We start from the raw sequence: 72,089 nt of genomic DNA, 5'->3' as shown, positions 1-72,089 counted from the left end.
AATGGACCGGTTAAGCTTGCAAATTGTTTGCTCTTGAACTTAGGTAATGAATCCCTTTTGGTTGTTTCATGTAGATATTCTCATCATGATTACCATTTAAAAGGCAGTCTAGACCTTCATTTGTCATATTTCATAGTCATAATATGTGGCAATGGACGAGAGAATATGAATAGACTTCAACATGACAACAGGTAAGAAAGTTTCATCATAGTCCACTCTCTCAATCTAGGCATAACCCTTTGCCACAAGTTTAGCTTTAAAGGTTGCCACCTTTCCATCTACACCTCTTTTCCTCTTATAGATACATTCATAACCTATAGATTTTATCCCATCAGGTTAATCTACAAGATCCCAAGCAAAATTGAACTACATAGACTCCATTTCCAAATTCATGGCTTTAACCCATTCATCTTTGTCCACATTAACTATTGCCTAGTTGTAGGTCAATGAATCCTCAACATCATCATCTGGTATGACGACCTAAGTTTCTATTACCCAAAAGTGAGTAGATTGGGCTATAATCCCCCTCTTCACTACGCCGAGGCTCTATCAACTCTTGAGAATAATATGCTTGACTAGATCAACCAACATCAAACACTCTCGTTGAAGTGTTAGCCTCTTCAACAACTTTTGTTGAAGTTTCAATAGTTTCGTTGGAAAGCTCCTTCGATATGATTTTACTTCATGGTTTATGCTCCCTAATGTGGTCTTCCTCCAAGAATATAGCATTTATCGATAAAAATGCTTTATTCTCTTTTGGATCATAAAAGAGACCATCTATGAATTCTTTGGAGTAGCCGAAAAATAGGCATAACTTCAAACATGGTTCTAATTTCTTTGGCTTAGACACTAGCACATAAGCCAAACATCCCCAAATCCTGAGATGCCGTAAACTATTTTACGACCTCTCCATAATTCAAAAGGTATTTCAGAAACACTTTTTAATGGAACTTGGTTCAAAAGATAAGTTGTAGTCTCCACTCTATAACCCTAGAACGAGTTAGGTAAAAAAATCATAATTCATCATCAACCGAAACATGTCTAATAGGGTTCTATTTCTCCTCTCTGATACACCATTTTGTTGAGGTGTACCAGATGCTGAGAGTTGAGATGTGATTCCATGTTCTATCAAATAGTTCTGGAATCTCGAATCCATATACTTTCCACCTTGACCTGATCGAAGTGTTTTTATATTTTTACCCAATAAATTCTCAACCTCACCTTTGTACTCTTTAAACTTTTCAAGTGTATTAAACTTATGTTGCATTAGGTAAATATATCCATATCTAGAATAATAATCTGGAAAATTGATGAAATGTCCATACCCTCCTCTTGCTTTATCATTCATCAGACCATAAAGGTTTGAATGTACAAGTTCAATGGCTCTTTGGCTCTATAACATTTTCTTGTAAAAGGTCGATTTGTCATTTTTCCTTCTAGACAAGATTCATATACATGTAAATATTTTTCTTTCAACTCCTTTGAATTTAATTCTTGACCAACCTCTCAATTCTATTGAGATTTATGTGACCCATCTTAGATGCCAAAGGTGCGTATTTTCTTTTGGATAAACTTTTTGTTGGAGTTTATGCCCTAAATCTCGTGGGTCCTGTAGTTTGTAATTGTAATGTACAAACTTTTTATTTATTTAATAAAATATGATAAATTTTATTTATCAATTAATAGCATTAACCCACAAACTAATAAACTAACATCCAAGGTTATCTTTTGTAGCTTAAGCATGTATGTGGAGACAAAAAGTGGATCATATTTCAGTGATAACCTAAATGGTCTATAGTAGATGGATAAGGTTGGATACCTTATCCTGGTGACACTACGAATACGGCCCGCTTTGTAGATATTACAATTGTTGTAAGGTGCTACAAATGATTTGATCCTGATCATTCATGTAGAGACATGTGAACGGGGTGTTCTATAAAAGGAGTTTGTATAAGACCGAACCACGAAATGATTAGTCTCATTATATAACACCGTTAATAATAGAGACTTACATTTCACCAGGATGACCATAGGTGACATGATCTAAATCCTGAGTGAGTTGTAAACTTCTGCCTATAAAGGCAGTCCTTTGATTTATATGGGTGAGAGTGGCCAGATCGTCGACTCAATAAGCTTACCATTTTGAGGATTCATCTGATTGGGGAGTTGGGAACACAACTACACAAGACATAATTCACTTATTCCCTAATGTCCAAGTAAGTAGATAAAATGCTCTCTTAAAGGCTGATTTCGGGATTTGAACAATGTGGTGTCACACCCTCTCTTGGCTCGGGAGGGGTTTGGTCATAGTTGGACTATGAATTATTTTTCATTAGAGGGATCAATGAAACTTAAGGAGTTAAATGTAACTATAGGGACAAAATGATAATTTTGGCCTAGTTGTACTTATGAGCCATTTGTGAAAGGTCATCGCACTTTTGACTGGTATAACAATGGAAAAAGAAATATATCTGTAGTGCGAAGAGTGCAATTGTCGGTCTTCAGTGGAGTGATAGTCAGTTAATAGATGTTGAATAATTTAATGAAAAGAGTTTAATTAATTATTCAAGTATAATTGGAACTTCAATCTACAGGTTCATAAGGTTCTCTTTGTAGTTCAACAGAAATTAGTGAGAATCAATTTTGGATTAATTTGAATTATTCAAATTAATTGAGGGAATTAATTATATGTGATATAATTAATTTAACTTAATTATATATGATATAATTAATGTAATGTATTTGATACATTATAATATAAAGTTTATTTTGAGAGGAATTAATTTTTTTTAATATGATTCAAATACTAATTATATGGATGAGATTCATATAATTAAATTTAGTAAAAATTTGATTTATATTAAATACCATGATTAATCGAGAGAATTAAAAACTATAAGTTATATTATATTTGATACAATATAAAAACAATAGGTTATGTGTTATATATGATATAACATATAGTTGTATATACATATAATAAGTTAGTCATTATATATATATATAATTATTTAAATTAAGTTAATTTTAATTTTAATTTATTTTTTGAAATTAAATGGAGAGAAATAACTTCCCTCCCCTTAATTTTTTCTTAATGGAATGTGTGTGATGGACGGTTTTAAGAGATCTTCATTTTCTTCTTTTGTTTTTGACAGAGAAGTGAGTTACTAGATGAGAAAATCTCTTTATAATTTTTTTTCCCAGACACTCTTCCTCTCTAAAATCTCTCTCTCTTCCAAAATCACAGAGCCCACACCTCATGTGATTCTCAGTCCCTATAGAGAATACAAAGGAAACTCTTATAGTGGTGTCTAGGATCGTGATTGTTCATGATTGACGTGGAGTGATTTCGTGAAGATTTTTTGTTCTTCAAGGGTAAGTTCTTCCTACTCCCTAATTCTCTCTTATTAAGCACGTTGTAAAATTGAGTTTTTTGCATAATCTTTGTTATGTAAATTTTAGTTGAAAATTGGGAATTGGGAACGATCCCCGCTTCCGCTACAGAACGTCACCGTTCCTTCACTTTTAGTCTTTTATTTTTTTATTGCAGTGTTGAACATTTCAACATTATGGAGCATTTTAGATGTTGACGGCCTTAGCACATATAAGTTATTTTCGTTTATTGCTGAATAAATATCAATACTATTTTTCGAAGAAAATGATTTATTACGAATAAATGATATATTATAAGAATGTTCCAATGAACATGATACATAAATTAAGCTCATTTTAAAATTAAGAACAAAGTAAACATTGTCTAACAATATAAAATTTCAATCAAAAAATAACTTTAAGCTCCCAATTGCAAATATCGAGATGACCTGCCCTATCTCAACCTGTCACAGTCGTACTTCTCCAACTGTGTGCACCATGATCCACACGTGTTCATGGTCAACCTTAAGGAAAACTCAAGTCCCAATTCACTTTTTGCCCGACTCTTTAAAGCTTCATCGGATTAGGCGAGGTTCTTTCATCCTCAGCGTATCTCTCTTCATCATCTTGGTTCCCAATAACACGCCCCCAATACTCTTACATCGCTTTCAAACTTCACCAAGATGAGTTTGGACCCTTTGTTGGGCCAAAACAGGCTTATAACACTTTACTGGAGCTTACCGGGTGATTCAGACACTTACTGGGGCTTTACGGGACATAACAATGCTTACCGAGCTCTACTGGCATATTTCGGTGCCTACCAGGCTTCTACCAGCCTAACGGTCAACTACTAGGCTTTATTGAGCCATTATAATGCTTGTCGAGATAACTCGGGCAAAGTATCAAGCTAATTGGGAATTATAACTGATGCTTTAGGATGCCATCCCGAGTGTCGAGATGTCATCATCTCTCTCTCTTGCTCGGACTCGCTTATCAAAAACCATCGTCAACCAACCCATGGACAACTTTCCAACTTAGGACTTCCTAGAAATCCATCCATCTAATCATATTGAGACTTAGACCCGTTCGAGTCCTTGACGAATCAAAATGGCATACCAGGTGCTACATTGAACCTCAAACCCAAGGGAAGGGGCGCAATGCCAACACACCCTGTCGTTTGACACTGTCCATGAGATTCTATTCTCGATGGAAAACGTCCAAGACACTTATCTTGTAATGCTCACCCATGCCATGACACATGCATGTGTCATGGGGTAGCTCACTTAAGCCACAAGGCCTAGGGGTGGTGGAAAGCTGACACAATTTCTCCCCCTATAGTGCATTCTGAACATTTTTCTCTTTCCCACCCATGCATATGAAATGTGACGAACGGTCACTCATCAACGTAAAGCATCCATCTGAACTCCAACTAACATGAAATTCGATATGCTTGCATATCCTATCAATATGAATCTAACTCTAGAGTTACTCGTCCAAACTCACGACGAAACCTTACCTTCTAAGGTAACAACTCGGGGCCCCATCTCACCCCCACTGAGCTTATCACTAACACCACCGATGACATGGTTTCTTGTCTTCCTGCTTAATGTTCAACATGGCATGCTTGCCTACTTTTGTTAGTGTGTTGGATGATGCACCGTCCTCCTCTGTCGCATCATGGCACTTCTCTTTTCCATCTGTCTTTGCTAGATGTGTTGACACTCACATATCACCACTACATTGTCTACACAAGTGGGTTCACAATCTACTATCTCAAAATTAGATTGTCACACAACCCGCAGAGTCCTATCTTCAGCCTCTAGCTGATGTTAGGAACTAGTTCCTTATAAAGAAGAAAAATGTGGTTAATGACCCCTGAATCAAGTATACAGGCAGAATCGTCATTTTCCACTAAACAAATTTCTAAAACTAGTAAATCATATCTACTTTCTTGGCCTTCTTCTTCTTCTCAACCAAATACTTCGGCAATTTCTTTTCTAGTGTCCATCCTGGTTGTAATGAAAACAGATTTCTTTTGTAACCTTGGCTTTTTTGCCCTTATGGGTAGTAGCGTGTTAATTTCTACAAACATGCAACGAAAGAAAACATAATCATTAAGCACTCTAATCCATCAATTTTAGCTCTAAATTAAGCATGCTCATCAAATATAAAGAATGTTTAGTGAATACCTTTGAAGATCTTCTTCAATCCGTGAAATCATCAGTAATTTCCTTTACTTCTGGTCGTGAACCACCACTAGAGCTTCCTTACCATTCTCTAGAAGCCTTAGATTAAGTTGTGGGACTCAAAACAAGTAGGAATCAAGGAAGAAAATGGAAGGAGAAGTTGAAAACTCCAGCAGTTGAAGAACTCTTTCTTCAAAAATGAAAAATTGTTTTTTCAGTCAAAAAATTGCATGCACTCTTAGCCTAATCTTGAACATCTTATTCAATTACATCATGCTTAGAGTCTTCTTCTCAAGAAGACACCACCTATTTAACTAATTAGGTTGAAAGTAAGTGGATTGTTAGGTGTTGCTAAAAGTGGGAAAAACCCACTTTTGTGTTTTTTTTTAAATATGATTTTTCTTTAATTTTGAAAAACCATTTTCAAAATCAAAATAACATTTTTCAGTTTTAATTCTATAATTAAATTGAAATTATTAATTTTACAAAAAAATAATTCAATTAACTAATTTTTCTAATAAAATTAAAAATAATTAAACAATTGAATTAATTCTATTAATTTAATATCAAATATCAAATTAATTTAACACCAATTCCACCACTATGAATCTCTATTCATGAAATTAATATTTAAATCATATTTAAATATTAATCGATTCTCCAATTTTGTTTACTTCTATAATTAAACGTGTAATTATATCAAATATAATTACTAATTTCCTTAATTCGAATTTGAACGTTTCAAATTAACTTACGTCCATGATCTGTTGTGTCCACTCGATATAACCATGATTAGTAAGTTGACCATTCATAGGTTGTTCGTAACAACGGTTGGGTCAAATGTTGTTTTACCCTCGAAATTATGTCTTGCTCCTTAAGTATAGTCTCGAATAAACAAGAGTTCGTAGTTAGCTCAGGATTACGATCGAGTTATCTAGGTCATCTAAGCGAAATTGTCAGTCTTAAATAGTAAACAACGTTATAAAGTAAGAGTGACTTATTTCTTGGTTCGATCTTACGCAAACTCATTGCATAGGACGCCCCCACTCCTCATGTCAATACATGAATAAATCAGGATCAATTCGTTTGTAGCACCTTACAACAAATTGTAACAACTACAGAGTGGGCCACATCCAAAAGTGTTACTAGAATAAGACACCCAACCTTATTCATATTGCCTTATTCGTATATTATAGATCGTTTTGTCTATTTACTTGAACTTGATTCATTTTTATGTCTCCACATAAAATTCAAGTATTCATATAATACCCATGGATCTTAGTTTATTGGATTTAGTCTTTACAAATGAAATTTACAGAATTCAATAACAACTTTATTGAAGAAATGTTGAATAACATCTTTATTGATAATAGAAAATGTTTAACTCTACAAACTGTGAGTTTTAGGACATACAACCTAACATAATGGTAGAAGTAGGATTATTCCCCTTTTCACCTTTCTTCTTCTTCCATTTCTTTGTGCCAGAGGAAGAATGCGTAGATTAAGTTCCAGAGGTAGAATCCCTGTAGAAATTTTTCGAGGAACTAAAAATATTTGCCTCCTCATACTATCCTTTGACTTTCATCAAGGACTCATAAGTCTGCAACTTGTTGAGAAGGATGGTAAGGTTGTATTCCATCTTGTTCATTATAGCATTATTGCGAAATTGCCAGAAACTCTTCGAAGAGTCTCTAGAATAAATCTTACCTGGTTGGACTCATCTATGACAACCCTGTTGAAGTGGACCATCATATTAAGGACATGTTCCCTAACAGATGAACCATCGTTCATCCTGACGTTGAAGATGAACTTGAGAGTGTCATGCTTGAGCTTTGCGGATTATCGTCCAAACATCCCATGCAATGACTCCATGATCTCGCATGCAGTGATCATGGTCTCATATTTTTTGGCTAAGGCTTCAGTTAAACTTGCCAAAATGTAGACTTGGGCCTATTGTTGGCCTTGGTCCACCTGTCATAGGCATCACGAAGATTTCATGATGTAGTGGGTCTAGGGATTGGAGGATAGTCCTCCATCAGGATAAATTTTAGGACGTCGATGTCCAAAACAGTGTTTATCATATTTTTCCAATAAGTATAGTTTTCACTGATTAGTTTGTTGGTACCAAGTAATGAAATAACAATGTTAGTCATAATCATAAAGGCTGAAACAAAACAAATTATTTATATTGGATATTTTCGCAAAACACATTTAATCCAATCAAATTTAGCAAAATTTTAATAAACCCTAATATTTTTTAATTTTGCAATAATACTTCAGTAATTTAGAATAAATGCCACCTCGGGGTGTACAGTTATTCCTTCACTGAATTGAGACACTCTCAGCCAAATATTACACTAGAATAACTTTTATTCCTATAATACTTAGTTACCATTGATTTAGTCAAGAAATCATTAACTTCCTTAATGTTTTCCTATAAGTGTAACCTTTCATTTTCAAGCCTATAGTCCAGCCCCAATAACCCTACCTCAGGGAAGGACAAAATTAGTGCAATTGACTATAGTGATCTTATCCATTTTTGGAGTTTGCTCTGTCCATTTCCATACAAAAACCTTCCTAAGGGGACGCTCCATGGGCGCCACGAGGCCAAGCATGGAAAAACATTACGAACTAATGAAGGAGATCGTAGGATGTATTGACACACATCCTTCTCCCACTTACTATAAACACTTTCTCCATTCACCTTGATATTAACACATGCAAATACCTTCCTAAGGGAGGATGTGCCCAGGGTATCACGACCGAGCATGGATCTCACGGTGTGAACTTTTAGGAAGAACATAAATGGAAAATGGACATATCATGTAAAACCCGAGCCCTAATTACTTTAAGTAATGTGATGTCTTCTAATGAGCTAAATAATGCCATGTCTCAGGAAGGATAGAAGATGGAATGCATAATAAGCATATGAATGAGACCATGCCATCTAAGGAGGAATAGTGCTGAAATAATATTGTGAGTGAAGTTACAAAAGGAAATTAGCTAAATCCTAGCCCTTCATCACCAATAGTGGGCCAGGTGGCACAAGAAGGGTTCATGCTGGATATTGGGCGGTAATATAAGCAAGAAGGTCAAATTCATTGGGTCGGTTTGGACAAACTACATAGGCTATTTGTGTAATTTCAGTGGTATTCGAAAGCTCTGTGTGTCTATTTTTTGTGGCTGGGTTGCTGGAAGGAAAACTCGCTGGAATAAAGCTGAAAGGGCAAAAAAAATACGAAGGGTTCATTTCTTGGATGAATCTAGGCCATAAGTGAAGAATTGAAGCTCCAGGACGAATTACGAAGCGTTTTGAGCTAAATATTTGAGATAATATTGTTAATTCAGTTATAAATAACTTTGTAGAATTAAACTTTTTAAGATGAGGCTTGGAAATCGAGTTATATAATTTTGAAGATTGAACAGGAAATTATTGAACAAGCAGGTAGCTGCTTGAATTGGGGCCAATGATGAAATTTTGAATCTCTAGATTAAATGACAAGGAATTTTGAGCTGAAATTTTATGATAATGTTGCTAACTCAATTCTAAACATTTTTGTAGAAGGAAGTTTCTTCAAAAGAGTGTTGGATTTTGAGTTATGAATTTTTGAATTTGTAATAGAGGATCTGGGCATAAGCAGACAGCTGCTTAGGAAGATTAAGCAGGCAACTCAAGAGTGAGAGTGAGCGAGAGCGAGAGGTGGATCTCGCTAGGGACAGAAATCTCGCTAGTTTACATTGGATCTCGCTGGAAAGTGCCAAATCTCGCTGGGAATGGTAAATCTCGCTCATGTGGTGGATCTCACTCATGATGATTTTCTCGCTAGTCATGCTGATTTTGTTGATAAAAGCTCCATTAGTAAATGAACTATTTGAGGTATTTTGCTAAGAATTCTAAGTAGTTTAACTTGGAATTATGTTTTTTTAGGCAAAGAAAAGCTAAGAGAGGCGTATAACCCGTTTAGAGGCCAATGAGGTGTGAGTGACTTTGTGATGACTTACTGTTTTAATGATTTAGAAACTGTGATTTCTTGAAGATATTTCTCATGCTAAGTGTAAATGATGTGCCAAGCAATGTGTTTGTGAAATTGTTTCTCATGCTAAGTAAAGCATGTTTTCCATGGAATTGATATGATTTAAATATGTTATTTTGTCCAAATACTTTTAGCATGTTTAAGTAACTCCATTTTATGATGAACTAGTATGATGGATGAACTAGTATGATAATTTGAGCACTAAGCCTAAGTGTTCAACTAAATGTTTATGACTAGTTTTACTTAAAACGCGATACCGAAGGACATTTGAGAAGGTATCCGCCCAACCAGATGCCGAAGGACATTTAAGAAGGTACCGGTCCAACTTGATACCGAAGGACATTTGAGAAGGTATCTTAGTAGCACGATACTGAAGGACGTTTGAGAAGGTATCTGAGCAGAAGTACCTAAGGATACTGAAGGACAATGAGAAGGTATCCTAGTCAAGTACCTAAGGATACTGAAGGACAATGAGAAGGTATCCTAGTCAAGTACCNTGAAGGACAATGAGAAGGTATCCTAGTCAAGTACCTAAGGATACTGAAGGACAATGAGAAGGTATCCTAGTCAAGTACCTAAGGATACTGAAGGAAAATGAGAAGGTATCCTAGTCAAGTACCTGAGGATACTGAAGGACAATGAGAAGGTATCCTAGTCAGGTACATAAGGTACGACGGTACTCAGTTATAACCACATGCACGTAGGTAATACAACGTCGAGGGACTAAGCAAAAGGGGTTCTCCCCGACTAAGGTTGACATTGAGGGTTAGAACTAGTAGTTCACTCTCAACTAAGGATAAAGGCAGTCGTATATTCTCCTAGGCTAGAAGGATAGTTTGAAATTTCTAATGCTTATTAATGTTTATCAACGCATGATGTTTACTAATATATGAGTTTTCCAAGTATGTTTTCCATGTCTAATGCATGCTAGTGGTTTTACATGCTAGTTTAATATGTTTTAAGGCAACTTATTTCACAAAGTATGAAACATGTGTTAGGGTTAAAGCTAAGGTTGAATGAAACTTGACGTACTATGTTTTAAATACCTAAGGTTGCCAAAGTACATGCGTTGGTATTTCTAAACATAATGAATAGGGATACTGAAGGTAGGGAAGGTATCTGAATAAATGTACCTAAGGTGTTGACGGTACATAGCAATCTCCATGCTAGAGCAGTGTATACTCGTTCTCAACTAGGGATTAATAATGATTATTGATGTTTAAGAGTTGTTATCAACGTTTATGTTTTAAAGATGTTGCTTGAGATGCCATCTGTATATTTAAAGAAATCGACGTAGGGATCTCTTCTAGCCATAGTTTAATGTGAACAGGTCGAGGTAGAGGTCTCATCTGGCCATGACTTGACGTTGGGAATTGGAGCAGTGAATGTTCATTCTCAACTAAGATTCAGGTTTCAGATACAATGGTTTAAAAGGTTTTATGTACACATTTGTTTGATATATTTTAAGTTCTAGTATTATGTTTTCAAGCTTTCAATTTAAGCATGAGATTTACGTTTTATCAAGTCACTCACTGGGATTCTAGCTCACATTTTCAAATGGTTTTCTTTCAGATAGCGGTTAGTTCCCAAAAGACTATTCTGCTGCTGCTCTGCCACTCAAAGAAACGGTTGAAGGAAGCATAATTGAAGACCTATGTTAGTTAGTACACATGTGTCTATCTAGTGACTAGTATTCTTGATGAGGCTCACTAGATTGTAATGTCCATGTATGAACAGTGCTACAAAACCCTGTAGTGTAAATGTGGTAAGTTTTGAGTTAATTTTTATGTATTCAGGATTTGAGCAATATTTAACAGGTAAGATAGGCGGTAAGTGCCAACAAAAGGGTTGGTAACTGATGCAGTCACCATTCCATCCAGGCTAGGAAGGTAATCTGGAGCGGGATGTGACATATCATATATATCTTTTTCCTCCCACTAAGTATTTTAAAAACTAGGGTTAATTTTACTTAGGTAAATTCGGCTAATAACTTATCTAACTCATTATTAAATTGGCTCAATATAATATTTATATTGGATAATTAACAATATATAATTACTACTTATTAATCACTTTAATAAATTTAAATCATGTATTGTATGCATTTAGATGACTAATTCATCTCCCAGGTTGGTTTTCAGGTAGAGATTTTCCCTTTCTATCAACTTAAGTACCCCAATCCTAGATAGAACCTTCCTTAGACAAAGGTCCCTTATAGGAAAACATTTAATATATCAATCTTTTATTTTGTTCATTTTAATCCTATTAAAAGAAAATAAAAGATTAACCTATTTAATCATATTAGAAATAATTTAACATAAAGTCCAATTTTTCAAATTTTAAACAATTTAAAATTAATTAGAATTTTATGTTTGTATGCAACTCTGTATTAGAGATTTTAATATCTAATTCATTAACCATATAATTATTATAAATTAATGATTTTTTTCGAGAATAAATTAATGAATTATTAAAACTTATAACATGCATTGTAATGACATTAATTGAATATAACAATTATATTAACTAAGTAATATCATACAACATGCATCTCCATTTCCATTAATATACATAATATAACATTTATATTAAGCAACTAATGAAAAACTATATAGTAAGGATGCTATTTAATCATCCATTAAAAAAATAATATAACTCTTATATTATAAATATGCAAACTATACAAAAGACATCATGCATGTACATACTTTAGGAATTAACCTAAACTTTAAATGTAATATTTATATTTAAAAAAGATGCATGATCATGCTTAACCTATAATGAGAATTTAAACTATATGGTATACAATATGTAACATATAGTTAATATAATTTAAACATACATCTCATGCATATTAAACTATACTATACAAGAATAATAGACTGAAATTTAGCACTCTCATTAAAATATTCAAATTAAAACAATCAAATTATATTAATTTAATTATAAAAACAAAAATATAAGTAAAACAAAGGAAAAACACACTGCAACTGCTCAAACTCGGCACCTCTGACCTGCACGCGCGTTGAAAAAATTTGGATCGTCGTGGTGATGTACCCTAGCACCGCGATGTTACGGAAAAATTTTCATTCCGCCTCTAGTTGAAGCACCGCATCGTTAAGGCACAATGTCGCGACACTGTCGTCTAGAATGCTCAAAACCTCGAAATTCTGCAGTTTTCCTCTGTCTCTGGGTTCTTCACAGCAAAACCAGTATCATGAACGACTCGGACTTAAAATTGCAAACTCGATTCCAAAAGTAAATGCCCAAAACAATCGGGACCTTACAATTTGATCAAATCAAATAACAATTTAGTAAATCTAAGTACCAATCTTTGGAAAACATCTATTATGTAATTTTTCAAAAATAAAATTCCACAATATTCATCACATGTATTTTTACAGAATTTGTACTCACCATAAGAATTTTGATTTTTCTAAACCAAAAGCAAAGAAATCCATCGGCTCAAATAACAGTTGAAGGGATTGAATCCCAATGTGGAAGCGTTTTATCGCTTTCTTTCTTTGAAATGGGATGAGAAAATTACAGAATTGAAACCTAATATTAGGCTAAGCATGCTTTTCAATAAATTGAGTAAATTCACCTTTGTAGAAGAATAGATCTTCAAGAAAACTCGAAGCTTTTCCTTTACATAAACCTCTAAGAATGTAAATGACAAGATACCACCAAAATAGTCAAACCTCTAAGAATATAAATGACAAGACACCACAAAAAATGTTACTCGACTATGTCTCAGGAAGAATTAATGGATTGTAGGATCCTTTTTTTTTGCAGGAAAATTGTTATGTGTTTGTGAGAAAGGATACAAAGAGATTTATTGAGAGAAAATAGAGGAATTGGATGGGAGAGACTTTTGCCACTTCTTTTTTCTTTTCTGTATTAAATACAAAGACAATGTAAGGGGAGTTCCCTCACCCCACTATCCACTCTCCTGCAGCAAGAGAGTTAATTCCTCATTTTCCTCCTTTTTAAAATTATTTATTATTTTTATTTATTTAATTTAAATATCACATATTTATTCTATTATGCATTTAAATCATACCAAAATGCGCATCTCTCTTTTAACCTATAATTTTAATATGAATCTCATTCACATTAATTTTACTCTATAGTTTTTATATGAATCCAATTCATATTAATTAATATTCGAATCTTATTCAAATAATATTCTCTCATATTATAGTTTTAATTATAAATTATATTTATAATTAACCATATACTATAATGTATCGATATATATTATACTTTGTATCAATCATATTAATATAAATTTTTCTTAAATAATTTGAACAATTCAAATTATTCTAAAAATTTGACTAATCCTTATTTTACCCTTAGTGAGCTAGCATGGGGGCCTAATAAACCTATAGATTAGAAGTTCTAATGATTCAAGATTATATTAATTAAACTCATTAATTAATATAATCAACATTCATTACTATGGGTCACTCCACTCCACAGTTGTACTCTTCATACTGCAAATATATTTCTGTGTCCTTGGATATAACCAATCATCAATAAGTCGACCCTTCACAAATTGTTCGTAATTATAGTTGGGTCAAACTGTCGTTTTACCCCTGTAATTACTTTTTTCTCCTTAAGTCCCACTGATCCTCTAATAAATATCCTGTTCACGATCCTACCATAAACAAATCCTTCTCGAGCCAATAAGACGGAGGGGCCCCTTGTTCAAGACACAGAGTCAGCACTTAAGGGAGAAATTTATCTATTTTTCTTGAAGACGGAAAGGAGTAAACTCATCTTATGTAGCTATGTTCCCAGCTTTCTACTTAGAAAAATCCCTAAAATGGTAGGCTTGTTGAGTCGGTGACTCCAGACCACTCCCACTGATTGGGGGGGGGGGGGATATATAATACATGTTCTTATACTATGCATTGATCTCCATGCGTTGGACTAAGAAATATGCAATATGCGTTTAAGAATGTATGTGATGACCATGTGTTCCTACCACAAGTTTTATTGCTTTCTCACCAAGTATAACGAGAATGCAAGTTTCTCGAGATAATCCGAAGTCGAACTCAGGAATTGTAACTAAATGTTGCGAAACAATGCATTTGAGGCAATGAATAAATGAAAAAGGAAGTTAAAAAACTATGCGCTATTTCTACTCCTAACTAAACAAATTGAGCAATGGAAGTATGACTATGAGAGTTGGTAAAGACGCGGAAACTGTTAACGCGTAATAAGATGCATGAAAAAATAAATAGAATGGTGGAGGGTCACAAGGGTAATTCCAGCTCGCCACACTAATGCTCGCACACCTCTCGGTGGTCAGCCACATGGTTATATCTCTATAACGCATGGTTGTGTTGAGCATAAGAATATTCCTATCTCTAGGAATAGGCTTACTTTGCTTAGTGAGTTCCACTACTTACCCTCTCAGGCAGTTAGTCGCGGCTAAACAGCTCATAGACAAGCATTGCTACAGCCTCACATTAAGCAAAGAGGATTAACTCACTATAATCGCGCAACGCACACCTCTCGGTGGTTTGCTACATGCTTCATATCTCTATGTCGCATGATTGAGTATGCGATACCGCTTGTAATCTTTACTTAGTTCGTTGCAATGAAAGTAAGGGATGATAAAGAAAAAGATAATGAAGATGGTGTTGAAGGAAATAAAGAGATGCATTTACTACAAAATGTATTAATGTTTTAAGCCAAAATGTAATACAATATAGAGATAAGAAGAGAGGTAGAGAGCTAGATGTAGGCAATATCTTGCTTCCATTAGATGTATGTCAAGGCTGCCGATGGTGCCATGGTCTGGGATTCAATGCATGCGATCGATTCCTGCGACAGCTACGAAAATAGACATTTTGATGCAGAATAACGCATAATATTGGGTTAGCAGAGATTCTCAGTGCTGATCTACACAAGCTCCATTTTCACATGAATTCCTAATATTATCAACGCATATTCTACTTGTTAGCCCTCATTGATAACTGGTAGAAATACCAGTTATTACAGCTCAAATAAGTAAAACAATGAGAGAATGCGATGATAAAATAAGCAATATCATGTCCAAAAGCACTAAACTAGAAGGAATTGCAATCGCAAGCGCCCGTCGCATAAAAGTAGTTAATTTACTTATTTTGTACAAGAAAAATGCGATGGCGCAAGTGAAGTTGTGATTCAGCGCTTGAAGATTAAGATCACAAGTCATGCGATCGTATGCGATTGTCAGAAGTTTCTTAAAAAGGTGGCCGCATAAAGACTGCACATCAAGGTGACAACATAATAAATCATGATGGGACGAAAAGCTGATGACGGTCGAATCCAAATTTACTTGACAAGACGTTAAAAGCCATACTATAGCAAGTACACTCAACTTTCTGTGACCATTAATCGGCGCATCAGAACAGAGGAATTAATGTCGCCCATCATTGCAATCATTAGCAAGAAAGGCTATTTCACCTTGAGTTCTATAAATACCGAAGGCCACCATTGTAAAAGGGTTAACAAGTTAGAGAGGGAACTAGTTAGTCTGTTCACGTACATACTCATACATCTACTTAGAGGACGGAGACGAACAAGGAGACGAGGAAGCCGAGAGATCATTCTCATACCTGTCTCTTATACACATCTAGATGTGTATAAGAGACAGTACTTATACATAGAGGACGGAGCGAACAAGGAGACGAGGAAGCCGAGAGATCATTCTCGGACAGATCGAGAGACTGCCGGAAAGCGTTACAAAGGAGAGAGGGCCAACACTTGTGACAGCAAGAATACACATCTAAAACAGAGTTGGAGTGAAAAAGAACCGTGTAAAAGGCTATGGGAATCAAGACATTGCTTACCTGGCTTCTTATCTCTCAATTTCACTTGTTATTTTGTATTCAATACTCTATTTACAAAAAATGGAAATATCATTTAAATCTATGTTCATTCTCTCCATACTTCGCATGAGTAGCTAAATTTCTGAATGGGTTGAGAAGTACTTAGCTAGCATGACTTAAGATTTACATTTTATGCGATCATCTTGTCTTATGTATGCATCATTTATCCTTTGGATATACTTGAGAGAGTAGTCTAAAGATAGAATCTAGACTTGAGAGAGTCAGATTAGAATCTAGGCTTGAGAGAGTCAGATTAGAATCGCATAAACAAGAAATAGAAACTTAGACATAAGTTTTATTGCTATTACACATCGCATGCGCCCTAGAAATAGGAATGATTGTATACCATCACCTTGTTTTATGCGTGCATTATTCATTATCGCATAGACAAGAATAGAGGCTTAGACATAAGTCCTATCGACTTTTTTCGTATACACATCACATGTGTCCTAGAAATAGGAACTATGGCATTCTGCATTGAGAAATGACGTGGCGTTATTTGTGTGTAGCATGATCACATAACTTGTGCACAATCATAGGAAATGTTAGCTAAACCCCTTCATAACCCCTTCATCGCATGCTCATTATAACTCTACGTTTTTATCAACTCTGAATCCAACTCCGTCGCATGGGAAAAATTCTTACTCAAACACTACCCACTTCATTTATTCACCTCCGTAATAGAATCGAAGAGTCTACTGCATATTTACTTAGTAGTCCCTGTGTTCGATCCTGAACTCATCAGGAAACCTAAGAAGGCTTATACTTGGGTATTGTTAGGAAAACTTGCATGATCACCGCATATCACACATCATCGCAACCTCACACCATAATGCATCAGAATTACACGCATCACTCATAATTCTAAATAAAAGGCTACAATAGCTTGTATTTCTATCAGCTATCACACCCCCACACTTAGAATCATGCTTGTCCTCAAACATGTATTATACTTAAGAAATTCAAAATTTATCCTCTGGCTTTTCCTTTGCGATGACCAGCTTTTCAAAATACAATTCACTCGTACCTCTAATCTTGGTAGCGACGTTCTCCTCAACTTTAGCTTCTTCTTCAAAGAGATTTTTTCTAAGTTTAAATTTGGTAGGCCTCTGCTAAAAAACCTTTTTACCCATTTCTGGAAACTTTGCGTTTAACTTTTTTACAAAGCGTTCATTTAAAACGATTCAAAACTTTTCAATACATTATTCGTTTGAGGCGTTGAATCTGGTTACGCTCTTCATTTTGGCTTGCCACCACGGGTGTCATGCGGACATCCAACTTCGATTGCGTGCCATATTCAACTCAACTCTTGTCTTAATTCGGGCTTGTGCCAGACAGAGGAGTTATTCTTATGCGTTAATCTTGGCCACTTACTTTCGTTTTGGCTTACCCCCACGAGTGTCATGCGGGCATCCAACTTCGGGTAAGTGTCTTTCACAACCTTAACTCTTATCAGCTTGGGTCTCCCCTTTGCACTAACAGTGGAGTTTTTATTATGATTGTTTTTTTTTAACATCGCAATGTGATGGGCGCATTTGCCTAGAGCACTGCCAACCCCAAACTTAGAAAGTGGCAGTGTCCTTACCAAAAGCTAAAAACAAACTCGTTCAGGAATGGGGTAAAAGATGTTTGAGCAGAGGTTTGGACATAATAAAACTAGATTTTCAAACCTCGAAGAAGCTATTAAAGTGAGGTGAGCCTTGCGATGCTTAGTTAGTGGATGGAGTGAATGATAAGGATTGCCATGGGTGTTAATCTTTCAACGCAAAGGTAGGCAAGCAGACAAAAGAGAATTTCAGAAGGATAATGCATAAAAGATAACAAGAAAAGAACCCACGAGCAGAATAACAATTGCGACCATACTTTCGAATTCATGCGGACAAGCCACGCGTTGAATGATGGAGAGGACTCTTCCGTTGAAACCACGCTCCGAGAGGAATTATTATTGCACCCACAAGGAGCGAACACACACCACATCTAAGAAAGCAACCCCAATTCCAAAATAACAATAATCAAATAAATAAACTAAAGTTAACTAGGAAAGCAAGGTAAAGATAGAGTAGAAGACGTCCCTGGATAAATTAGAGTGAAGCTACCGCAAGGAGTCTTCCATGCAGGAGATTGATCTCAACTACTTAGGTCAAGAGACTCGTCCTGACCATCGGAGATTCCAACATTTGATGGCCATATGTTGGTTGACATGCGCCTAAGATTACTTTCAGCTCGTACGACAGATAGCCTTTCTATCTCGGGGTCAATATTGATTTTTGGTGCATCGCTTTCACTCAAATATTGTTTGCAACTTGGTCGCACAAGCTACAATACGCCCAAGACTAAAAGGGTGCCTGCGAAAACACAAAACTTAACAAACTATTAGATGCCAAGTCCCTGGCAACAACGCCAAAAACTTGATGGAGGAGAAAATATATAATGCATGTTCTTATACTATGCGTTGATTTCCATGCGTCAATGGTCATGTGTTGGACTAAGAAATATGCAATATGCGTTTAAGAATGTATGCGATGACCATGCGTTCTTGCCACAAGTGTTCTTGCTTTCTCGCCAAGTATAATGAGAACGTAAGTTTCTCGGGATGATCAGAGGTCGAACTCAGGGACTTATAACTAAATGTTGTGAAGCAATGCGTTTGAGGCGATGAATAAAAGAAAAAGAAAGTTAAAAGACTATGTGCTACTCCTACTCCTAACTAAACAGATTGAGCAATGGAAGTATGATTATAAGAGTTGGTAGAGATGTGGCAACTGTTAACGCGTAATAAGATGCATGAAAAAATAAATAGAATGGTGGAGGGGATAAATTCACCGCATCATTAAGCTTGGTCGCAAGGGTAATCCCGGCTCGCCACACTAATGCGTCGCACACCTCTTGCTGGTCAGCCACATGCTTATATATCTATAACGCATGGTTGCGTTGAGCATAAGAATATTCCTATCTCTTGGAACACAACGTACTTTGCTTAGTGAGTTCCACTATATACCCTCTTGGGCAGTTAGTCGCGGCTAAATAGCTCATAGACAAGTGTTGCTACAGTCTCACATTAAGCAAAGAGGATTAACTCACTATACTCATGCAACGCACACCTCTTGGTTGTTTGCTACATGGTTCATATCTCTATGTCGCATGATTGAGTATGCAATACCACTTGTAATCTTTACTTAGTTCGTTGCAATGAAAGTAAGGGATGATAAAGAAAAAGATAATGAAGATGGCATCAAAGGAAATAAAGAGATGCATTGACTACAAAATGTATTAATGGCTTAAGCCAAAATGTAATACAATAAAGAGATAAGAATAGAGGTGGAGGGCTAGATGTAGGCAATCTCTTGCTTCCATCAGATGTATGTCAAGGCTGTCGGTGGTGCCATGGATGGGTGGAGGAGTAGTCTCTCTCGAGCTCTATCTCCGGCAAAGCTCCAGTCGTCACTTGGAATCGGTTGAAGGAATGAAGAACTTTCAAAGAATGTCTTGCTCACGCTCTCATCTGTGGTCACAAGGATCTGCCTTAGGGCAAAAGCTCGGATACCTTGAATTTGGGCTCTAAGGCTTTATTTATAAAGCTCAAATGTCGACAGCATTGGTGGTCCTGCTTTAAATCACTGCCACTTTTGGTGCGGTAGGTGAAATGTCAACATCACTTTTTGATACGCCCGAGGTATGCGTTCATGCTTTTTTTTTTCCGAAGTACCAATTCATTCCACCCACCTTGCGATCACCCTTCTATCATGGTTATTACTCCCTAGCCACAACATCCATGCGATGAATGCATTCGATCAACTTTGCGATGGTCTGGGATTCAACGCATGCGATTGATTCCTACGATAGCTACAAAAATAGACATTTTGACGTAGAATAACGCATAATATTGGGTTAGTAGAGATTCTCAGTGTTGATCGATGTAAGCTCACTTTTCACATGAATTCCTAGTATTATCGACGCATATTCTACTTTTTACCCTCATAATTCTAAATAAAAGGCTACAATAAGTTGTATTTCTACCAGCTATCACCCACTTATACAAATCAAAAGATTGCCCTCATAGACAGGAGCCTATATCTCACTCGGGATTGAGAACGAGTTATCTATGGTTATTCTATGAAATGTTAACCTCTTCAATTAACGGTGTTATAAAGAATGATTAATTATTTCATGGTACAACCTTATACAAACTCTTTGTACACGATATCCCTACTCACATGTCTCCACATGAACGATTTGATCAAATCATTTGTAACACTTACAACTCTTGTAACATTTACAAAATGGGTCACATTCGTAGTGTCACCAGAATAAGGCACCCAACCTTATTCATATACTGCTGACCTTTTAGGTTATTACTAAAGGGATCGAATCCTGCACCAGAAACGTCTTGTGTGAGAACGCCTTGCATCTCACGATTCTATTTTTATAATAAAAAAATCATTGTACTAGACAAAATAGATAAATACGTAAAATTGGCATGCCATTGGGGAAAGGGTTAGAACGATTCTTACCTTTTTAGATTCCCCAAGTACCACGAACAATCCTCTCCAAGGTTCCAACAAACGGATCTCTAAACGGTCTTGATCATGAACAACTCCTCGAGTGATCTCGAACACTACCATTAGAGTTACCTCATTATTCTCTGGGATTGCAATAGAGGGATATGTGGTATCCAACTATTGGGAGAGCGAGAGAAGAATAAGGTTTTGGAGAGTAGAGAGGCTTAGAGAAAATTTTGCACAATAACATTAGGGAGTTTATTGTCAGAGTTTCTCTGCAATGAGAATTGTGTATTCAATGCATTCCCAAAGGGTCATGGGAAGGTTTTTTTATAGAGAAGAGCCAAACAACTTTCTCAATATATTTTTCTTTTCTAGAATTATATATAATTTACTTAATTAATTAGCTCATTTAATTAAATAACACTTATTCAATTAATTAGCCCAATTAAATAACACTTATTTAATTTACACAATTAAATAACAGTTACTTAATTTTGATTTGCACAATAATTAAATAACTACTTATACATTAAATGTAATTTAATGTATTAATTTAATTATCATATGCATCTCATGTATATGTGCAAAACCTCTCTATTAATTAATTCTTTGTGAATTTAATTCATTTGAATTAATTTATTTGAATCTGATTCAAATATTCTTTCCAATTTGATTATAGATCATATTACTTGAATAAGATCCACTTGTATGTCTACTACATGTTGTTCATGTTGCATCGAATAATCTGAGATCTTAGTTTATTGGATTGAGTTAATGTGATCTAAATGTCGAATAAAGAAATCTTATTTTATTAAATAAATAATTTGTGTTTATAAATTATAAACTATGATATCCATAAGATTTAGGACACTAATCCCAACAGCACAATGTTTGGTGCTTCAATTGACGACACATTTCACACCTTCCTTTTTCTCATAACCAAACTCACATTCTTTCTTTCTTTCTTTCTTTTTTTTTTTTTTCCTTAAAAGCACTATTTTTTCTCTCTTTATTTTCACTCACCTTTTACCCTTCACTTTTCTCTCCTTTTTAACTTATTTCTTCTTTTCTCTTTTGATCTTCAAATTCTTTTTCTTTTCTTTTCAAATTTCAATTGATCACATTGTACTTCATATGGAGACAATGAAAGCAAAGTAAACTTCTTTCCCTTCAAAATAAATGTGTACTTGTTCATCAACCCATTATATGTGACTTATCTATCATACTGCCAAGGTTGGCCCAATAACATATCACCCGCATGCATAGGTACTACATCACAAAGGACATCATGAAGGGAATCGGATTCTCGCAGAAGTGTGTGATCATCGTGCAATTTGAAAATCAATTTTATAAAACAGAAAATTAGTGAACTAAATCATACAAACAAGGGATAAACATTAAATAAATTTAATTATGCTTCTAATGAGGAAGAAATGGAAGAAGAGAACTTACCTTTGAATATTCCTTTTCTCTAGATTTTCCTCTCCTTTGGTCATGAACAAATTCGAACCTCTCAATGAACAAAGACACCAACGCAAGAGTTTCCCCATTGTGCTCTAGGATTCAAAAGAGCTAGACGTGTGAGCTCTAACACCTTAGAAGAGACAATGAAGGTTTAGGGAATGTTCTTGAGAGAATAAAGGGAATATGAGAGTGGAGGCTAGGTTTTCTTTCACAAATAAAATCCTTACCCTAAATGGGTTATAATGATATATTTATAGGGAGAGGGTAACCCCCTCTCCAAACTTTCCACTCTCCATCATTTGTTAATTGATTAATTAACTATTAATTAATCAACTAACATATATATTAAATAATTATTTAATAAATCATATTTAATATAGAGTTAATTAATTAATTTATAAATGTCACATATTTATATGTATACATCTCTCTTATACTATAATTTCATATAAATCCAATTTATTTGAATTTAATATTTAAATCTCATTCAAATATATATCTCTCTTATATAGATTGGTTTATAAATTATATCTATAATGAACCATATTCTATAATGTATTAAAATACACTATATATTAATCATATTAATATAAAATTCCTTTAAGTAATTTTGAACAATTCAAATCATTTCTCATTACTATCCTCAGTGAGCTGATAAGGGGACCTTATGGACCTACATATTAGAAGCTCTAACGATATGAGATTAACTAATTAAACTCTTTAATAAAATTAATTAATATTCATTAACTACTAGTCATTCCACTAAAGACCTATAGTTGCACTCTTTGCACTGTAGATGTATTTCTGTGTCCATTGATATAATCAATCAACAGTAAGTCGACCTTCACAAATTACTCATAACTGCAGTTGGGTCAAAATACCGTTTTACTCCTATAGTTACATTTAACTCCTTAAGTACCAATGATTCCTCTAATGAACAAACAGTTTATAGTTCAACTATAAACTAATACCTCTTGGACCAATGAGAGGTTGAGATCTCATTGTTCAAGACCCAAAATCAGTTGTTAAGAAAGGTGTTCTCAACTCCTTATTCCGAAAAATTCTCAAAATGGTAGACTTGTTGAGTTGACTAACTTAGTCACTCTCACCCATACAGATCAAAAGATTGCCCTCATAGATAGAACTTCACTATCACCCAGGATTGATGTCAAGTTACCAATGGACATCCTAGTGAAATGTTGATTTCTTCAAGTAACAGTGTTATAAAGAGAAACCAATCATTTCGCAGTCTGGTCTTGTATAAACTTTCTATACAGAATACCCCCACTTATATGCCTGCACATGAACCATATGGCTCATATAGTCTGTAACATTTACAACTATGTAACAATTACAAAGTGGGTCATATCCACAGTGTTACCAAGATAAGACACTCAATCTTGTCCATTTACTATGTACTTTTTAGGTTATAACTTGAACATGAACCACTTGTATGTCTACCACATACTATTCAAGTGATATCACATAATCTTAGATCTTAGTTTATTGGATTGAATTAATGCAGGCTAAATGTCAAATAAAATACCTCTTATTTTATTAAATAAATAATTTGTTCTTTCAAAATACAAACTACAAGATATACGAGATTTAGGACACTAAATCCAACATCTCATCCTTATATCTTCTCAAATTAAAAGAAATAAGAATTTGGGAGTTTACCTTCAATTCTTCTTTGTTTGTCAACCATTAAAGTTTAGGGTAATTGCATTTGGTAGCATTTTTAGGAATAATAACCAAGTGTATAACATCATTTAAAAAAATTGCAAATATAGTCAAATCTATCAGTGATAGACTTTTATCGTTGATAGACTCCCAAGTCTATCTGCGATAGACTTGTATCGTTGATAGACTCTTACCAGTGATATGGTCTATCACTGATAGACTTGTACCAACAATATGGTTTATCACTGATAGACTATTTAAATTTAGCCATATTTGTATTTTTTTTTTGTTTTGCATTATGTTATATCTGCTAATACTTTTGGTCTAATGTCTATATTTGTAACTATCCCTAAAGTTTATATGGTTTTGGATGTGAACGGGCAATAAGTTGAAGTTTTTTTACAAGAAAACTAATTACCACATTTGTGCAACTTCCACTATCAATCACCAAGTTAGATGAAGTTTCTTCAATCAAGCATCTTGTGTGAAACAAGTTCTTCCTTTGATCTTCAACTTTCTCTTCTTTGATTTGCAAATTAAGTACTATTCTTGCAACTGAGGATATAGAGTTACCTTCTTCAATGTACTCATCATTTTACGCTTTGGATTCTTCTTCAAGTTGTGCATTTTGTTCATCACATTCATCTTCCCAATCAAGTATTCCATTTCTTATCACCATGACTTTGTTATTGATGCAATCTTTGCTCATGTGTCCGAACCCTTTGCACTTCCCACATTGAATAGAACTAGATTTCTCTCTCACCTCATTTGAAACTTCTTTCTTTTTAGCATTAGAGCTCTCGACCTCAACTCTTTTAACAACCACAAACTTCCCTTTTGCTTCACTCTTATTCACAAAACCATCCTTGTTCCAAGTATTAGAATTTAAAAAGGTATTAGCTTTAGAAGTATACCTTTTGGAATGCACATTTTCTTCTCTCAATTGATCTTTAATTTTAATAGCATGATGATATTGTTAGGTTATATGTCCTAAAACTCACAATTTATGATGTAAACATTTTCTATTATCAATAAAGATGTTATTGACAATTATTTAATAAAACTGTTATTGAATGGGTAAATTGTACAATAGACTAAATCCAATAAACTAATATCCGTGGTTATTATGAATACTTGAACTTTATGTATAGACATAAAAATGGATCAAACTTGAAGCTAAAACGGTCTATAGTATATGAATAAGGTTGGGTACCTTATTCTGGTAACACTATTGGACGCGTCCCACTTTATAGATAGTACGAACGATGTGATCCTGAATCGTTTATGTAGAGGCATGCGAGTGGGGGATTCCTATGCAATGAGTTTGTATAAGACCAAGACTAAGAAATCACTCTTATTTTATAATGTTGTTTATTGTTTAAGACTGACTGTTTCAAATTGATGACCTAGGTAATTCGACCTGAATCCTGAGTTAACTATGAACTCCTATTTATTCGGGATTACCCTTAGATTTGCATAGGTGAGGATTGGCTCAATAGCGCTGGCTCAATAATCCTCCCATTTCAGGGGTAAGACCAGGTAGATAACTGGAGACATAGGGTACAAAACGGAATTCACTCATACCCATCTCTAAGAATAGTAGAGAGTTTTTCTCTTAATTACTGATTCCAGGTATTGAACAAGGGGCCCCACCCCGTCATTGGCCTGCGAGGGACTCGGTTTAGTGATTGCATCATAAACTTATTGTTCATTAGATGATCAGTGGGACTTAAGGAGCAAAATGTAATTTTGAGGGTAAAACAAAATTTGACCCAGCCGTTATGACGAACAACCTGTGAAGGATCAACTTACTGATTATGGTTAAATCAAGTGGACAGAAATATATCTACAGTGAGGAAAGATCAACTACTGAGCAATAGTGGTGTATCTCGATAGTTAACGAATATTTATTAATTTAATTTAAAGAGTTTAGCCAATTAATCTCAAATCATTAGAGCTCATGATCTGTAAGTCCATAAGGTCCCTTTACTAGCACGTAAAAAATTAAACCTTGGATTAGAATATTGAGTGAATTTGAAGGTTCAAATTCAGTTTAGGGTTTCAATTTGAAGTGTTCAAATTTCAAATTAAAGTTTGAATACTGAAAAGTTCAATTTCAATTTAGGGTTTGGACAATTACATTCAATATAATTAACGTTTAAATTTATTGAAATTAAACGTTTTTTGAGAGTTTAAAATATTTAAATATTAATTACATGAATAGGGATTTATGTTTAAATTAAGTGTTTAATTTAATATTTGATATTAAATTATTATTTATTTAATTAATTATTTAAAATAAATCAATTTCAAATTAAGAAATTGAATTTTGTTTAATTTAATTAAATTGGATTTTGAAATTGGAAAATAGATGAAAGTGTATTTATCCCATTTCGTCAATTTGAAGTGGATAATCCATAATTTAACACCTAGCCACTTTAATATTACTCTTTGAGGTGTCAATCAACAATATTGAGAAAGTGCTTGCATGTTAGAGCTGAATATATACTTCAATTATCAGAATTGAAGTAGAGTTTTGCATGCAATTTTTCTAAAATTTTGTAGAATTTAACTAAGCTCTAAATCCTCTCAAATCCACCTAAATTCTTTTTGAATTCTGAGTTCTACCACTCATTCCAAGGCTGAGAATAGTAGAAAATATTCTCTTGGTGGTCTACTAAGATTTGAAGGTCAAATTTGTAGAAATTAGCAAAAATTTGGAGGGAATCTACAAAGGTATACATTCTAGACCCCCTCATTATGAAAAACTATTATTTAAGCATGCTTATAACTCAAAATAAGTGTAATTAGAATGCTTAATGATTCTGTTTTATTTCACTTTATGCTTGTTTACTCTATTAATTGGTATCAGAGCATGATTTAAGCACTCAACTAACGTTAATTTGAGTTTGGTGGGTGAATTTCTAACAATGCATGTTTGGTGACTGATATGGTTTTAATTCAACTTTGGCATTAGAATTCTCTTTGATTCAATTGTTAACTTTGTAATTGGCTCTTGGTTGATGAGCCTTAATGTTTGATTAAGGGTCTTAAATTTTATTAGAGTCAATAGAGTTGAAACTAGGTTGTAATTTAAGATTGAAACAAATAAGCTCAGTTGAAAAAGCTGGAGAAGAAGCCATTGCCAGATAGCATTACAACATTGTTCTTCATAAACCCGAGACGTTGTGATAACTGGTAGGAATACAAGTTATTTATATCATCTTACTTAGAATATGCGGCATTAGGAAGAAAAAGTTGTGTCAAACGTAGAAAAATTGGCTTAGAAACGCAAAGATTGTAAAAGTATTGCAAACGCACCTGCTAACCGCATTGCGATGGAAAAAAGGATGTCCAAACCTTTGTTTTGCAGGTAAAAAGTATCACCGCATGCGACAATTGCTCGTGGACAAAAAGAACAATGCATTCTCGGGGATTTCTGAAATCGTACAGCTTTTTCTGATGTACGGCCTGAAAAATGGAACGTGGAGCAGAACGGACATTCCCACCAAGCCTCAATAGGAAAAACTAACTTTTCAGAGCGAGACCACTGATGCAAGAGGTGCTAAAGTCTATAGATAGCAACACTCAACACAAGAACACACGGAAAAAAAGACGAAAAAAAAGTTTTGTGCAAGGAACATTCTTCCCCCAAGAACTCTCCTGAGAAGGAAGTTCTCCACCTCATTCCTCCATCGCGTCGGCAAGGAAGTAGCTCCGATTGGGATCCGTGCCAAGACATTGATACGCAGCTCTCGACTATTCTTACTTTCTGTTCATTGTTTGTAACATTTTCTATCTTTCATTCATATCTCTGTAACAAACGTTTTATCTTTACCAATTAATATCACTATCATCTTCATCTTCATCTCTCTGTTCACCATTATGCATTCATCCTTCATTTCTTTCACCATGAGTCACTAAACCTCCAGGGTGTAGGGGAATGATTGAGCGAGTGAGTCAATCCATGTTGAAGAAGTCAGCTAAGTTTATTTAACGTATGCTCAATGGCATCTTCACCTGCGAGAGCAAAAGTGAAGATGTTAATCCACCTCTCGAAAGAAGGTTGATAGAATACGTTAACTAAGGCAAGAAGTATTTCTAGAGATGGAAACAACCTTGCGTTTGAAAACGTTCATCCTTGATCATCATAAAAATATGGTGACGCAGGCAATCACCGAGAGGTGTTAGCCGGTGTTAGCCAAGGGAAGACGAAACCTTAGTTGCGTCCTCAAAAGGATTGACAAACTTGCGATAATCTTTTCCCCAAACCCGTTTTCACTCTGGGATTCTATCCACAAGACTTGCCATCACATTCTCTCATGCACAACTTGCACAATTTCATATTTATTTACCTGTTTGTTCATTTATCATCGCATTTTACTCTTTAGCACCTCATAATCTTAATTTGTTTATGGTCGTATATATTACTTCATTGTCGCACTAGCATCGCAAATCCCCGTGTTTGACCTCGGATCATTCTGAGAAACTCGCGGTGGAGTTATACTTGGCTTCATCGCAAGAAAGCTTGTGATACGCATAAACTCTACGAACGCATTAATTGGCATTTTATAGTGAATTTTGTAACATCGCATATATCATCGGGTAGTGTGATTAAGACATCACATATCATTTTTCCGGTGGAATTCCATAGAGAACACGTTGCAATGTTAGGATGGAGTGTTGAGACGTTGCTCATCCTAGCCTAGAAATGTGTGCGTCCATGAATTGGTTTGCAGAAGCGGTCCAGTTAATCGGTTGGTGGCATGGGGTCCAGTACAACCTAATTTGGACCGGTTCAGCCTCTTTTGGAGCTTTGAAGGGTCGATTTGGGTGGCTCGGGTTTTTTGGGTCGGTTCGTGCGATCCAGAGGCAACTTGGAGCTGTTTTTTAAATTAATTTTGTAATAAATTAGTTTTTTCTTGCTTAGGATGCCAAAGATGGTCCATATCAGTGTTGTTTAAATATTTTATGCATGTGATGTATGTTATCTTTAAATTAAACATATATGTGTATATTGTATGTCATGTAGATTTAAAATCCCACTATAGGGGAGCATGTTTTCATGCATTAATATATGTTATAAATTGGTTATAATGTATATAGTATGCATGATTAGGGTTTTATAAGATTAATATAATAGTTATTTTAATGTATAGAATGCTTAAGCATTTGTTATAGCATGTCCATAGTTTTATAAGAGTTATAAAATGAGTTAGACATTTAAAACCTATAACAAAGATAAGATACATGTTCACTTAGGTTTCATAATAACTTGTTTTAATAGCTAAAATAGGTCGTTATTTTATAAAATACGGTTACAGACTCAATCAGTCTATAATCCTATCTAAAGCAGGAGGTACTTAAGTTGACGGTTTACATAACACCTCCTACCTGGGGATTTTAGTCAATATACTGAGCATTGTTAACCAGTTTTATGAGCATGCGTGAGCAATATGAGGTTTTAGAACTTATTTATCACCTATACATCGTAGGATAAATCCAAATATAAATGTTATACTTGGATAAAACTACATAGACTTAGGGCTTTTATTAGCCGAATTATGCCCAAGTAAAAGAATATATCCAAATATTTAGAACACTTCAGTGGGAGATTAATAACATATACGATATGTTGTTCTTAGCTCTCACGCCCCTAAAAGTTTACACCATGAGATTCATGCTCGGCTTTGTGTCACCTTGGGAGTGACCTCCATTCGGAAAGTGTTTGCATGGTCAATAGCAAGGTGAATAGGGGAAGTAGTTCATAGTAAGTGGGTGAAGGATATGTGTCAACATGTTCGACGGTCTCTTCTGTTAGTTTGGACCGTGAGATTCTTATGTTACGCCTGCTTGTTGACTTTAGGCAACCTACACTAGTCGTTTAAAAAATGGCTATCCCCTTGGAAGGTCGTAACATGCGATTCCGAACAACTCAAACTCCAGAAATGGATAATATTTTTTAGGTCAACTCCCAACCTTGACTATCCAATTCGGAAGCATCATTGGGGATGACCTCTGAAGTCTGAAAATGGAGGGTTACACTTACAGAATTACTAAGTGTTAGTAAGTTTTTGACTAAAAACGATAACTAAATGACTATAGGAAAAAGAGTTATTCTGGAGATAGTATTTAGTCAAGAATATCTTGCTTTAGTGAAAGAGTATTTGACTACCCCTCGGTAGCACTTATTCTGACTCACTATAGTATCGTTTCAAATAAATAGTGAACTTTGGGTACATTATTTCTTTTTGCTAAAATTGAATTGGATTTAGAAATTTTTTATTAATTATATTTTGTTTAAATTTCAGCATGTTGAATTCCTCAAAATTACTCACTTCTGATATGTTTAACAGTAATGATTATACAACATGGAAATAAAAAATACTAGCAAACAATGATTTAAAACTTGTTTTAACAGTGGAACGTCCTCGATCTCCCAAGTCTTCTCAAGACCAAAATGGTTGGAATGCATATGAGAGATGGATTAAGGCAAATAAAAAGGTCTGAAACATTATTCCAGCAAATATATTTGATATATTAGCCAAGAAAATTAAGAACATGACTTCTGTTAAAGAAATCATGAATGTCATAGATGAAGAAACAAAGAAAGCACGAAAAAGTAAATATGATTTATTTGTCACTGAGACATGCTTAGTGGAACATGATAAAAAGACTTAGATAATGGATTCAGGTGTCGCTAATAATATCTGTGCTTTTGCTCAGGAAACTAGTTCTTGGAGACAGCTTACAGAAAGCGAAGCAACTTTTAAGGTAGGGACTGGGGAAGTTGTTCTAGCTAAAGTAGTGGGAGATATGAAGTTATTTGTTGGATATAAACAAATTTTACTCAAAAATGTCTATTATATTCCTTTTATGAAAAGAAATTTAATATCTATCTCATATTTGCTTGAACAAAATTACAAAGTCTCTTTTGAAAATAATGAAGTGTTCATTATTTCAAAAGGTATTAAAATATGTTCTGCAAATTTAGAAAATAACTTCGACGTGTTAAAACCAACTGAGATAAACGTTGTTTTAAATATAGAGATGTTTCAAACAGCTAAAACTCAAAATAAGAAATGAAAGATTTCTCCATATGCCTATCTTTGGCATTTAAGATTAGGACACATTAATATCAATAGGATTGGGAGATTGGTTAGGAATGGACTTCTCAATCAGTTAGAATATGTGAATCTTGTCTTGAGAATAAGATGAAAAGATCTTTTTCAGGAAAAGGTCTTAGAGCCAAAGAATCTTTAGAGCTATTACATTCAGACCTTTACAGTCCTAGAGAAGGGTATGAATATTTCATTAGCTTTATAGATGATTATTTGAGATATGGCTATATTTACCAAATGCATCATAAGTCCAAAACACTTAAAAGTTCAAAAAATATAAGGCAGAGGTTGAAAACTAGTTAGGTAAAAAGATTAAAACATTTCGATCAGATCGAAGTGGTGAGTTTATGGACTTAAAATTCTAGGATTATTTGATAAAACATAGAACTCAGTCTCAACTCACAGTACCTGACACACCACAAAAAAATGGTGTAGCAGAAAGGAGAAATAGAATCCTATTGAATATGGTTCGTTCAATTATGAGTTATGCTCAGTTACCTAGTTCTTTTTGGGTCATACATTAGATTACAATATATATTTTGAACATGGTTCCCTCGGAAGGTGTTTCAGAAACATCTTATAAGTTATGGAGAGAACATAAAGGTAGATTATGTCATTTCAGAATTTAGGGATTCCCAGCACATGTATTGGTGTATAACCCAAAGAAATTGGAACGCTATTCAAAAGTATGTCTATTTATAGGCTATCCTAAAAAGACAAAAGGTGGTTATTTTTATGATCCTTTGGAAGTCAAAGTATTTGTATCGACAAATGCAACATTCCTAGAGGAAGGCCACATTAGAAATCATCAACCTCGCAATAAGCTAGTATTAAGTAAGATGTCCAAAGAAACTATAGAAAAATCAACAACAGTTGTTGATCAAGCTGGTCTTTCAACAAGAGTTGTTGATGAAACTAGTACTTCACATCATTCTCAAGAGTTAAGAATGCCTCAACATAGTTTTGGGGGGGGTATTTATCAATCTGGTTGTTACATAAGTTTAATAGACCTCCAAGGAATCTAGACATGGTGTCTTCCTAATCTTCTTGAATTTTTGCTCTTTCCATTAAATTCTCCATCTCTTGATAATATTCAGCCACACTTTTTGTTTCCTGCCTCAAAGCTTGCAATTTAGTTTTCAAATATCTTTCATAATGTTTTGGAACATGGTTTCTTTAAGTTCATCCCATGTTTCCATTGGATCTTCTTCTTTCCTTCTTCTCTCGGATTTGAGATGTTGATACCAAATTTCAGCATGGTTGGTAAATCGACAATGACAAGTCTCATCTTCTTATTCTCATTAAATGTGTTGTAATCAAACACATATTCCATCTTTCTTTCCCATTTCAAACATGCCTTCACATCCATTATTCCATAAAATGGTGGAATTTTGAGCTTAACTCCACTATTCCTATCTTCAAGGATTCTTTCTTCTCTCCTGGGTTGTATAAAATTATTTCTTCCTCTTCCTCTCATGTTTTTTCTTCCTCCAATTTGTCTTTCTTATTCAATTAAATTAATCACTTGCTCATCTTCTTGTAATGTTCGTTCTTCTCTTTGTTGTTGTGCCCTTCTTTCTTGCCTATCCTCTCTCATAATCTCTATTATGCCTTGAATAGCTGATAATGGGCAGAAATGCATGTTATTACAGCGTAAAGATATAAAACAATGTAGGATTGCGACGGTAAAAATATGTAAAAACGTGTCCAAAAGCATTAAGTTGAGAACATTGCGATTGCATGTGTCCATCGCATTAAAGCAGCAAATTTACGTATTTTGTACAGGAAAATGCGTTGGCGCAAGGCAGAATTGCGATCCAAGGAAGTCAGCGTCCGAGCGCATTAAGAGATTGCGGCTGCAAGGCTATGTAATTGTATGCGTTCGCAAAGATCTGCTCAAGAAGGTGGCCACATAGAGATGGTGCATCGAGGTGAAAGCTTAATAAATCATGATGGGACAGAAAGCTGATGACGGTCGAATTTGAATTTAGTTGACAAGCCATTAATGACACACTGTAGCAAGTACACTCAACTTTTTGGTGATAATTAATCGGCGCATCAGATAGAGATTTAATGACATCCCATCAGTGCAATCATTTGAGAGAAAAGCTTCTTCACCTTGATCTCTATAAATACCGAAGGCCACCACCGAAAAAGGAGCTTTTAGCCATATAGAGAGTTCGCCATATAGAAGATAGTTAGCCGTTGTTCATAGTTTTCTTACCCTTAGAAGGCGAAGGCGAGAGAAGAGAGAAGACATCGGAAGATCGTTCCTGGTCAGCTCGAGAGAGTGCCGGGAAGCGTTGAGAATAGAGAGGACCGACTCTTGTGAAAGCAAGAATATTCTTTTGGGAAAAGTAGAGAAAAACAGTGTAAAAACCTTGGAAAGCAAGAAACTGCTACCAGGGCCCTCTATCTTTACTTTCCATTGTCATCCTATATTCTGATTTCATTTATAGAATGGAACTTGCATCTGTATATCTGTTCACTCCCTTTACATTACGCATGAGTAACTAAACTTTTGAATGGGTTGAGAAGTACTTAGCTAGCATGATCTAAGATCTTCACTTTATGCGATCATCCTATCTTATGTATGCGCCCATCACCTCTTTAGAGCTACTCGAGAGAGAGTCTAAAGAAAGAACCTAGACTTGAGAGAGCTAGGTTAGAATCTAGGCTTGAGAAAGTTCGATTAGAACCGCATAAGCAAGAGATAGAAACTTAGATATAAGTTCTGTTTGCTAACATGCATCACATGCACCCTAGAAATAGGTTATGGTAGTATGCGGTCGCCTTGTGTATGTGTGTATTGTTCATCATCGCATAGACAAGAATAAAGGCTTAGGCATAAGTCCTATAGACATCATCGCATACATCGCATGCGTCCTAAACCTAGAAGCTATAACATTTGTATTGAGAGATGACTTGTTGTTGTATGTGTGTAGCATGATCGCATAACGTGAACGCAATCTTAGGAAGTGTTAGCTAAATCCCCTTCTCAACCCGTTCCCCTGCATACTCATTGTAACTTTCGTTGTTATTAACTCTTTTCTCAATTTTGTCGCATAGAATCTATACCTTAAACAAACATAACCAACTCATTGTTTTATTTGTCACCGCAAAAGAAATCGAAAATCACTGTCGCATACTGTCTCCATAGTCCCTGTTTTGACCTTGGGCTTACCAGGCAACCTAGCAGGATTTATACTTGGATCTTGCTAGGAAAACTTACATGCACAACGCATACTCCACCATCGCAATATACACCATAATTTCATCATATTCACAACGCATCAATAGCTTGAAGAATAACCATATTAGTTTCTTGTACTTGTGGTACACCTCATATTAGTTTCTTGTACTTGTGGTACTCCATCACCCTGTGATATTTTCAAGTTAGTAATAAAAGGACCTCACCACACTTCTCACCAATTTCATGTTTATGACTCAAGAGTAGGCTTTTGCTACTAAGTCAAAGATGTAAGAGTTAGCTTAAATTTTGGAGCAATCTTACTAAAAGTGATGAAAACCAATTCAGCTCTCACAAACTAAGACTAGAGTAAATAAACATTTGGATCAACTCAAAAATTTGAACCAAATAAAATCTAATGATAGGATTTTTCATGTGTCTTGGATCTTTGATCACATTTTTTTGTTTACTACTGTAATTTTTTTCTTCATTTTTTTGTTCCTGACTTTCCTTTCTTTCTTTCTTTTTTGATAATGATTTTTTTTTAATGTTCTAAGAGCAAATTTGAAGAAGATTTTTAAGACAAGTAGTATGTATTATACTAGAAGATGTAAGCAAACGATTTAGAGAAAAAAATTGAAATTGAAAACAAATTGAAATAAAGTAAAGATATTTCACCTTTAGAGCCGGCCAAGGACGATGACCAAGTACTCTGATACCAAATGATAAACGCTTGCAATGTTTGTTGGATGCAAAGCTAGAGGTCCTTCTAGGATCCTTGCACACACTCACAAAAAAAGCCAACTTATATCAAACTTAGAATCTATGATGGTCACTCTTAGATCCTAAGACAACTCACTCCAGAATTAGCTTGATCAGAACTAATCCAATGAATTGATTTAAACCAAAATCTAAAGCAACATTTGAAAGAAAAGACAACACAAAATGGGTTGAATAAGCACAAGATTTTTAATATTGATAATCTGAGTTTTTGAAGAGAACTACAAGCCATTTTATAGGCCAAAAGGTCGTGCATGGACCAATAACTCAAAAGACATTCAAATACAATTAATTGCAAATTGTAGAAAATAAGACCTAGAAACTTAAAACTTAATTGCATACTAATTAATAAGTCAAAATGCAAAATTAAAATCTCCAAATTGTCTTAAATAACTTCTTTAGAAGGCGACAAACTTAATTCTCACGTTTGACAAGGTTTGAAATAATGTTTTCTAATACAGTGCACATTTGACAATATTTTCTTCACAAAATTTGCACACTTTTTTCGCCCACCTTATCATCTTCCAAAATGTAGGACTTTTTATATGTCATTTTCATGTTATTCTCTTCTTGACTCATTGAACTAACATTATATACAGATTATGACTCAAAATTATTTGTTGGTTCTTGTGAATTTACTAACTTTTTGAAGATGTAGTGTGAAAGCCTCTTGAATCTTCTTTATCTCACTTCTTGTAATTGCTCCCTCGGGTACATGTAATGATTTAATGGTTGAATCCACATCAACCAAAAGATGTGATTTTGGTGACAAAATAGGTATTATGAAAAAAAAAATTAAGAGCAAAGAATGAAGTTAAGAATTCTCTCCTAAAACCGCTTTTAATATAGTATAAATTAAATCTCTCTTGCTAACTAAAAAGTTTATAATACTGCAGTATTTAAGAATTATGTGGTGTTCATAAAATAAATTTATAAATTATTTGATGACGTTTTAAATAATGAATGAAAGTAGTAGATACTACACGATAGACAGTAGTAGTAGAAAATTTTCCCGCTCATGTTAGTTGAGTTGGCTTAATCTCTAATTCATTTAGGTTGTTGGGGCTTCTCTCCCTTGCTAACTATTGTCAATTGGGTTGGGCTCTCTCTAGCTATACGGGCCAATGGGGCTGACCATTAAAATAGGGAAATTTCACTTAAAAAAGTACCGTTTTGTCTTTTTAATATATATATATATAGAGAGAGAGGAGAGAAGGACAAACATAAGAATATAAGAGAGAAATGGAAAGAAGAAAGTAGAGAATATATGTATTATGTTCAATTTAGATGTGTTTTCAAATGATCTCTACAACCTCTATTTATGGGGTTGTGAGAATGGTAGCTATAACAATGAATCATAAAGAAGGTACAAAATATTTATGGAGATTAATTGGAGAGGTTAATTAATGAGTCTTAACCTATGGAGGTTATGCATGGACATCTATATAATTATCATATTTATAATACTCCCCCTTAGATGTCCATAGTATATAGAATATATGCCTCGTTAAAATATTACTAGAAAAAACCCAATTGGATAAGAACCTAGTGAAGGAAAAAGAGTACATCATTTATATACTTTAATAACTGCTTCATTAAAAACCTTGCTAGGAAAATTCAGTGGGACAAAATCATAGTCAAGGGAAAAAGAGTATAACATATTTACTCCTCATGAAAACATCACTTGATACTCTTGGTTGTCACATACAAGTGTTATGTATTTAACTTCTCAAATGTTGTTGCAAGTAACACCTTCGTCAAGAAGTCTTCTAAGTCTTCTTTTGAAGTAATTCGTTGAATGTGATGTCGGTACTTTACGCTTTATCGTCTTCATATAAGAAAACTATTGGCTAACCTCGTACATCATCAAGATTTTAACATGATTTAAAGTAGTTGTTATGATTTGCTTCATAAGCTACCATGATATAAAAATTCTTCCCTATGTACTAGGTAACATGTTTAAGATCTAGTTCTAATGGATTAGATAAGTAACTTGCATCTTCACAATCAACTAGATCATAATTAGATTTATGAGAATAAAATAAATCCATATAAACTAATTCTCAAATAAAAGCATAATATATGTTAACTCTACTCCAATATCTTTCTTTGGAGAAATATTATATTTATGCTAAGACAAGTTGCATATAAACTAACAAAGAAATAAGTGCACTTATTTTCCGAAAATTATGGTTCTTCGGGACCTAAAGGTCTTTATTATATTTATAATATCGGATGATTTACATTTTCACACCAAGTGAATGAACCATCATAGGAATGTTCAATGGTGGAACTAGTCCAAATAAGATCTTATATGCAAAAATTGATGCAATTCCATCTGCTTTATGCTTTATTTGCAAGCTAAGGCAAAACCTATCATCTCAATTTATTTCTTAAGAAACTCTATTTGCCTCTGAAATTTCTTCAGGAATTTATTGATCAAATTATCAACATATATATAAATAATATATAGTAAATCTCAGATTGTCATTTCTTTATAAAAGCATATGGACAAATAAGATTATTTTTATACCTTCGTATCATCAAATATTTAATAAGATGATTATTTTACATTCATCAGGAATGTTTTATAAAAATCTCTCTCTCTCTCTCTCTCTCTCTATATATATATATATATATATATGTATATCATTCTCTAATATTTTACTTATATGATTTTTGTATCTTTAATCCTTGAGGGATATATTATTAAGAGATTCATATAAATGTACGATAACTACATCCATGAGATGCATGTTAAGCTTTTCATGTATAGTTAGATAAATTAAATATCTCATGGTATTGTTTCCACCATCGGATAATATGTCTCCTCATAATCAATACCAGTTCTTTGCAAGAATTATGGAACTTGTCTCGCTTTATATATTGCGACCCCATTCTATTTGCTTCTCTAAAATTGAAATTGAACATTTCCTACTTTTGGAACAGATTCATGGTTTTATGATATTTGTTGGTGCATCCAGTTGATGGTCACATATATACTTATTATTTTGTTTTGATAATAATAGAAAGTTCACATCCCAAACATTTGATAATTGATTGGGATAAATGTTGAACATCATGTAGCTTATATTCAAATAGCAAATCTTCTAGATTTGTATGAGATCATGTTATTATGTATGCTCGTTCAATGACTAATGAGCTTATGGCCAGAAGCCAAATATATTTCATCAAGATATGCAATAAATGTTTAAATTATTCTACATCAACAATTAAGATGATGAAGCAATTAAAATCTATGTTGAAATTGATTTTACATCAATTGATTAATTTGAACCCCTAATAGGTGGATTATTTACTACACAATTTAATTGTTATTAAAGAGACAAAATTTTCAACATTAGGGGAGCAATTAAGGAAGATTTGAAAAAATAAATTGAATAAAATACATTAGTATTATCTCGTTTTGATTATCATATAGACCACTTTGAACCAGAAGTTTAAAAGATAATTCATTTGTAAAATATTGCAAATCAATGCTAGATGCATTTACAAAACATTTACAAATACTCACTTGTATCCCACATATTTGACATTCTCTGATGCCTGAACTACTAGTTCTCACGATTTGAAAAATGAATTTATTTTGATTGGTTTGTTTCTTTCTACATAAATCAATCTTTTATATGTCGTGAAATTTTTCAAAATATATCTAAGTATATAATAATCATTTTCATAAATAATATTGTGAGCAACATTGTATGCAAAAATGTTATCAACTTATTTAAATATGGTTCCATCTTTTTCTTGTCATGACATATACTTTATCGAGATCTCTTTATTATCCTCTTTTACTTCAAGATTCTCATGAGTACTCATATTTAGGATTTCTTCTAGAATATCCATATTCTTAACTAAGTTATTTTGATTAACTACTTCTTTTTTCGAGTATCTTTATCTTTAGAACCCATTTGCCTATCATGCTTCGGGCGTATTGCATACTCATTAATATTGATAATTTGTTGCATTGGGATATAACTTGGTCACTTTCTTGCAACTGTAAATATTCTGTAAATGCATCTAACATTGATTTGCAATATTTTACACATGAATCATATTTTAAACTTCTGGTTTAAAGTGGTATGTATAATGATCAAAATGAGACAATACTTATGTATTTTATTCAATTTATTTTTCCAACTTTTCCTTAATTACTCCTCATAATGTTGAAAATTTTATCTTATTAATAACAATTAAATTATGTAGTAAATAATCCACCTGTCAAGGGTTCAAAGTAATTAATTGATGTAAAATCAATTTCAACATAGATTTTTATTGCTTCATCATCTTAATTATTGTTGTGGAACAATTTAAACATTTACTGTATATCTTGATGAAATATATTTGGTTTTTGGTCATAAGCTCATTAGTCATTGGTCGAGTATACACAATAACATGATCTCATACAGACCTAGAAGTTTTGTTATTTGAACATAAGCTACAGAATGTTCAATGCTTATCCCAATCAATTATCAAATATTTGGGATGCAAACTCACAAACATTATCAACACAAAATAATAAGTATATATGTGACCATCAACTGGATGCACCAACAAAAATCATAAAACCATGAATTTGTTTCAAGAGTAGAAAAGGTTCAATTTCAATTTTAGCTAGTGAGAGTTTAACAATTAATCTCTTGAGAACACAACACCATGACAATTTATTATATGGAAGAATCTTCTAGTTTTTCAATGAATATCAATGTATAATTTCAATAATTATTTTCACAATTGACTCAAAATGACTCATCATGTCAAAGGAAAATATATTTGGATCAATAAACTTCAGGTTCATTGTTGCTTATATTTCAATTATACAAATATGCGTGAATACAATTTAGAAGGAAAAATATAACTTTTCTATGTGCACTTCCCATTGAAGACAATAGATATAGTATACAAATATCATATATTATTCTTATTATCAATCTTTCTAGATGATATCTATTACAACATATACCTTCCAAATTTATTAAACTCCTTGATGTACAAAAGAACAAAGTATATTAATTGTCAATTTTACAAAATATTATTTTCTTTTCCAAAATCTTTAATCAAGTCTATAGGACTTAATATCTTATTTAATTTTCGTTTCAAGCATTAGAATTTTGGAAAACATAAGTATAATATGCAGAGTAGTACTATATGCAAAATATAAATATTATTTATTCTTATTTTCTCCAAGACATTTAAAAGAAAACCAAATATCTCATATACAAGTGGGTCAAAAACAATAATCATCTCTTCAGGAGATTCTAAGAAACTTGTAACATCTAAATAATATCATATTTAGGAGTTAAAAAGATAAATTATAATTTCTTCAAGAGATTTAAATAAATTCTCAAAGTTTTATTCCACACATCGTTTTTTTTTTATTAGAAAGGATTTTAATTTTTCAAAAAGACTAATTGTACAATAGGTACAAGATTATTGTCTCTTTTGCATCACATTTGGAAAATGAAATTTTCCTTCGAAACATTATGTGTTTACTTTTAATAGAATAATTACTTATTCCTCTATTAACACGACTCTGACCTCAATGATTAGATATTGGAACGTTCACTTCTGGAAAAAATAATATATCATTTGGTCGAAATTCATTATTTTTCATAGAAACATTTGTTCGTATGTTTTATTCGATCTCAAAAGATATTAGATAAATATTCATCACAATGTTTCATACTTTCTTTATCAAATTGCTAATAAAAGAGCATAACATGTTTGATATATGCTTATTAGTTTATAAGCATATATTAATTTAAAACATGTGCAACTACAGGTACAAGACAAAAGCAATTAGCACTAGTTGATTTAAGCAACTACAGGTATTCCCTTATGGTCAACTTAAATACCTCAGCCTAGCCAGAACAATCCTTAGACAGAGTTCCCTTAGTCAATTTTTATTTCTAATTCATTAATCTTTTAATTAGAAGTTAATTTCTAAGTGAATTATTAATCTTATTAAAACAAATTCACTTTAAGAAATAATCTTTATTATCTTGAATCTTTGCAAATAAAAATTAAAGATAATTTTGAATATTTATTCTCATATTTGAAAAATAAAATAATATTATTAGAAGAGAATCTTAACGAATAAAATGTTGGGATTGATGTCCTAAATCTAGTATATCTCGTGGTTTGTAGTTTGTTAACTATCTAATAAAATCAGAGATATTTTATTTGACATTTAGAAAGCATTAGTTCAATCCAATAAACTAAGATCCAAGGTTAGATAATGTCACTTGAACAATATGTGGTTTACATACAAGTGGTTCATGTTCAAGTAATAACCTAAAAGATCTACAATAAATGGATGAAGGTTGGGTGCCTTATCCTGGTAACACTGCGGGTACGACCTACTTTGTAATTGTTACATGAGATGTAAGTATTACAAACAATATGAACCATATTGTTCATGTAAAGGCATGTGAGTGGGCATATCCTATATAAAGAAGTTTATATATAGACCGGACCACGAAATAATTAGTTTCTCTTTATGATCATAGGAGACTTGACCTTAATCCTGAGTGAGTTGTGAACTCCATTTATAACGATAGTTTTTTGATCTGTATGGGTAAGAGTGGTTATGATAGTCAACTCAATAAGCCTACATTTTAGGGGTTTATCTGAATAGGGAGCTAGGAACACAACTACACAAGATGGAATTCACTTATTCTCATTCCTTGGAAAAGTAGATAAATTGCTCTCTTAATAGTTGGTTCTGGGTCTTGAACGATGAGGCTTCAACCTCTCACTGGCCCGAGAGGTGTTAGTTTATAGTTGAATGTAACTGCAGGGGTAAAACGGTATTTTGGCCTAGTTGTAAGTATGAACATTTGTGAAGGGTCATCGCTCCATTGGTTGGTTATATCTATGGACACAAAAATATATCTATAGTGTGAAGAGTGTAGCTATCGATCTTTAGTGGAGTGAACGGTAGTTAATGAATATTGGTTAATTGAATTAAAGAAGTTTAATCATTAATCTCACATCATTGGAGCTTCTAACCTGTAGGTCCATAAGGTTCCCTAGTTAGCTCACTAAAAGACAATAATGGGAGATGATTTGAATTGTTCAAATCAATTGAGAAAATTGTATATTAATGTGATTAATATATAATTAATTATAGATGTGATTGATAATTCACATTATGTGAGAGAGATATTTGAATGAGATTCAAATATCAGATTTATAGAAATTTGATTTCTAAAGATATGTATATATAAAAATATGTGATATTTATATATTAACTAACTCCATGTTCAATATGATTTAATATAGTTATTTAATTGAGTAATTGATGGTTAATTAATTGATTAACAAATAATGGAGATTGGAGGCTAGTATAAATATATCATATTTATGATAATTAATGAAATGTATATTAAATAGTATTTAATATATGGTTATTTAATTAATGTGTCAATTAATTAAATAAGGGTCATTTAATTAAGTAACACTAAGGGTATAAAGAGAAATTCTTGGAGAAGGAGTTAACCCTTATCCATATAAATATATCTTTATGGTCAATTTAGGGCAAACGGGTTTTTATGACACAAAACCTAACCTCCAAGCCTCTACCTTCTCTCTAACTTCTCTCTAAAAATTCTCTACCATTTTTCTCCTCAAAAGTTCTTGGAAACCACTCTTCCAAGTTCTTTGGAATCCTAGAGAATTGCAAGGTAACTTTGTTGGTGGTGTCCTTCTTCTTGGATAAGTTCGAGATTGTTGATAACGGTGGAAGAGGAAAGCTAGAGGAATCAACAAAGGTGAGTTTTGATTTCTTTTCTTCTTCCTCTTTTCTACATGCTTATAATTTTATTTGAATGTTTATCCTACAAATGCATGTTTTATTTTACTGTTTTTGTTTCCATAAAAACGAATGTCAAAATGCAAAGCGTTCACACGCTTTTGCGGGAATTCGATTCCTTCAATTGGTATCAGAGCCAATATTTTCTTGCATTTTGATTTCCTTTTTTATTTTAAAACAAAAATCAATTCATGAGTTGGGTTATTTTTCTGCATTTTCTTGAAAATGTATGTGGTTTGCTTGATAGATAATTTTATTTATTGGCACCATAGATTGTAAAATTTTATGTTGATTTGATCAATGTAAGGGTATATTTTTTGGGCATTTTATTTTTGCAATCGAGTCTGTATTTTTTGGATCGTTCGAGGTCAGAAACGAATTATCCAAAGCCCAGTTTTTCAAAGAAAAGCAGAGGATTTATTTATGTCTTCCCCATGCGAACGAGGCATCATGCGTCGAGCACTTTGTCCGCCATGCGTGGAGTTCAGTGAAAATCTTTTGTTCATCTCGGTTTGTGCATCATGGAAGGTACCTGGCAAATAGTTGATCGCAAGAGTCTCTTCGACGCAAGGATGACAACTTTCCTTTGTAATTTTAATTTTGTTAAAATTAGGGAGCCATTATTTGGTCTATCATAGCTTTTTTGTAGTTTTATATGCATATGATGTATTATTTAACTATATGTTTTATATGTTGCATAATGTATGCTATATAGTTTTAAAATCTCATCTTAGGATAAACATGATCATGCATCATATAAAAGTTATATGGTTACATGATCAATATAAGCATGCTCATGCATTATAATATAATTGTTATAATATTTGAATGCATGTTTTGAGTAAGCATATTCATGCATCATAAATGTTATAATGTATGATGTAGAGAAATGAATATGTATGTTTATTTTTCATGTATGATAATTGTAAGCGTTATAATTAGATGAAAAATGAACTTTGCATTAAGCATGACATTACTTAGATTAATATAAACGTTATATTTAATCAAAGTCATCATAATGCAAACGAAAAAGGTTTTTGACAAATTCATTGTTTTATAAAGGTTATAAGTTCATTGAAATTAGAATTAAAATCTATAATCTCAAGAGTTGCATGCAAACATAGATCAAAAATTAATTTTAAATGGTTTATAATTAATTCACATAGATTTATGTTAAACGCATTTCTATTGAGATTAGAAATAAGATTAATCTTTTAATTTGTTTTAATAGGATTAAAATGAACTTCGTTAAAAGATTAAATTTATAAAATAATTACCCATATGGGACCTTTGTCTAAAGAACGTTCTATCTAGGTTTTAAGCTGACGGAAATGGAACACCTCTATCTGGGACAGACCTAAAAAGTGAATTGGGCAAATATTTTATAAGCATGCAATAAGTGATTAATTTCATTAAAAGAGTTTAATGAACAAAAACACATATTGTTAAACTATTCAATATAAGCACTATATTGAGCAAATTTAACAAGGACTTAGTTAAAATATTTAGCCTTATTTTTTCTAAGTTAATAAACCAAAAAGGTAGAACACTTAGTGGGAGGAAAAAGATATATATGATATGTCATTTTTCCACCCACGTTCTTCTAAAGAGTTCACAGGGTGAGATTCATGCTCGACCTCATGCTGCCCTAGGTGCACCCTCCTTTAGACAGATATTTGCATGGGTCAATATCAAGGTGAATGGAGAAAGTGTTTATTTTAAATGGGAGAAGGACGTGTGACAACATATTTTGAAGTCCCCTTCGTTAGTTTGTAATGTTTTTTTCATGTTCGACCTCATGGTGACCTGGGTGCACCCTCCCTTAGGAAGGTTTTCGCATGGGGAAGACATTACAAACTCCAGAAATGAATAAGACCGCTATAACCAATTGCACCAATTATGTTCTTCCCTGAGGCAGACTGGTTGGAGTGGGGTTATAGGGTTGAAAATGAAGGGTTACACTTACGATAAAGCATTAAGGCAGTTAATGATTTATTGACCAAATGAATAGTAATTAAATATTATATGAATAAGGAATTATGCTGGGATAATATTTGATTGAGAGTATCTCACTTCAGTGATAAGGAATAATTGTACACCTTGAGGTGGCATTTATTCCAAATCACTGAATGTATCATTGCAAAATTCAATCATGTTGGGGTTCATTAATCTTGCTAAACTAATTGGATTAAAGTGGAAAATGAATTTTTGCACAAGTGTCTAATATAAGTTTTTTTTTTTTTTTTTGTATCAACATGTCTAGCTCAATCGTTACTATGCTTGGCGCCGAAAAATTAACTGGAGAAAATTATACAACTTGGAAAAATACGATGAATACGATTTTGGTAGTGGATGACCTCAAATTCATTCTCACAGAAGAATGTCCTCTAGCCCTTAGACACAACACATCACGAAGTGTTCGTGAAACTTATGAGAGGTGGACCAAGGCCAATGATAGGACAAAGGTCTATATTTTGGTAGGCTTATATGAAGTCCTAGCCAAAAAGCACGAGACCATGATCACTGCACGCCAGATCATGGAATCATTGTGTGACATGGTTGGAAAACCTTCCTCACAAGCCATACATGATACTCTTAAGTTCATATTTAGTGTGCAGATGGTTGAAGAATTGTCTATTAGCTACAAATTAACTACAACCTCACCACCCTCCTTAATGAGCTACAAATTTTTTAGTTTTTAATGAAAGTCGAAAGAAATAATGAGGAAGCAAATGTTGCCTTCTCCAAAAAGAAAAAGTTCATTAAAGGTTCGACTTCTTGGACTAAATTTGTACTTTCCTCTTCATCTGATATGAAGAAGTGGAAAAAGAAAAAGGGTGGAAAGGGGAATAAAGCCATCAAACAATAATAAGACAACAATCAAATAGTAATTGATATTATTGGCAATTAGATTGTAATCATATGACAATCAAGCGACTATTAGATGCAATCACACATTTTTAACTGAAAGGGTATTTTTGTCATCCAACTATTTCCATTGGGTTGAACTTGTTATTTTGCCATTTCCTGCAAAATTCATATTTCTAGTCTATGAGCCTAATTTCACTATTATTTTTTTACAGTCTTGCAACCGTCCCTAAACCAAAAAGTTATTTCGATTTTTCAAAATCTTGTTTATTATATGTCGTTTATATATCTCTACAAATTTCCTTTCCTTCTAACTTACTTTTTCTCTAGTAAAATATCGTTTTTTTTTACTTGACACTCGGTGAAAATTAGTAGTCAATAAAGTTTTAATCTTCATCTACAAATAATCTTTATCTAAACAAATTTAGACCCTATTTGGCAACTATTTATTTTTTTTAATTAAGTCGATAGACAACTATTTTCACCTCCAAATTTCTTCATCTATTATCTACTTTTTACTAATGGTTTAAAAAACGTAGTCAAGTTTTGAAAACTAAAAAAAAAAAAAAGTAGTTTTAAAAACTTGTTTTTATATTTTGAATTTTACTAAAAATTTAATCATTGTACATAAGAAAAATTTAATCATTGTACATAAGAAAGATGTAAATCATTATAAAAAATAGGATATCATTATAAAAGTTAGGATGAAATAGACTTAATTTTAAAAATTTAAAAATAAATTGAAATTGTTACAAAATAGAGCTTTAATTGACACGAAAATTTTCAATATTTCCCTTTTTATTGATGGGTAAATTTTTTAATAAAATTTGCACATTCGACAGACATTACCTACCAACTATACAAAGAAATTGTTTACCTTAATGTGTAATCTTGCTTAATTGACCTATAATATATATTAAAAGACAAAAAATGATGTTATCTCTATCTTTATATGAGAGTTTGGGACCTCATAATCTTTATAAGACATACAGGTTTATTATCTCATTTTGACATTATTTATTAAACATAAAAATAATTGTACTAATAGAAATGATTAAACATTGTGTGATAACAAGTGACAAGAAAGTATACTATTTAATAGGAGTAAAAGTCGATTTCGTTTTGTCAATTTAGGAACCAACCAAAAATCTAACCAAATATATTGATTTTATAAAGAAGGAATCCAAACTCATGTCCAATAAACAAAAAAAACCCGATGTATTGGTTTCTAATCGGTTTGGATTTGTTATTAGTTTAGGTTCTCGATTCTTTACGCCATTTTTCTCTTCAAATTCTTTTTTTATTTTTATACTCGCTTTTGTTTTGAAATTTTCTTTGCTTGTTTTTAAATTAAAATTGGATCTATTTTTTTTAAATTGAAATTGGATATTTTTGTTTTTTTTCTTGACATTTTCTAAATAACAAACTTACGTGCACCATAATAATTTGTCTAATTTTTCTTTTTCTAAACTATGTACCCTTAAAATATTAAAAGTAGCTAAAATTGAAGTCTATTTTCAAGGGTATATATATACATTCAATTCGACTCGATTCTGATTGGTTTTTTCAATAAAAACCTGTGGAAGTTCCCCACGTCGACCCCAAACATGAAGCACTTTGAAGTGTCATTCACACTTTGATTCTTTAGCAAGTTCAGGAACATTGTGAGAAAGGGAAGGATAGTTGTCCGTTCACTTTTCGGAAATGGTCAACCCGAGTATACAGAATCTATGTTAGTTGAATTGGATTGAACGGTCTAGAGGAGAAAAGGTTGAAGGCCCTAAACACTTTTCTTTTACAATCAGAAAAAGAAAGTCGTCAAAGTGGCTATAACAAGAAGATCAAATGCAAGTCTTTTGAAGAAGAGGACTTGGTTTGGAAAAGAGTCTTGCTTTCCTGTAAAGGCTTCCTTCCAATGGCTCAAAAGATCAAAAGATATCAAAGTCCTAGGTATCTGGTTACCTTTTTGCTGACTCTCTCGCAGCACTATTTCACTTATTCAATTTTTGAATAAAAGAGATGCGAGTTTGATATTTGCTAAGCTAGCTCTTCCTCGGGAGCGGACTCTAGTAGCTTGCCTAGATCTCGTATTTCTCATATAGTCCGTTGGTCAAACGAACGATTCTCTTAGATAACAGTCGCATTTGTTGACATCAATAGGTCCATGGAAAAACTTATCTGAACCAATAATTTTTTATTTTCTCTAGATACAAATCAAATTGTTCAGCTTTATACTAAAACATCAAACCAATCGGATGAATCGGTTTTAGTTGGTTGGATTTTAGTTGCACTCCTATAATCTAAGTAAAACAAAGTTTGAATAATGGCAAAACAATTAATTTTAAACGTAATTTGTCCATCCATCTCAATGGTTTTTCTTTTCTTTTTTTTAATAACTTAACTACTCATTCTTACCTTATTTTTATCTTGAGGACACTGGTTTCAAAAGCCTATTCCCACTAGTAGAAGGAACAAGTATTTTTATTGGTAGCAATTTATGAAAATACTTCTACAAAATAAATAAATAAATATTTCTTTTCTTTTCTTTTCTTTTGAAACCACCAAATTATCATTCTCCCCCATTACTATTCTCACCTTAAATTTCCATCCCAATAAGTCTTTTGCTTCTCTAAAATTGCCTCTCCATTAAGTGAAAAAAAAAACCCCAAAACCCCACATCAATAGCAAAATCAAAATCTCAGTGACATGACATCAAATAATTAATCAATTGAACTAAACAAGAAATTATGATAAGATGTAAAGCTCAATTAAAGATTTGATCCAAATAATAATAATAAAAACAAAAACCTCATTACCTTCCTAAAGAAACTTGTGATTTATGTACAAGCATGAGCAAAACGTAATCCTAGGAAGAAGAGAAAAAAAAAAACAATCCAACCTCGTACGACTTTCTTCTAATTAGAGTGCTCGTAAAAGTTAAGGTATAATTTCCTTCTCTTGAGATCGAAAGTTTATAGGTTCAAATTCCAAAGAAAAAACCTACATCTTAATTTGAACAGAATTTGGAAAATACTATAATCAACTTCTAATTTATGTACAAACAAGAGCAAAACATAGTCCTAAAAAACGAAAAAGAAAAACCCATCCAACCTAACCTGGTATAATTTTAACTGCGACATCTTTCAATCTCGAACTCTATTACTTAATCGGTCAAAATGACCGTAGTTCAAAATTTAAGACATTACTTTTTTTGAGATCGAAAGTTTAAAAGAAAAAAAAAAACAAAATTACTTATTTTGGATGGGATTTGCTCCACTTGGGGGCACTTTCTTGAAGCTTTGTTCCACAGCTTTCTTGGGCTCTTGAATGGAGTTGTTCTTCATCTTCAAAGTTCTTGAAACCAAAAGAAGTCTTCTAGGAAAGCTTCTTCTTAGATCCATTGTCGCTAAAAGGTTGTTAGTAATTTGGAGTTCATGGCAGAAACAAGAGGAGGAAATGCTGAGGATTTGGATCAAAAGTATAAAGAAAAGGCAGCACAAAGATTTGCAGTTTAAAGCCTTCTTCTTCATGTCTTTTTAGTTTTTCAGTGAAAAATGGAGGAAATGGATGGTTTTTATTAATTTTATGGCCTGATTTGTCCTCTCTCATGTTATGATAGAGAGGAATAATATTATTTGGTTTATTAGATCAGGTTATTATTTGTACTTCAGCTTTGATTGTTGTGATTCTATTCTCTCTTTTACAATACTCCCAAATTTTTAATTGGATTTAAAATTTGGTAATCGTTTAAACATTTAAAAGGGTAAAATTATTGAAAATATTTTTAAATATAGTAAAATGTCATCGTCTATCAATGATAATCACTGATAGACATTGATAGGCATCTATCAGTGTCTATCAAAGATAAATGGTAATAGTCTTTTAGTATCTATTAGTCACTTCATATAAACAAAATTTTATTATATTTGAAAATATTTACATTTAATTTTCTATGTTTAAAAATAATCCTTTAAAATTTTAATTTATTTTTTAGAAAAATACCATATTTTATACCTCTTTCAAAGAGAATTGAAAATTAGAGAAAATTAATCTCTTGATATTAACCTTATTATCAAGAAATCCGAAAGTATATATAGATATAGAAATAGATATATATTGGACATCTTCAAAAATGGAAAAAGAAAGAAAGTTGTTACGTTGAATAAAAATAAAATATTAACAAAGAAGAAAATTGAGAAGATCTTTGTCTAATGTATGATTCATTTATTTTCTTAAAAAAATAATAATAATTAATTAAAGTATTTAAGATACATGATTAGGAGCATGTGATTGCTGAATTGACTAATACTGTGCCTTCTGACTCATTTACATAGAGCTTTGCAAATTGAGTACTAAATTACCAAATAATATAAATATCCATAAAAATATATAAATATAAATATATATCTCATGTGACTCACCACGTGAAATTCAAATCAAACAACGTGCCATTACATGTTCTTTCCCATTGCTTTGTTATTTCCAAAGATATAAATATGATATTGCTTTTATTCTTCTTCTAGGTTTTTTTGTCTAGCCAACGTACGTCACCAAAAATATATATAATTATAACATTAATGGGTTTTGTATTGTTGCTTTAATACCCAACTTAACTAATATAGGACTTTGTTGGCCTACTTAAAATTGATAGGAATATTAAAGAACTACGAATCAATAAATTTAAAGTCAATGTCTAATTCAAAAAAATTAAACTTTAAAAGTAGAAGCGTATATATATATATAAGAAAATAATAAGGTATTTAAGTGCATTTTATTGGGTTTTTGGTGAAATTAAAGGTCCAATGGTATTCTTGTAATTATGGGCAAATGGTATTTTTATAAATTAACCCATCTTTCTCTTACGGCTGAAAAATTGTGACCTTGAGAAGAAAAGAGAGCAGCAACAGTTTTTGATTAAAAAAAATGAGTATCAAAATTACAAATTGGTGATTATTGTTGATTATCTGTAATTGTGAATTCCTCATTGCTCGTAATAAAATTATTCAAGCTGGTTCTCAAAGTGGATATAGACCAAACTGGTTGAACCACTATATATCTTGGTGTTCGTCTTTACTACTTTCAATTTATTCAGCTGATTGTTTGCATTCTGTTTGACCATCTAAGTTAGGTTCAAAACTCTCACAAGTGATATCAGAGCTCCATTCGATCCAAGGAGGGTGTGTGGTAGTGTGCTGGCATATTATTTGTTCAGGAGAATTTTTTGTGAGGAATTAATTTGACAGATGGCTTCGATGTCTACACGGTTCGAAGTTGTTAAATTTGATGGGAAAGGTGATTTTGGGTTATGGGGGAAAAAGATTAGGGCTAGTTTGGTACAACAAAAGGTAGCCAAAATCTTAGACGAAAATGACCTTCCACCAACAATTACAGAAGCTGAAAAAAGGATATAGATGAGATGGCCTATTCGACGATAATTCTGTATTTGTCAGATGAAGTGTTTAGGCTAGTAGATGAGGCCACTACTACAGCAGAATTATGGAAGAAATTAGAAAGTCTTTATTTAACTAAGTCCTTGCAAATAAATTATATCTAAAAAAGAAATTCTTTGGATATAAGATGGACTCTAGTAAAGGCTTAGAAGAGAACCTAGATGAATTCCAGAAGATTATAGTTGATCTCAATAACATCGGTGAGAAGATGTCGGATGAAAAATCAAGTAGGTATTCTTCTGAATTCATTGCCTGAATCATATCGAGAAGTTAAGGCAACTATTAAATATGGACGGGAATCATTATCCATGGATATAGTGTTGGACACCTTAAGAACAAGAAACCTCGAGATTAAAAAGGAACACAAGGACGGAGAATTACTCATGGCCAGAGGCAGAAGTGAGAAAAAGAACGGAAAAGGAAAAAAAAGTCGAGATCTAGGTCAAAATCAAAGGGGAAAGCCAAAAAATGTTTCCTATGTCATAAAGGACACTTTAAGAAAAATTGCCCTTTGAATAAAAGCAAGGAAGCATCAAGTAGCAAGCATGCAGGGGATCTAGTGCAGCAAATGTTACTGATGGGTATGATTCAGTAGAGGTCTTAATGGTGTCCAGCAGGGATATTCAAGATGCTTGGATCATAGATTCAGGGTGCACGTTTCACATGACTCCTAATCAGGATTTCTTGATTGACTTTCAGGAAAATGATGGGGGATCAGTTTTTCTTGGTGATAATGGTGCTTGTGATGTAAAAGGAATTTGTTTAGTTCGAATTGCAACACATGATGGAATGATTAGAATTCTTACTAATGTAAGATATGTTCTAGAACTCAAATGAAATCTAATTTCTCTAGACGAATTAGATAGAGCAGGTTATTCTTATAAATCTAAGAATGGAGTTCTGAAGATTATCAAGGGTTCTTTGGTTATGTTAAAGGGGACCTTGAGGAATGACCTTTATGTGTTAGAGGGTACTGCAGTTTCAGATAGTGTTACTGTTGCATCTGGGAAAGAAACAGATAAGTCTATGTTATGGCATAACAAACTAGCTCATGTGAGTGAAAGAGGTCTTCAAGCTCTTTCACAACAAGGTTTGCTTGGAGGAGTTAAAGACATTGAACTCCCATTTTGTGAACATTGCATAATGGGAAAGTCTACCAGAGTGAAGTTTGGGAAAGGGAAGCATTCTACTAAAGGAATTTTGGATTATGTTCATTCAGATTTGTGAGGTCCTACAAAGGTACCTTCTATGGGAGGTTCGAGATACTTCATGTTGATCATTGATGATTTTTCAAGGAAGGTATGGATGTATCCACTAAAAAAGAAGGATGAAGCTTTTGGAAAATTTCTTGAATGGAAAAAGTAGGTTGAGAACCAAACAGACAGGAAGGTAAAGTATCTGAGGACAGACAACGGTTTAGAATTTGTGAATCACAAATTTGATAAATTTTGCAATTATGAGGGAATCACGAGGCATTTCACTATTACGTACACTCCACAGCAGAATGGTTTAGCTGAAAGGTTCAACAAAACAATTATGGAGTGTACAAGATGTCTCTTGAAAAATACTTCATTACCCTTGAAGTTTTGGGGGAAAGATGCCCAAATAGCCTGTTATCTCATTAATAGGAGTCCGTCTTCCGCTTTAGGCTTAAAGACTCCTCCGGAGATATGGACAGGAAAAGCTCCAAGTTTGGATCATCTTAGAGTGTTTGGGCGTTCAGCTTATGCTCATGTTAAGGGGGAAGCTGAATAAGAGGACACTGAAATGTATGTTTATTGGCTATCCTCAGGGTGTTAAAGGATATAAACTTTGGTACTTGGAAGAGGGCAAAAATAAATGTATTATCAGCAGATATGTGACCTTTAATGAAACAAAGATGCCATTTCGTGTCAAAGAGCAGCAGAAACAGCAGGCAATTAATCAAGTAGAAACAGAGGTTAGAATTGATTCTAAAGCACCCATCAGTTAGTTCAAGGAATCTAGTGATCAGTCATCTAGTTCTGATGGTAGACAGCCTCAACTATAGATGACATTGATTGATGAGGGAGCTTTCGGTAAAGAAAGTTCAAGTAGCAGTGACCTACAGAACTATCAGATTACACGTGACAGGCCTCAGCGGGTGAGACAGGCTCCTACGAGGTATGGTTATGCTGATTTAGTTGCTTATGCTCTTACTTGTGCAGTTGACAGTATTGAAGTAGAGTCTCTTACTTTTGAGGAGGCAATTGTATCTGATTCGAGGGAACAATGGAAGGATGCTATAGAAGCAGAGTTGTTCTCATTGCAGAAGAATCATACATGGTCATTGGTTCCAAGGCCTCCTAATCAGAAACTCATTCAGTCAAAGTGGATTTATAAAATCAAGCTGTGACAACAAGCCTAGGTATAAGGCTAGACTGGTAGCCAAGGACTACACTCAAAAGGAGGGAGTTGACTTTCATGAGATTTTCTCTCCGGTGGTGAGGCATTCGTCCATTTGATTAATTTTATCTATTGTTGTTCACTTTGATATGTCTGTTGAACAGATGGACATCACCACAACTTTCTTTCATAGAGAATTGGAGGAAGTGATCTATGTGGCTCAACCTAAGGGCTATGAGGTGAAATGAAAGAAAGACATGGTTTGTCGTCTTCACAAGTCTATCTATGGACTGAAGCAATCGCCGAGACAGTGGTATATTAGGTTTGACACCTTTATTCTGAAGAAGGGGCTTCACAGAAGCTCATATGATGCCTGTGTGTACTGGAAACTATCTCAGAAAGGTACATATATTTATCTACTTTTGTATGTAGATGATATGATCTTGGTATCTAAGGATTATTCTGAAATCTGTGATCTCAAGAAATGGTTGAGTAGTGAATTTGAGAGGAAAGATTTAGGTAAACTGAAAAGGATCTTAGGCATAGATGTGAAAAGAGATAGGGAGAAAGGTTTGTTAACCATTTTGCATGAGAGTTATGTGCATAAACTGCTTGAGAAGTATAATATGTCTGGTTGTAAGGCAGTTTTGACACCTTTAGCATCTCATTTTAGGCTTTCTTCGTCTCAATGTCCTGTTACTGAACAAGAAAGGTTAGAGATGTCTAATATTCCCTATTGTAATGTTGTTGGAAGTATTATGTATTTGATGATTTGTACTAGGCCTAACTTGGGATATGCTATGAGTATGATAAGTAAGTTTATGTCAAATCCTGGGAAGGAGCATTTGAATGTAGTTAAATGGGTGCTTCGATATTTGAAAGGTAGTGCCAGTGTATCATGTTTTAGCAGGAATTGTGATAAATCAGCACTGTTGGAAGACTTCACAAATGTAGATTACGCTGTAGACCTTGATAAAAGAATGTCTTTATCAGGTCACATTTTTCATTTGTTTAGTAATGTGGTCAGTTGGAAGGTTGCTCTACAGTCAGTTGTTGCTTTGTCTACTACTGAGGCAGAGTATATTTCAGTGGGTGAAGTTGTAAAAGAGTCAATGTAGTTGAAAAGGATAGTTGGTGAGTTGTTATTGCAGGAGTTCATTCCTATCATCCGTTGTGATAGCCAGAGTGTTATTCATCTTGCGAAGAATCCATCTCATCACGAACAGTCTAAGCATATCGATGTCAAATTTCATTTTATCAAAGAAGTTGTGGCCCAGAAAGATGTTGAACTGGTCAAGGTTCACACAATTGAGAATTTGTTAGATATGTTAACCAAGGTTATTCCAGCCCATAGGTTTAAATACCTATTAGATGGGTTAATTATTAAATCTGGATGATAGGGAGATTGGAGAATCAACTTGGCACTTAAATATTCTTGTTATGAGGGAGATTTGTAGAAAATAACAAGGTATTTAAGTAGGTTTTATTGAGTTTTTGGTGAAATTAAAGGCCCAATGGCATTCTAATAATTATGGGGATATGACATTTTTATAATTGAACCCATCTTTCTCTTAGGGCTGAAAAATCGTGACCTTGAGAAGAAAAGAGAGCAGCAGTTGTTTTTTATAAAAAAAAAAAACGAAAAAGGGAGAGGCAGCCGTAGTTTTCGAAGGAGAAACACCCGAGAGTGGTGTTCGACCGTGTGGGTCTTCTCTGACAGCGTGCAAGCAAGGCGACGACTGGTTATCGTTCAGCGCGTGGTTCGCTGGTCAGTGAGCGCTGGTTGTCTTCGTCCGGCTGGTTTCATCCGACTGTGGGTCTGTCAGTGGCTGTGGTTTTCATTCGCATGCGGGTGTCTTGGTTTCGGTGGGTACATCGATTGTCAGTGATAGAGAGATACGCGCAGGTCTGCGCATGGTTCGTCGGTCAGAGGCGAGTTAGTGCACTTGATTTGTGTTGTATTTCTAGCGGATTGTTCTCGGTTTTAGAGGCGACGTCTTGTGCGGATCTCTCGGTATTGGGTATCAAAATTACATGTTGGTGATTATTGTTGATTATCTGTAATTTTAAATTCCTCATTGCTCATAATAAAATTAATTCAAGCTGGTTCTCAAAGTGGATGTAGACCAAATTGGTCGAACCACTATAATCTTGGTGTTTGTTCTTTACTGCTTTCGATTTATTCGGCTGATTGTTTGCGTTCTGTTTGGCCATCTAGATTAGGTTCAAAATTCTCATATATATATATATATATATATATAATATAAAAGTCGAAATAATAGGTAGATAGATAAAGTCTAGATAGAACACGTGTTCTTCTTTGCACTTTATCTATTTAGTTTCTCCTCCTTTTATAAGAAGAAGCAATTCTCAATGACGAGGATGAGAGAAAAATTGAAGTAAACCTATATCACATTGGAGATCATAAATTCCTTCTAGTCGATCATAATGAATGAAATAAAAAACTATTCTCGTTATAATTTAATTCTAAGGCCACTCATCAAACTAAAATTAATAGAATAACAGTTGTTGATACGTTTTTGTTCATGCCTCATTAATAAACACTATTTTATACAAATGTTAAAATAATTTGAGATAGCAAAACAATAACACATTAAATATAGACGTGTGGAGTCCCATGATAAAGAAATTTTCAACAAAAACTTCCTTTAATAATCATCTCGGTTCCATTTTGATATATAATATTTCATTTCTAGGTTTATATTTTTGAAATTTATGTATGGTTTACTTTCAAATTTTTAACCATACACCTTTTTATTAAAGAAATATTTGAATTTTTGGTTAATTTTATTTTTTTAAAAAAAAACAATTTTCAAAACTTGTGTTATCAGTATATATATGACAAAATTTAAATTCAGCGTTCAGAATCTATCAATAATAGACTATACCACTGATAAAGTTTGTCAACAATAGAGTCTATCACGGATAGATTTTACTATATTTACCATTCGTTAAAAATATTGTTGCACAATTATTAGTCCTAAAACATTAGTCATTATAATTATCTTTTTAAAAAATTAAATCTAAAAATACAACTTTCTCGTTATCCACTTTTATGAGTATTTTTCATTAATATCTGAGTCCATTTTTGAAAGCTAGAAAAGAAAATGTAGTTTGTGTTGTTTGGGGGGAATTTGACAATAATTTAAATGGAAGATAGAAATCAGCACAATATAACAAAAAAAAAAAAAAAACGGCTATCAAATCGAGCTCATGTTTTACGTGAGATTGAAATTATTATAAATTATTGTTTTTTAAGGAAAAAAAAAAGCATAGATTGTCGGGTTGATCAAATTGTTTATACATACATTTATAGGCTAGTTTTTGACATCTGATAACCATTTTGTTTTTTTAAAAAAAAAAAATTAAGCACATGGACATTATTTCCACTATCAAATTTCTTCCTTATTTATCTACTTTTCACTAACCATTTAAAAAACCAAGCAAATTTTGAAAACTAAAAAAAGTAGTTCTCAAAAAGTTGTTCAACTATTGTATTTAAAAAGATGCAAATCATTGTAAGAAATATGAATGATATAGGCTTAATTTTCAAAAAAAAAAAAAAAAAAAATCAAATTGTTACCCCAATAGGGCGTGAATGTTTGATGGTTGATAAACTTTTGTACTTTAGTGAGTGTGGATTTTTTTTTTTTTTTGAACAAATAGTGATTATGAATTAATCTCGACAAATTTGGAGTTAATGTGTGATTTTTTGTCATCCCTAAGTGATTCTCGGGATGTTGAAGGATGTTTAAATTTGGCTACCAGCAACTAAAAAAATTATGTCTCACTCCATTTAAAATTGCATTAGAAAAATACTCAAAAAAATCTAAAATACAATTATCTTTTTTCAAGAGAAGTTTCATTTCTTAAAAATGTTTCTTAAATTTGTGTTATATATGAGAAAAATGGACGAGTTAGTAAGAGTATTCAAACTTGAGAAATAGTATGATTTGTTGTCATTTAAAATGAGATTAAACAAGAGAAACTAAATTTTTATTGCCTTTCACTATATTTATTGATTAAAAATTTGATAGATTATTGAGATAATTGAAAGAATAATAAATGAGGCTATATGTAGAGGAAAAAAAAAGTGATAGATTATTGAAGCAAATGTTCATCTAAGCAATATAGATATTGTGTTGAGAAAAGAAAAAAAATCAAACAATGAGATGCAAAAGAAGCTAAAGGACAAAAGGCTAAGGTTGTGTAAAGCTACAATTGGCTAGCTTTTTCTCACTAAAAAAGTTTATGATATAATTGTTTATGTAAATTATTTTTTTAGGTAAGAGAAAAGGGTTCATGTTATATAAAGTAATAGAACAATAAATAGCTCATTTTGCTTGGAGGAAGATAGTCCAAGTTAGCTGCAAATTAATGTGTGAATGAAAATAATGTATACCAAACCACCAACTATCTTTGACTTCAAATGGGATATTTATCTTATACTAAAAATATATAATTGATTTCAGGACAATAAACTTGTGTTGGAGACAGATTTAGAAATTTTATTTCACATTAAAATGCTTGTTACTATATAGTAAATAACTAATATTTTTACTTTAATTACTTCTTAAATTATCCATTTGTGTGTTTGTTGTTAATTAGGACATCGTTCGATAATCACTTTGTTTTTTAAAATTAATCTTATGAATACTACTTCCACCTTTAAATTTCTTCATTTGTTATCTATTTTTCACCAATAGTTTAAAAAATCAAGCCAAATTTTGAGAATTAAAAAAGACTAGCTTTCAAAAAGTTATTTTTGTTTTTAATTTGGTTACGAATTCAATCATTGTACTTAAGAAATATGCAAATCATTATTAAAAAAACTAGATGAAATAGATTTAATTTTAAAAAACAAAAACAAAAAATCAAATGACTACCAAACGGGGCATAAGCTTTTTGAGATGTTAATGTTGGTGTAAATACTAATATTGTTTAGTAGATGAAATTAACTAGTTTAAGGAATTTGAATTTATAACTTTTTTATTTGGACATATGTTTTAACTAGTTTAACTATATATTTAGGTTGTTTAATATATATATATAAAAACACACACATATATATATATATATACACGCATACATACTTAGAGTGATGTTATTCTAGTAATATGAAACTTTTTTAATGGAAGAGGACACAACAAACATACAATCTTAAGTTAAAAGTGACCAACATTATATCATTCACCATTTTGAAAATATGAAGAACACATCATTCTTTTAATAATTTGGTTTCTCAATTTTAATAAATTTGAGTTAATTCACGAGAGTTAATCCAGAGGTCCATGATGTCATAGAAAAACCGACAAAAAATAACAAAATTTATCTCAAATGAGTAAAATATTCCTTTTATTTTTTTAATATATTTTATGAATTTTTTTATGTTTATATTTGTTTTTGAAAAATATCTAATGATTTTGATATTTTCTCAATACTTCTATAGACATTTTCATAGAATTGAAACCTCTAATTTTTTTTTCGTCGACATCTAACATTTTTATCATTACTTCAATTGAAGAAACCAACATTTTCAATGTCGGCACTTAGAACCTTGGTCACAATTGATGAAAAATTTATCAAAAAAATTAAGGATTAGTAATTACTTTTAAAAATCAAATGGATTCGGTCACATATGTGAAGAACAAAAGGAAAAGAAAGTTTTTTTTTTTTTTTTTTTAATTGGCTCTCCAATTGTCGTCGTGCTTTTTATTTCGGGTTCTTTAAAAATGGCTCAACTTTAGTAATTCAATTTTTTTAGTAGAAAAATATCTTTTCGTCCCAGGATTTTGAATTTAGTTTCTATTTGTATGTTTCAAAATCTAACCACTTTATACCTGAGATCTCAATAATGCTCAATTTTTTAGTCCTTCAAATAACAAAACCATTAGTGACTTAACGAAAAAATACTAATTTAAAATTAGTCCAGTCATCATCTTAGTCACTCTTCCATTAAGTCATTAGTGGCTCTATTATCTCAGGGACTAAAATTGAGCATTATTGAAATCTCAGGATAAAAGTGTTTGATTTTAAAACATAGAGACCAAATAGAAACTAAACTCAAAACCTAGAGACCAAAAGAGTTTTTTTTTTTTTTTAATTCACTATTTTTAATGTAATGTAAGGTTACTATCAACCAATTTAAGCATTCATTCATACTAATTTAAAACATAGTTCAACTAGCTAAGTCATATACCATCAACTGTCAGAGTTTGAATCCCCCACTCTATTTGATACGAACAAATGAATTCAATCATGTCAGATAAATTTTAAGAAAGTTATCAAGAAAGAACCATACATGCTGGCCAAATTTACCAACCAAAGAAGTTGCATTAAGTGAAGTCGAGGGAAATCAAGTTTCATTAAGGGACAGAGACTCTAAACTACTTCAAATAGGGTTTCATTTACTTTTAAATGGAAGATTGGAAAATGTAGAATTTTAGGTTTTAAACCTTGGAAACTTGTAAGGTCTGTATATTGTGTGTGTTAGAGTGAATTGTCAAATCAACACTGTCAACGTGTCTTCAAAACATGCTAGGTCACTAACAAGTCATCAAATAGGAAAATCCACATCACCATCTTCCAGAAGCTCCAATAAGTTAGAAGGTTGTTCAAGGGAATATTCCTCTAACCAATGAAAAGGGTCCATCCGTATATCAATATAATTTCTATGCTTTTATTCTGAATTATTTTTCACCCTAATTGAATGGGTTTTCCCCTGTATAAATTGTACCAAAATCATCTGATTCCTTGAGTGAAATATCAAAGAAAATTTCTCCCTAATTTCATAAAATCTCTATATTTTTTCTTGGCATCAAAGTAGTATGGAAAATGCCACCTTTACTAGAGTTTCCACCAAAAATAGCAACCCACCATTAAATCAGCTCTTGAATCAAATTACTACAATAAAATTGGATCGTGGAAACTATCTGCTGCGAAAAAACCTTAGCTCTTCCTATTCTCAAGAGTTATAAGTTGGAGGGGTATCTTATAGGTGAGAAACCGTGTTCCCCAAAATTTATTTCTTCAACTGATGGAGAAACAAGTGCCTCTGTTGCTGAAGTTTCCTTTGGAACTAAGGAGTGTCGTTAAGCTCTACGACTGGAAGAATGGTGAATCCACAATTTGACAGTGGGTCACCATAGATCTACTACTATTGGGATGGCTCTATAATTCTATGACACTAGAAGTAGCAACCTAACTAATGGGTTTCAATAACACCAAGGATCTGTGGGAAGCAACTCAAGACCTGTTCAACATTCATTCTAGGGCTAAAGAATATTTTCTTCGTCAAGTGTTTCAGACCACTCGGAAAGGTAACTCTAAAATGGAGGATTACTTACGTAATATGAAAACTAATGCTAACAATCTTGGTTAAGTCGATAGTCTTGTTCCTAGGCGAGCTTTGATTTCTCAGGTACTTTTGGCACTACAAGAAAAAGAAGCTCTCCCGACGCCTAAATCCATCATTGGGAGTTCAGTCATCGGGAGATAAGGTCTCTCCCGACAACGTAAGGGACCTTTAAGAGTTCCTAAGGAACTTCCGACGATTAAATCACCGTGTCGGGAGATAGAACCTATCTCCCGACGCACTAAGGGACCATCAGAAGATAGGATCTATCTTCCGACGTGGTGATTTAATCGTCGAGAGTTCCTTAGGAACTCCCAACGGTCATCGATAGCCGTTGGAAAATCTGACCTGGTATATACCCAGATCGCAGCCTCCCTTCTTCCCTATTAACCTCAATCTGAAACCCTAGCCTGTGTCGCCTGCCTTACCGTTCGCCTACCGTCAATCCGATCGCATGTCGTCGTCACTCGCTACCGTTGTCATCGCCGTTTGCATCTCTTCATCGTTTCCTGTCGCCGTTCACATCTCTTCGTGTGCCTTGCCATTCGCCATCCTTCACCATTCGTAGATCTCCGGTCATCTGCCGTTCGTAGATCTCCCCTTGTTCGCCATTCATTTCCTTTTGCATGCCTCTACTGTTTGCAGATCTCTGCCGTTCATTTTGCAGATCTTCGTTGTTCACGTGTCGTCCGCTGCTCCGGTGTCCTTCACAAGTTTTCAACAGGTTTTCCCACATCTCTTTCATTTCCTTTCTCTTATTTTGCGAATTCAAGCCATTGTTTAATTTATCATGAATTTGAAATTTGATTACTATTGCTTTGATTTATTGTCATTTAGCATCTATCTCTCTTGTTGTTCTTTAAATTAAATCTAATGTTTCTTGCATAGGTTTTTTTTTTCCTTCCTTGTTGCCCTAATTGAGATTGACTCATTTCATTACGTTACAATTTCTGCAATTTTGTGAATTGTGGATGTTATTGTGAATTATGGATTGTGGATTGTGGAAGCTACAATTTCTGTAATTTGGTGGATTGAGTCTTTTTTTTTTCCTTTTAATTCTTAAGGTTAGGGATTTATTGACTTGATTGGCTATAATTAATTAAAAATATCTTTCAAATTTACTATGATGTTTGTGTCTTTGCTCATACTTAGTCCAAAATCTCTTGGAAAGGAAATTGATGTTTACTTGCAGCCGTTGATTGAAAAGTTGAAAGAGTTATGGACAATTGGTGTGCAAGCTTATGATTCTATTACTGGTGAGTTTTTTCAACTATATGCCACCTTATTATGGTCTATTAATGACTTCTCTGCGTACGGTGACCTATCTGGATGGAGTACAAAAGGTTATCAAGCATGTCCAATATGTAAAGAAGATAATTCGTCTTTCGGGATAAGAGGAAAAATATCATTTATGAGACATCGACATTATCTTCCAGATAATCATAGTTGGCACTAAAGTAGGCAACATGATGAAAAAGTTGAACGTAGACCTCCTCCAGTCGTAATGAATGGAGAAGAGACTTTACAACAAATAAAACTTTTCTATGCTTAGCAAACATCCATCGAAGCAAGATAAGAAAAGAAAACGAATTCTAAACTGGATTAAGAAAAGTATTTTTTTCCAACTTCCATGCTGGTTTAGACTATTGTTACGACATAAATTGGATGTAATGCATATTAAAAATATATATATATGCGACAATTTGGTGGGACATTGTTTTATTGAAGGAAAGACAAAGGATACAATGAACGCTTGATTAGACTTACAAGATTTGAAGATAAGAAAGGACCTACACTTGATACAGGTCGATAACATATTTGTAAAACCACATGCAACGTACACATTAACTAATAGTGAACGGATTTCGTTTTGTAAGTATTTGAAATCAATGAAATTTCCTGATGTATTTGTGCCTAACATATCACGATATGTGAATGACAAATATGGAAAAATACCAAAGCTAAAAACACACGACGGTCATGTGTTACTTCACAGACTACTCCCTATTGGTGTTCGAGCATACCTACCGAAGAATGTATCCACTGATATTGTTGAATTGTGTACATTCTTTCGCGACTTATGTGCAAAAACAATATGTGTAAGTGATTTGAACAGACTATAAGCAAAGATCATAGTCATACTTTGTAAGTTGGAGAAAATATTCCCATCTGCCTTCTTCGATGTAATGATACACCTTGTTGTTCGTCTACCATATGAAACCAAAGTGGTGGGTCTAGTTAGTTACAGTTGGATGTATCCTATTGAAAGAAGTTTACGAACATTAAAACAATTTGTACGGAACAAAGCACGTCTTAAGGGGTCTATAGCGGAAGCATATGCATGAATGAATCATGGAACTTCTACTCGCGATATCTAAGTGGGATTGAAACAAGATTCAATAGAGATGAACGAAATGATGATAACATTCCCGATCATGAGATATTTGGTGAATTTGAATTATTTAGGCAGAGGGTACGACCATTAGGGGAGTCAACTTTACGGACACTATCAGTGGAGGAAAAACATATCGCACATTGGTACATTCTCAATAATTGTAAAGAAATAACAGACTATCACAAGTACGTTTCAAACTTTATAATTTTCTAAGTTCTAGGATAAGTACTTTGATATAACTTTCAAATGATCAATTTTCTAGGCAACACTTGAGGTTAATTCGTCGTGAAGCTAAAAGCAACTCTCACTTATATATAAGACATCAACACAAATTTCCCCATTGGTTCAGATCTTAGGTATACATAGTATTGGAATTTTAGAGATGATTCATTTTTTGTAGTCATTTTTAATGTATAATTAATTATTAGGTTCTACAACGACACATGAGAGAAGATATCTCCGATTTCACTTGCAATGGGACCTTTGTCTAAGGTGCACTCTTACAATGGATGCATTGTTAATGGGGTACGATTTCACACTATAGAGCGTGATAATCGTCGAACTACATAAAATAGTGGAGTCCTAATGGCCAAGGAGATCAGTGGGAATGGAAGTGTGGATAACAATTTCTACGGTGTTGCAGACGAAGTACTAGATTTCCAATATGCGAATAGAAGACGTGTTTTTTTGTTCAAGTGTAGATGGTTTGACACAGATAACAACAAAAGTAATAGGATACATGTAGATTTAGGATACAAATCGATCGATATATCACACTTTTGGTAAGTCAATGAGCCTTTCGTCTTTGTTATCCAAGCACAACAAGTCTTTTACATCGATGACATAAAATATGATAGAAATTGGAAAGTTGTTCAAGTAGTCCAAAATAAGCGAATGTGGGATGTATCGGAAGTTGATGATGTTGAAAATGCAAAACTAGATTTACTAGAAATTGTCGGTGGAGTCTAAGTGGGTGAAACCATTGAGGAGGTTACTTTATGCAGAGTTGACGTTGATCCTATAGTTTTGGAAAGACCAATTATTCGACATGGCAATGATGACTTTATAAATGATGATGAAGAATAATTACCTCCCAATAACAGTTCAAATGTTGATGAATAATTTGATTTATATGACGATGATGAGTAATCATGTATCTACTCAATTCTCTTTCTCTGTTTACACGTATTTCATATTAATTTTATACTGTTTTGTCTTTTTTATGTTTGTATAGATACGATGTCAACCCCTAATAAGCAACAAAAGGCTAATGAAGAATTCTAGGAGCAAAAGATATATCTAAGAAACATGGGATCTTCTATGGGTGACACTTCAGGTTAGTATATTTTGAAATATATTCAGTTAACTGAAATAAATCCTAAACTATTTTAAATTTTTTATTCCTCAGATATTAGCTCGGCATCCACTCGGAGGAAACGCGGGCATTTTCGAAGTTGGAAAAATACGTCCAAAAACATGGCAGAATTCCAATCGTGATAAATGAGGGGGAGACGAAACCGATTTCTCAACATTCAATAAGATTTAGTAATGCGATTGGTGTCGCCGTGAGATCTGCATTTCCAATATGATGTCGTATTTTTTCTAAGGTTTCAAACATGTTTATAGAATTGGCTAAGAGTCAATTGTTGGTAAGTTATAAGTTTATTCTTTTAGAGTCAATTGTAAACTAAGAGTCATGAACATCATATATGTTAATTCTTCTTTTATTCTTTTGTAGCCTCATTTCATGCTTGATCTATCCAGTCAACGACTTAACCATTTTACAGAACATCAAATGAAAACTCCTTCAAAGAATTTAGAGTAGATTTGTGCAGACATTACAAGAAATTTCGCAATCCTCAGCAAGCACGTGCCAACTTGCCTAGCTAGCTTAAAAATAGACCAGAAGATTGGTATTTTTTGTGTGATCGCTTCGAGAGTGAAGTGTTTCAGGTTAGAATAATTTAGGGCATTTATCATTTACTGCATTTACTATTATAAAATATTTTATTATTATTATTTTTATTCAAATGTAGAAAATGTCGGAGACGAACAGGAAGAATAGAGAGAAATTACAGTTCGACCATGTAGGCGGATCGAAGTCGTTCCTGCAAATTCAATCAGAGTTGCAGGCAAAGAAAGGTCGAGAAATAGGACATGTTGACCTATTTAGGGAAACACACTCTAAAGGTGGCAAGTTCGTGAACGAGGCAGCTGAAAATGCACATGTAACATTTTTTTTGTTTTACTTTCGTGTTGTTTTTCATTTTTAACTCCAGTCACTCGTACTTACTCATTTAATTAATATGTCCAGAATCAAATGTTAGAATTACAATCCAACCCCACTCCAAAAGGTTCTCAACCACTAACAGGGAATGAAATCTGTGAAACGGTTTTGGATAGATGACCCAGATATTCAAAAGGCCTAGATTGGGGCCCTAAACCTAAGTCAATAAGGGGTAGCAGCTCATTGAGTTCGTCATCTACTAAAGGAACGAAGATAGAGGTGAAGGAATTGAGAACCAATTTCGAACAGTCTCAGTCGAGGATTAAGGAACTTGAAGACGTTAAAAAACAAATGAAAGAGAATCATGCATGACAAATGGAAGAAATGAAAAAAAAAATGATTGAAGACATGATACGATCACAGAGAGGAGGGCCATCGAATTAGGTGTGATTACTTCATTGTTTAGTTGTCTAATATATTTCTATCCTGCAGTTATGGTAGCAAAGTAGTTATGTCTTAGTAGCTTTATGATAAAGAATTGTTGGCTATTCTGCAGTTATGGCAGCCAAACAACTGGATTTTGATGTGTTTTTTGTCATTATTGTGTGTGGGGGTGGGTCAAACTTGGAGTTTTTTGTGTGTTTATGGATGTTTATGAAGTTTGAACGTGTTGTGGGAGGTGGGTCAAGTTTGGTTTAGATTGTTTTGGGAGAAAATTTGAGTTTTATGTGTGTTCGCTCTTGTTTACGAAGTTTGAATATATTGTGGGGGTGGGTAGAATTCAATTATAATCATTTTAGAGTTGAACTTGTAGGTTTTTTGGTTTTTTTTTTTATGTTTATGAGAAGCTTCATGTTTGATGTGGGCATAGGTAGAGTTTGATTATACTCATTTTGCTCGTTTTATCGTTGAACTTGGAGTTTTTGTGTGTTTATGAATGTTTATGAAGTTTGAATGTGTTGTGGGGATGGGTCGAGTTTGGTTTAGATTATTTTGGGGAGAAAGTTTGAGTTTCATGTGTGTTCGTTCTTGTTTATGAAGTTTGAATATGTTGTGGGGGTGGGTAGAGTTCGGTTATCATCGTTTTGGAGTTGAACTTGTAGGTTTTCTTATGTTTTTTTTATATTTATGAGCGTCGAAAATGTCGTGGGGGTGAGTAGAGTTTGATTATACTCGTTTTACTTGTTCTACCGTTCAACTTGGAGTTTTTGTGTGTTTATGGATGTTTATGAAGTTTGAACGTGTTGTGGGGGGTGTGTTCGTTTGGTTATAATCGTTCTTTTCTATAAAAGATTATGACATTTGAATGCTTTTGTTTTATTGTAGGATGTTGTTCGGAGATGAGGTTGGATGATTGTTCAAGATGCTATGTTCCAAACGTTGTTTTCTTTTTTGTATTTATTGACGTTGTTTTCATTTTATTTCTTCTATGTATTTCTGAAAACAAATTTCTTTTATTTAGTATCCACTTTGTTTTATTGTAGAATCTTGTAACTTTTTCATTTATTTGTTATAGTATGAACTTCGTTTTCTTTGTTTTATTTATTATGTGAATCTGTTTGAGTTGGTTAATGATGCTTTACAGGTTATTCAGATCAAATTTCAAAAAATTACAAATTACAAATTAAAAAAAATTTAAAAGTCAATATTCAACCAATGAAGGAACTCCCCATGCTTATTTTAGCGCATCGGGAGTTTCTGTAACTCCCGACAAATAAAATAGGTTGTCGAGAGTTCTAAAACTCCCGATGCATAGAATAGCGCTCGGGAGTTCTATGTTCCTAAAACTCCCGACGCATAAAACAGGCTGTCAGGAGTTGTTCTAGAACTCCCGATGCATAGAATAGCACGTCGGGAGTTTTAGAACAACTCATGACGGCCTGTTTTATGTGTTGGGAGTTCCTCTCCCAACGGATTTTTCTCGACCAAACTCTCGACGATCCATCTGTCGTCGGGAGAGTATCTCCCGACGCAGTTTCCACCATTTTTCGGCGATTTAGGGCATCGAGAGAAGTGCTATTTCTTGTAGTGTGGGCCACAATGAAATGTACAATGTGTTGCTATGATTCAAGGAAAACCGGATATCTCATGGTTGGACATGCAATCTAAACTTCTCCTCTATGAGAAATGACTAGAACATCAAAATACTCTGAGGAATAATGGAAATGTTGTTAGCAATGGTGCAATGAATATAGCACAAAACAGAAACCTCAACGACTTAAGGTCACCAAGCAATCGGTGTCACAAAAATTTCAACAATCAGTATCACCACAACATAAGTCGATCTAACTTCAGTGGTCGACGGGAAGGTAACAATTTCAACAATGGAGGCAGCGGGAGTCAAGGTCGCAGTAGTGGACGAGGTAACAAGCCAACTTGTTAGATGTATGGCAAATATGGTCATTCTACCGTTGTTTGCTATAATAGGTTTAATAAGGAGTTCAATGGAAATACAAATCAGAACAGAAGAGGTCCTAACTCAAATGCTTATGGGAATCAAAGTCCTGTTGCTTTTGTTGCTGCTCAAAACACAAATCCTTTTGCTACAATTGAGACAGTAAGTGATTCAGCATGGTATGTTGATAGCGGCACAACAAACCATGTGACAATGGACTACTCCAACATCTCTAATCCTATTGAATATTCAGATAATGACTATGTTAGTGTTGGGAATGGAAATAAATTGCAAATAGTATGTGTTGGGAATTCCTGCTTGACTGATGCAAATAACAATCTAAGTCTTGAAAATACGTTATATGTAAAAGAACCATTGAAGGTCCTTGAGTGGAAAACAGGATCGGACACAAAAACCCAAATTTACAGAACAATGATTTTACAACAAACATACAGAAAAATGTAGGCATTTGATTAAAATACAGCAAACTAGGAATAAATTTATAGAAAAGTAAAAATGAATTTCATAAACCCTTACCTTTGAAAATCGTTCTTCAATTATAAAACCCTCGATCTGAAAGACACCACCACGAAGGAAACCATTGTACTCTCTGGGTGAGAATCCAAGAATTTATGTGTGCTTTAGCTATTTTGGAAGAGGGAGATTGAGAGAGTATAAAGGAGGAAATTGGGAAGGGAAAAGTTGGAACTTACAGAACTTACAGAATCTTCTATAAAACCTTTCCAAGAGAAAGAAGAAGAATGAAGGAACTGCCTCCCACTTTCATTATGTAGAGAGAAAAAATGGGAAGGGAGTAACAACTCCCTCCCAAAATTAATGATTTTTAAAAATAAATAAATAAATAAAATAAGTTATTTTAAATAAAACAATTAATACATATATTCATATTAATCAACAATTCATATTATATAATTATATATATTAAAACTATATATTGTATCAAATATAATATATAACATATGGTTTCTATATTGTATCATATACAATAAAACCTATAGTTCCAATTCTCTCTCACCAATGACTTTAATATAAATCACATTTATATTAAATTTGATTATATGATTCCAATTCACATGATTAATATTTGAAACATATTCAAATATTTATTTCCTCTCTAATAAATTTTATATTATAATGTATCAAATGCATTATAGTAATTGTATCATATATAATTAGATTAAAATAATTATATCACATATAATTAATTCCTTCAATTAATTTGAACAATTCAAATTAATCCAAAAATTGATTCTCAATAATTCTCGTCGAGCTATATAGAGGATCTCATGGACCTGTAGCTTGAAGTTCTAACGGTACGTAAATAATTAATTAAACTCTTTAATTAAAATATTCACCATCTGTTAACTGTCGGGCACTCTACTAAAAATGATAGCTACACTCTTCATACTACAAGTATATTTCTGTGTCCATTGGATATAACCAATCAACAGTACGAAAACCCTTCACAAATTGCTCGTAAGTACAACTGGGTCAAAATTACCGTTTTGCCTCTATAGTTACATCTAACTTCTTAAGTACCATTGATCCCTCTAATAAACAATAAATCATAGTCCAACTATGACCAAACCCCTCTCGGGCCAGAAAAGGGTGTGGCACCACATTGTTCAAGCCCCGGAATCAGCCTTTAAGGGAGCAATTTATCTACTTACCCCAACGTTGGGGAAGGAAGTGAATTCCTTCTTATGTAGCTGTGTTTCCAACTCCCCAATCAAACGAATCCCCAAAATGGTAGGCTTGTTGAGTCGGCGATCTGGCCACCCTCACCCATACAAATTAAATGACCGCCTTCATAGGCAGGAGTTCACAACTCACTTAGGATTCAGGTCATGTCACCTATGGTCATCCTGGTGAAATGTAAGTCTCTATTATGAACGGTGTTACATAATGAGACTAGTCACTTCGTGGTCCACTCTTATAAAAACTTCTTTGTATAGAATATCTCTTCTCACATGTCTCCAGATGAATGATTAGGATAAGATCATTTGTAGCACTTTTCAACATTTGTAACATCTACAAAACGGACTGTACTCGTAGTGTCACCAAGATAAGGTATCCAGTCTTATCCATCTACTACAAACCATTTAGGTTATCACTTAAAAATGATCCATCCATGTATCTCTATATACATGTTTAAGCTACAAGATAACCTTGGATGTTAGTTTATTGGTTTGTATATTTAATGCAACTATATGTCAAATAAAACATCACATATTTTATTAGATAAATAAAATGTTTGTACAATACAATTACAAACTATTGAACCAAACGAGATTTAGGGAATCAACTCAAACAATCTCCCACTTGACCTAAAGCTAGTCAGGTGTACAATATAAAAGTAAAACTAATATATAAAGTACACAAATAATAAACTAGGACATAACATGCCCAGTACAAATCTCCCACTTGCACTAGTCTAAACGTGGCTTGCCCATAGACCCATACTCTACAGGTGACCCTCAAACACCTTAGCCGTAAGGGTCTTTATAAACGGATCATCAACGTTGTGCTCCGAAGCTATATGCATGATGATCACGTCCCTTTGATGCACAATCTTTCGGATGAGGTGATACTTCCACTCTATGTGCTTTCCGGGTTCGTGATTCTTAGGATCTCGAAAATTAGCCACAACACCACTATTATCACAATAAAGGGTGATGAACTTTGACATATTTGGAACCACTTCCAGATCAGTCAGAAATTTTCTAAGTCATACAGCTTCTTTAGCAGCTTCAAAAGTCGCTACATACTCAACCTCCATGGTGGAGTTAACAATACACCCCTGTTTAGTGTTTCTTCAGACTACTGCCCCTCCGTTAAGAGTAAGTACTGATCCTGATGTGGATTTCTTAGAATCCTTATCAGTTCTGAAAATCAGAGTATGTGTATCCTGTAAAAATTAGATCCTTAGAACCATACACGAGCATGTAGTCCCTCATTCTCCATAGATACTTGAGGATATTCTTAATGGCGGTCCAGTGATTATACCCTGGATTAGATTGATATCTACTCCCCACTGTATAGTAGATGTCAGGTCTAGTACATAACATCCCATACATCGGACTACCAACAGCTGATGCATGGAGGATACGTCTCATTTTCTTAACCCCTTGAAGTGTCTTAGGACACTGTTTCTTAGACAATATAACTCCATGCCTGAAAGGTAATAAACCTCTCTTGGAGTTCTGCATCAAATACTTGACAAGCATTTTGTCATGTACGGTACTTGAGATAGAGCTAACATTTTGTTCTTTCAATCCCTAAAGATCTGAATTCCCAGAACAAACTGAGCCTCTCTCAAATCTTTCATTTGGAATTGGGTCGCTAGCCAATTCTTAACTAAAGGTATATACAAGCATGCAACAGAAGCAAAATAATCAATAAACACTCTAATTATGTTTAATTTGAGTTCTAAAAGCATGCTAAAACACATTTTTCAGAAGTGGGTTTCAAGTAACATACCTTTGATGGATTTCCTCAATTCTAAGCTGCTTCTTCAAGTAATTACAACTTCAATTCCTCAGTGAACCACCAAGAGATTTTCTCTACCATTCTTAGCCTTGAATTTTAGTGGTGGAACTCGAATTTGAGTGAATTTTTGAAGCTTTTCTTTTGAGTTCTTTTAGAGGAAGAATAAAACCTCTAGAAACTTTTTCAGCAACCTTCCATCTCCAAACTCAACAAATTGGAGGAGTTTTTATCCACTTCTAACATGCAAGCACTGAACAAACATCTTCATCTCAGCTCCAAGTTGCTATTTCAAGTGGGAATTGTGTATGTTTAATGTGGAAACATCTCCTAATTCAAAGAAGTGGAGTGTTTCCACTTTGAAAATTCAAAAATCATTTTTTATATTTTCAAAAACTTAATTTCGATTTTTTAATCAATTTCAAATTAATTAAAACCAATTTGGTTAATTCACAATT

The sequence above is a fragment of the Benincasa hispida genome, chromosome 11 (genome assembly GCF_009727055.1).
Source record: "Benincasa hispida cultivar B227 chromosome 11, ASM972705v1, whole genome shotgun sequence".
Lineage (NCBI taxonomy): Eukaryota > Viridiplantae > Streptophyta > Magnoliopsida > Cucurbitales > Cucurbitaceae > Benincasa > Benincasa hispida.
The sequence above is the reverse complement of the archived record's forward strand: the minus strand, read 5'-3'. Positions refer to the sequence as shown.